Here is a 63,910-nt window from a genome sequence, read left to right as displayed (position 1 = left end):
TTGTCTGACTCCGCCACTGTAAAACGCTCCGGGACGCTACACTGTGTGAAGGCCGCTGCATAAATGCAAGTTGCTGCTGCTGCTGTTTTGCAGTATTATTCCCTACTGTAGCCGCTGGCACACATTGGGGTACAGCTGTGGAACCCATCCATTACCTTGCCTGAAACTCATGTACGCACCTAGACAGTGAGCGCTCCCATACAATCTGATCATCTTGACGTGAGTCAGGTGTCAGCTCAGTTAGCAACACGCTGCGCTCTGAGTCAGAAAGTTGTGGTTTCAAGTACCATGTTGTCAATTTGAGTTCATAGTCTAGGCTGACACTTTATTAATAAACCTTGCATTAACTTTAACTCTAATATAAACACAGAAGTCGCTGGGAACACGTCGTCAAGTCACTGACCTGAAACGTTAACTCATTTTCCTTTCTCGGTGGATACTGCCTGACCTACTGTGTGTGTTCCCAGTGACTTCTGTGTTTATACCAAATTTCCAGCATAGTGCTTTGCCTTTTACTTTAACTCTAATGCTGTGCTCGGGAAGCATTGCATTGTCAGAGGCCCCATCCTCCATGTGAGACTGATATCTCACCCTCAGCTCCATTATCCCAAACAATTCCAATGAAAGTAACATCGCTACACGTCGACACACTCGTGTAAAAGCCTGTTCCTGCCTCCCCCGGACCTCACCCGCCCCCAAAACCAAAGGCCTTAAAATAAAAGGCGAGTTTCCCTTTAAGCATTACCCAAATGATTAACAGTCCCCCACCTTACAACTTACCTACAGTCATTCGGATTCTTTCCATTCATCCCCTTATTAGAGGACACAACATCACACAATAAGCTCACGCTTTTCATTAAAATGCTCACGTCTCTCTCAACACAGTTTAATTATTCCTGCTGTGGGGAGAAGTAGGTGTGCCGCTGACTTTAACGAGGTGCTCTGTAAAGAATTTGCACACTGCAGTTTTCGGGAATTACCAAACAACAGGTTACGTTCCTTAGAATGATGAACCACTCAACCGGAAAAGCCACTTTATCACTAGGGAGGGAAAACATTTATTTGGCTTTATAGCACAACCACCACCAACACCACAAGATTGTGTTTTCGCATGATATAAATCAATGGATGTCATCTGCCCCTCCCTGGTTCTGATGCATCTCTTGTCTGACTCGGTAATCAAGGCCCGAGACAGAACCTTGCTGTGCATGAATTGGCTACCGCATTGATTTACAAGATACACAGTCACTACACTTTAGAATAAATCCAATGCTCACTTGGTAAAGACAATGCACAAAGTTGAACTGACCCAAACAGACCAAGCAGGTCCCTGGCACAATCCCCGAGGAGATATAATACGATACAAAATTACATTTGTATAACGCCTTTCGCGTCGGGAGGACATCCCAAGATTCAGCAAGAGCAGCAGGCATGGCAGTAAAATTGTCCCCAGCACCCATGGGTTATGGGGGGAGAATAATTAGGACAGTGTTACCCGCTTCCGATGGCTTTTAAGTGACTGTGCTGGAAAATACACGTGTGAGGAGAAGCTTAGGCTCAGCTGCTTGAGCTCCAGTGGTTTGTTTGCGAGCCTGCCAGCATTCACTCTCCACTTTCAACAAGGATCACTTGGGTGACACACATTAAAGGGCACTCATTCGGTGCCTGTGGAAATGTGCCCCAAGAGAGGAGAGGAGAAAATTAGAAGTTACTGGAGCAATCATGCGGATAAACAAAGCGTCCTACAGGTCAGCCTAGACACAATCTGGTTACAGCTTTGCAGAAAACATTGCAACAGTGATAAGGGTTGAGGAAACAAGCCAGGCCAGTCATGGCCATTTGGGGAGTGAGAAGCAGACAGTACGACATCAATGCGAGTGTAGAGATATGACTTGCAATGAGCTGCAGCCTGCCTTAAAACGCTCAGTGCAACGACAGCTGGTTTGACAGGTGTTCTCTGCAAAAAAAAAGCTTCAATAATGTCAATTACACAGACCGGAGGAGCTTTGGGGATCATTAACAGATTGGCAGAGGCCAAGTAAGAAATGCCTTTTTGCCATTGTTTAATATAGAGGGTGACCAAAAAGTGTCTTGATACCATTTATTTTAATAATAATTATCTAAAAAAATCATAATTTCTTTGAGACTTATTAGACATTGTAATGGCATCCCAACATTTTGGTCACCCTGTGTAGATATTATTATATATATATACATGGTTACAGCAGATCTGTGGAATTAAGGAAAGCAAATAACAGCTGTTGAGATTTTGTTGAATTCCACCCATGGTACATGATCAAGCTCGTCGTTGTTGGGTCTCCCCGCTCCCCAATAAATTTGAATATTTGAAACATGGCACCATCGTAGAGCATTACATTGTCAGAGCCTTGGGTGTCATACAGGCTCAGGAGCAGACACTGCTGCTGGGTTTGTCTTTCTCGGGCGTGCTGCACTGGGACGTTTCCCAGGATTAATATCTCGGGATACAATATATAGTTTGGGACACAAAATGCCAAGCGACTGCCAGGATTGTGGAAAGGGAACTGGGTGGAACTAGATCTTCCTTTGCCTTGTTCTTACATAGGAACAGGCATCTCCTGTTGGGTCACTATGCTGAATTAGAGAACTAATGTGGAGGTGAGCTGTGCTTCAGCACCCACTAAATCAGCTTCTATCGTGACTCTCTTTGTGCCCCATCACTCTCGCCCGTCCTTCCCCTGCTGATTGGGTGATGAGTTTGCTGCCCTGGGAACCTGCTGCCCTTCAGGACATCACTATTAATCCATCGCCCCAAACAGTAATTATTGTCCTCACCTATGAGAGAGGATGTGAACAGAATAGAAGTTATTGGGTGAAAGTTAACCCAAACCAAAGATATTCATAATTCTTGCATTTAATAAGAGGACCTTTCATATTTGGACTCCATCTCAATGGCCTTTACAGAATATATCACATTGCGTAGCGACTGTATTTTGTAGGCAAATACTGCAGCCAATTTGCATGCAGTATTGTTACAAATGATGCCACAAACAGCCATGAAACAAATGATGTTGGCCAGGACACCGGGAGAAACTTTCCATACATTTGCACTTTCCATCAGGAAGTCACTGGATAGCAATCATCAAATAATAATAATTTGGTCACTCAATCCATGATTGTTTGTGGAAAACTGCTGTGTGCAATTGGCTGCCACGTTTCCCCCACAAAATATACAGTCAATTCAATTTACAGTATATTCTGTGAAGCGCTTTGAGACGTCTCGAAGACATGATAAGGCGTTGTGTCAAATGCAACGATTATAATAATTATCGCTTTCTGGCTGAGTTTTATTCTCTATGGCTGAGTGGTGCTGAGACCAGCTGCAATTCTTTCAGTGCAGTTCATTCAGCACAGAGCGGAAATTGAACTCGAGTCCTTCTTGATCTCTCTGGCTGTGCTCCAGGATGAGCTTCTTCGCTCTCAAGAGATACAAGGCTCCAATGTCTCTGAGTCTCTGTCCATAATCTGCCAATGCGACAGAAAAAGAGAAAGAGTGAGCAAGCGAGTGACGAGAGCAAGAGAGAGAGAAATGAAAGAGAAAAGGAGAGAGTAGGAAAAGGAAAACGTGGCAGAAGAGGAAATGTTGTTGGTTTGGGTTAACTTCCACTTAGTGAATACTACTACTAATAGTAATCCTTACATTTGATATTGGGCCTTAACAGGTCTTTGGGACGTCTCAAAGCGCTTCACAGAATATACTGTAAAGTGAATTGACTGAACATTTTGTGGGCGAAAGGTGACAGTCAATTGTGCACAGCAGGGTCCCACGTGGATTGAATGACCACATGTTTTTTTTAAAATTCATTCTATTCTGTTCACATCCTCTCTCATAGGTGAGGCCACTCTATGCACTGCATCAGGAATTTTAGGCTACTGTTCAGTCACTGGAATGTTTTGTTATGTAATGACACTGGCCCGCAAGCCCCATCATTTATCACAAGGGCATTAGTGTGTGTATAAATGAGTGAATGTCTTCAGCTTTTTCTTCTACTTTATTCTACTGTGAAGGGAAGTATTTGTCACCTCTATGTGCGGAACTGGTTCATTTATTTTTTGGTCAGCCAGGCGTCTGACACTTGAGGAAACAAAGTTAAGAGTGTCCAAACGAGACAGAGAGTTCCACATTTGCAGGCATGAGGAACAGATAACAGATGTGGAGTCCTGTAGCTCAGTGGTTAGAGCACTCGCTTTGCAAGTGAGAGACCTGAGTTCAATTCCAGGCAGAGAGCGAAACCTTGGGCAAGTTTCCTTACTCCACACGCCTAATAATAATCCCTCCAAAAAACCAAAAACAATAATTAAATTGGTCATTTTCAATCTTCGACTGTTTGTGGGACATTGCTGTGCGCAATTGGCTGCCGCGTTCGCCCACAAATATACAGTTAATTCACTTTACAGCGTGTTCTGTGAAGCGCTTTGGGACGTCCTCCCGACGTGAAAAGCGCTATATCAAATGCAAGGATTATTATTATTATTATTATTATTATAAACACTGCAGCACTGAAGTGATAGAAACTATAAGAGCTCCAACATTTCACTGCAATCAATACAATGCATCTTTCAACTCTATGGGAGTCGTATGCTAACTGTAGGAAATATTGCATTCTGTGTGTGGAAATCTAGTGAAGAGAAGATTAAACCTCCCCCAAAGTTTCGCTGTTCACAATTATAAACCAGCTTGACTCAGGTAGTGAAAATGACGCGAACACATTTGGGTATACAAAAGGCAAAATACTACATATGCTGGAAATCTGAAATAAAAACAGTCGCTGAAATAACGTGAAATAATGTCGCTGGGAACACTCAGCAGGTCAGGCAGCACCTACGCAGAGAGGAACATGAGTTAATGTTTCAGGTCGATGACCTTTCACATTGGATCCATAGTTCCACAAAAGACATTCACATCAGCACAGAAAGGGTGTAAAGAGCACAACATTTTTTTGGTGGGGGGAGGGGGTGGGGGATAAGGGTTCAGTCGACTGGTTTGACACTCGCAAAAAACCATCACCGTGCTTCAGAGCGCCCCAAACCAGACTGAGAATTCCACCCTTGTTCGCCACTTACCCAGGAAAATTTCTGTGCATCCGGTAAATGATTGAGATTGTGGTTCAATGTAATGAAATAACGAAACAGAACACATAATCTGTATATAAAAAAAAACACTTATCATATTGTACTGTAGCTCACCTATTCAGGGATTTTGTATCACTGAAAATTCCTTCCAACTAAAACCATCAAAAGGAATTCTGTTGCCTTGTACAAGGATGTCTCCTCCATCTCCATTTATATCTCAAGGCAAGCTGTTAGAGACGGACTTTAAAAGAGTTTTGTACAGTATTAGCCTTGGATTAAAAATTCTTGTTTGTGCCAGAAAACTGACCGAGTTTTGTTTTGCGTTGCTGATTACAGAGATAATGAAGCCCAGGGTCATTGCATGTCTGCAGCTGCAACAGCCTGGCCCTGAGGTTACCTGCAGCAACACAACTGTGCTGGGTTTCACACTCATGTTCCGGAGCAGAAAAAGAACAGTAAACATCAGTGGTTCCTGGTACCAGTTTCTTTTTTTGAAGCTTACTTTTAAAAATGTCTGCTCAGTAAAGTCCTGTACCGTGTTGGTTAGAGCACTCGCCTCGCAAGTGAGTGGACCTGGGTTCGATTCCCTGGCAGGGCAAAATTTTGAGCAAGTTTCTATACTCCCCACGCCCTGTTTACCTAGCAGTAACTAGGAACCCGGTTGTCAGTCGATTGGTGGACCTTCAGAAAAATTTATGATAATCTGGTCAGTTCAATCCACGACCGTTTGTGGGGACGCTGCTGTGAGCAATTGGCTGCCGCGTTTCACCCACAAAATATGCAGTCAATCCACTTTACAGTATATTCGGTGAAGCGAAAAGTAAGATATCGAAGATATGATATATCAAAAGCATGGGTTGTTATTATTATAAGTGACGTGATTTATTTAATTTCCCTACAACATGATAATTTTCTCTCCGGCATCCTCATAATTCCAGTGCAGGAATACAGAAACACGTAAATATCACTTTCCTTCCCCTCCCCAATAAATTTCTCTCCTGCTAGGATTTAGGCCAGAAACATCAGGGTCCCACAATATTTGCATAAATTATCATTCCTCATTCTCGGAGCCTAGATATAGACCGTCAGCATGCTATTCAGCCACAGCCAAGCTTTCCCCCATATTCACTTCAGAACACACATATGCACTTTACAGTTGATGAACGATGTGAATCCTTTCCCAGCTCAGGGCTGTTGACGTCAAATTGTATTGTTCCCACTTGCACCCACCCAGCTAGTTATCAGTTAACTCAACCCAGATCAAGGTTCGAACCTGGGTGTATCCAATGTTAAAGGTCCCAACCTAGAATATGTCACGAGGGCTGAAAAGTGAAGAGCCGGGATTCTAATCTATCACAACACCCAATTCTGTGTAAATATATCACTGTTTGTTTTGTGCTCTGCGGCTTCTGCTCCCTTTCACTGCTGGAAATACGAATCAATTCTGGATTCCTCAAGCGACTATCATTCCCAGATTCAACAACCAGCTCTCTGACCATTGCTCGAATGACTCGAAGTGAAGGAACGAGGTGACACAGAGATGAAACCGAGACCACAGAGGAGCTCTAAACCAGTGGTGGCCAACCTTTTTTGGTTGATGAACCAAATCAATTTCCTTGGTTGAATATTTATTGATTTATGGCCACATCATAAACATCGCCTCTCAGTAGCTACTGGAGACAAACATTGATTTAAAACAGATGACCGCAAATGTTCAGCTGTCACTTGTGGCTCGCGGGTCATGGGTTGCCCACCACTGCTCTAAGCCTCCGACGTGCATTGCATTTACTCACTTTGACCAGTTCAGCAATAACAATAACAATAATAATCCTTGCATTTGATTCAGGGCCTTATCACACCTTCGAAACATCTCAAAGCGCTTCGCAGAATATACTGTAAATTGAATTGACTGTATATTTTGTGGGTGAAACGCGGCAGCCCATTTGCGCACAGCAGCGTCCCCACTAACAGTCGTGGGTTGAATGACCAAATTATTTTTATTTACGTTGAAGGAATTATTACCTCCCCAGAATAATGATCCGTCAATCGGCTAGCAACCAGGTTCTTACTTTCTGCTCGGTAAACAGAGGCGTGCGGAGTAAGGAAACTTGCCCTACCAGGGAATCAACTCCAGGTCCTCTCACTTGCAAGACTAGTGCTTTAACCACTAAGAATAGTCTGGCTAAACAGAAACTTTAGTTGAAGGCAACCTGCCCTAAGTCCTCAGCTTCCCCGATCAATGCCAGGTACTCTGGTTAACCATGATTTTATTTGAAGAAAGAAGGGAGTTTCTTGGTGTTCTGATTTTCCAATCAAGGCGAGGTGGAGGAAATCAGGGAAATCAGTAGGAAAGATCAGGAGTGAGACACCTGGATACTATTTCCGTGCCTGGACACACTGAAACCATTTGTAGTGTCCCTACTGCTGCTTTGGCTGAGATCAGAGGCTAAATCAGGATTTACTTTTTTTATATTAAAAAAANCTTGTCGGAAAAATTGTATACTAAAGTGAAAAAANTCAAGCAGTGAAATTGTATGATAGAAGGCCTCCATCGCTGCAGTTGGTGACCTGCAAATAACATTGGCAAAGTAATTAAAATACTTTAAAGATAGACAGTAGTTCGCTGAGGAACAGAGTTACGTGACGATTGCGGTCACTGCACAGGGCTGGCAACAAGTTGCTGTCCGTCAGCTAGCTGTTGAGTAGGCCTTCAGATGATGAGGAAGGAAATGATGAGAAAGGGGTTTGAGATTCTGCTGTGTGCAGAGGTTAGGTCAGACTGCAGAAGGAAATGGAAGTGAGACAATTACAAGATAAAGATACCAAGCAGTGACACTTTGTGAGGCCGCACGGGTAATGACTATTCCTCGTCCTAAAGTTGCACCAACTCTCCTGTCTATAATAATAATCCTTGCATTTGATATAGCGCTTTTCACGTCGAGAGGACGTCCCAAAGCGCTTCACACAACACACTGTAAAGTGAATTGACTGTATATTTGTGGGCGAACGCGGCAGCCAATTGCGCACAGCAATGTCCCACAAACAGTCGTAGATTGAAAATGACCAATTTTATTATTGTTTTTGGTTTTGGAGGGATTATTATTAGGCTCTGTGTGGAGTAAGGAAACTTGCCCAAGGTTTCGCCCTCTGCCTGGGATTGAACTCCGGTCTCTCACTTGCAAAGTGAGTGCTCTAACCACTGAGCTACAGGACTCCACTCTAATCACTGCCAGTGACACGCTTACAACAAAGAAACGTGTGGCAACTCTGCACAGCCCTAGTATTATATTAGCCTCCCTCTGTTGGTCAGGGGAGAAACACTGTAAAAAGTAACAAAATACTCTATTAATGAAGTGTGGTTTTCCTTTGCAGGTTTCACTATCTAATTATCGTGTTGTGTTGTACGCTTGTGTTTAAATACCTTGTTAGCGGTTTGTACAGTATACATGCGATGAGATACCTCAAAATTTATCCTCCTTAAAAGGTGTTACTAAATGGCACGTTTTTGTTTTCACTTTCAAAGTCCGGGTTAATCGCTTCTCTTCCCAGCCTATTGTTGTACTGGAGCGATTTATGCAAAATATTGGCTACTGCATAAGCCTAAAGTCACGCTTTGAGGCGTCCTCTCGATGTGAAAGGCTGGGCATCAAATGCAAGAATTATTATTATTACTGTATTATGTATTCCTAACGAGCTTTGAAAAGCACCGACGCTTGTTCGATGGTCATAAACATTCTGGCTGTATTACATCCTGAGTGTTGTTGCTTTGTGGAAAACAGACCAGGGTTTGGCTGGCCCAGTGCCAGATTGTACAAGCTCCCCCCCACCAGTGGCGTTTCAGAAAGGAAATGGTTTGTATCCAGCTGCAGAAGCACAGATCTAAACGAGACTCAACAGAGCAGCCGGCCCTCAGCAGCACCTTCAGGCAAGAGGCACGTTCCAGAGAACAGTTTACCTGATGGTGGCCAATTTATTATTATTTTTTTCTTGAGGGATTATTATCAGGCGTGTGGAGTAAGGAAACTTGCCCAAGTTTTAAATAGGAGCCCGGTTGTTAATCAATTGGTGGATCACTTTTCCGGGGGTAAAAATCCCTTCGAAAAAATAGCAATAATTTAGTCTTCAATCCAGGACTGTTTGCGGGACGCTGCTGTGCGCAATTGGCTGCCGCTTCTCACCCACAAAATACAGTCAATTCACTCTACGGTATATTCTGTAACATTATGTGTGCTTTGAGGCGACTCAAAGACGTGATAAGGCGTTATATCAAATGCAAGGATTATTGTTATATAATTATTATAACAGAAACACACCTTCCAGTGAGCCTTTCAAACAATTCCAGTTTTCTCCGCCCCTTCCCATTTTGTTTGTCCAAATAACCTTTTATTCAACAATTTAAGTCAAAATAGATTTTCTGGAAATTATCTTTGCATTTGGCTTCTACAGCTCCCCAATGGCTGAGTAGGCAAAAACACTGCCACGTGGGAAACTGAGGCACAAAAACCCAACAATTGAAATTTAGGAACAAAGGAATTGCAAGATGAAAAACAACCAAGGTCCATCGAGTTTGCCTTCTACCATCCTGGTAGTCACATGCTGCAATAATGGAGACGTTGATAGCAATTAATTATGTATGGGTTAGTTTACAACGCAGTGGAAAGCTATGGGAACCAAACTTGCCTGATTCTTCCAAGCACATTACACTTACTTTGTTTAATTTGTCATGTCTCAAATTGTTCACATACTGTATCTCAAAATATTATTTTCTAAACCAAATCTATTGAGTCTCTTAGAAGGTCGCTGGTTTGATTCCCAGTCTGAGCTGAGTTAACCTTTCTCAGCCAGGTTAGCAGTGAGGTCACGATGGTTGACCTCAGTGCCTTGGGTAATTTGTCAGCTTTGCCACTCCTGATAGCTCTCCAGTGGCAGCTCAGAGAAAATGTACTATGTGAATATTGGCTTCGGGCAGAATTCGGCCGAGCTGCAATAATTGCATAACTTACTGACTCGTTATCCAGACTCACGATCAAAGGAGATCTGCTTGGGTGAGGGATTGGAAGGTAGTCAGCACCCGCCCCACTGCTGTCCAGGGGGGAGTCAGTGCCTTCGGGTTTAAAGAGAAGGAAAATGTGCTTCTCTGATTTTCTGTTTTAAAGGACGGGGATGCCAGTTCCCCCAAGATGCAAAGCAGGTTTTTCTCAGATTCGGAGTGGCTCATTCACAGCACAGGCAAAGAGTGGTAAAACCTGAATTGTACCTTGTTCCCATGGGCCTGGAGATAGGAAAGTACAGCTCACAAGTGGTTCGGATGAATAAGGCCCCACAACCCAATTTATCCTTGATCATCCTAACATCCTCCCATTATAGCTCCAAGCTGTTTCTTAAATGAGTCCAGTGACATGGCCTCAACCATCCTTAGTGATAACCTGTGCCATTTATTAGTTGTACTCCATATAAAGAAATGCTGGGGTGTCTGCATTGAATTGACCATTTACAACACTGAATGTGTGTCCCCTTGTCGCATTGCCTTGGTGTATCTGGAAACATTGTAGTAAGGCTGAGAAAAGTAAGGAATGGAACACGGGGAGCGATGAAACAATTGTGTTTTCTTCCCATTGCAGCAGGAAGGAAAAAGAGAAAGCAGGTGAGAAAAGTAACACATCCCCATAGAGACAGACTCTCATCCAACACTGTATCTAGGTCAGATTCTTAAGAAGCTGTCGTGTTTTTGAGGATTTCTCTTGGTTTGAAAAATGTTAACTGAGTCTTACCGTCAGGATCACTTTTAAAAGTTAGTCAGTAAAATAAAACCCGCAACAATAAGATTCTTATTCCCAAAACTATTTCTTTTGTGCCTAATAATCCTTGCATTTGATAAGGTGCTTCATCATGTCATTGAGAAGTCTCAAAGCGCTTAACTGAATACTCTGTAAAGCGGATTGGCTGTGTATTTTGTGGCCGAAACGCAAGTCCTGAAGGACTGCTGGCTCAAAGATTGCTGAGTCTGGTTGTGAGCGAGTGAATTATCATCAGTAGACACTGTCACAGAGCCAGGACTGACTCAGCACCAGCTGTGTGTGTTACTTCAGCTACCTCATGCTGTCAGGCTTGAATGCTCTCCCAAGCCCACACCACCTATTGATATGATTACGCAATGTTTGGTTACAATAAAATGATTCATGATCGTGCACAGCCCCATCCCAAATGATCATTTTTCACATGTTCCTCATCGCTTTCCATCTCCTGCGTTCCCTGGGTGTGCCCTTGGCAAGGAAGAGGGAAGACAATCGTTATCCTGTGACCCATTCCCCATGTCAAGCAAATGTGGACAGTGCAGGTGAGGACAATATCAGACTTGGCTGTGAAGCTACAACAACAACTACTTGCATTTACATAGCGCCCCTCACATAGCGTAGCGTCCCAGAGCGCTCGACAGTGGCAGAGCACAACACTGAGCCGGGGAGAAGTGGGGCAGGTGACCATTGGCAAGGTCTAAGAGGAAGGTCTTCAGGTGCGATCTGAAAATTCTTTAAGCTCCTCAAAAAGCCAAGGCAAGATCCAGCTGGGATGGTTTTGGCCATACTCCTCGAGGCATTGTTGAGTGTGGAACCAGAACCTTCAGGAGGGGAGAACATGGGAGGTGCGGGAGCAGTCCGGAGCCACAGCCAAAGAAAGGGTTATTGTTTGTTCCTTTAAGAAATATCTTGCAGATTGCAAAATCTGGTTGTTCTAAGAGAAAAGTGCATTTTGCAATACTTTCCCTTGGGAAAGTTGGATGAAACAAGTTCTGAGCCCAGCAGTGTCTGAAGTCTGAACAAAGCAGTCTTTGCCAGGCAGCGTTTTCCTTTTCTACAAGCTCTAGCACATCCTGATGCTGCCATGGACGTCACACATCCTTTTGTTATGATTTGTTAATCAAATTTTTTTTAATTGAAAAGCCTCAAGGTGTTGACGTTACCACAAAGTACGGGATGTGACCAGGTACAGGAATTTGCCGCTTTTGTTCACAAACCACTGAAGAAGCTGTTTTCTCATCCTGCGGTTTCCACTGGCAGTGCTGAATCAGCACTCAGCGTGCCAATGCCCTCTGTCTCTCGCATGCACATAAGTCAGGGTTTCTGAAACTGCGGGCCAACAGGTGATTACATCCACTTGGTTTAATCTCTGTCTGGGTGAAGCTTTAGGTCCTGGAATAGGAGGAAGCAGCGAGCGCCAGCTACAGGGCTCTCCTCACTCTGGAGCCATACTTTGGAGCTTTTGCTACGTTGCCATTTGACATCAGGGAGTATCTATACAACACAGGACTTAAGAGTGGACGGGGGTGAGGTCCGTGATGGGTAGTTGTCACAAGCGAGGGTTTGACTTGATTTAGCGTCTCCTGCCTTTGCAGCGTTCGGCAGCCAAAGACCATGTCCTCGCGCCCAGGAACCTCTCTCACTCGGTTTCCATCGCAGCGACACGCCTTCTCATTGCTTTGCCACTCAAAGGGTTTCCGTTCTCGGATTCTGATTAACCGAAAATTAGCGGAGAAACTATGCATGGCCTCACCAAACTTCTTGTCTCAAGAGTTGTCGTCCCTTTATCTTAAGTGGTTAAAGCACTCGCCTCGCAAGCGGGAGACCTGGATTCGATTCCCGGTCAAGGCGAAATGTTGAGCAAGTTTCCTTACCCCACACGCCTCTGTTTACCTCGCAGTAAGTAGGAACCCAATTGTCAGTTGATTGGCGGATTGCTTTTCCGGGATATCCAGCGCCAAATGACCTTCTGGCGTTCCAGACTCTCTTATGTTTGTAAGATATGGCTACTTTGTAATCTTCACAATAAATGCTCTCACTATCTACAAGTTGTGTTATTGAATCTATTGTTTGTGGCGTAAAATGGTGTTGAGGAGAAGCTATTATCAGGACTGGAATGCGTGCTCTGCTGGGAAACATATTGTTTTGACCCAATTAATCTGAATTCTTTCAAATCCAGGAATTGTTCTGCAATTCTTGAAGTGAATTTTTTTTGGCATTATCATAAATATCTGCTCCAACTGAGCGGAATTGCCTTGGCACAGAATGCAAGGCTATTAAATGCACACTTTAAATCAGGTCTATGTAGAGAATAGCTGCCTGGGAGTGATTACAAGGCTGTAATCTCATTACGGGATTCAAATAGTTTCTGGAGACTAATGGATACCTGTGGTTTTTTTTACAACAACTTGCATTTATATAGCACCCCCTCACGCAGAGTGGCGTCTAGAGCACCAGACAGTGCCAGAGCACGAGGAGGGGAGGTGCCCATAGCCACGGTCGAAGAGAAAGGTCTCCAGGCGCGGCCTGAAGATGGGGAAGGAGGGGGCAAGGAGGGATAGAGTCATTTTTGATATATATTAGAGTCAAGTTGAAATTAAAGACCGTGATTTTATAGAGGACAGTTCTAGAGAACTAACAGCTGAACCTTGACATTATATTACTTCCTTGAAGGTGACTCAGATGAAAGTAGAGGTAACCAGACGCGCTTTCCACTGTCTCAAGGTCGCTCACTGAGTTCCTTAACGTTTAATGTTCCTCTGAGTTCCAGACATCACTCGGCTGCCAGCATTGATTCCGGGTCTGTGCTGAGTTGGGGTGGAGAGATCTCAGCTGGAGGCTGTGATAGGACACTGGAGGCTGAAGAAAAGTGTGAGAAACATAGGAATTCACCTTGCCCTGCTCGTACACATTCCCAATAATATGGAGTCATATAATAAAATAATAATAAACTGGTCATTCAATCCATGACTGTTTGCAGGACACTGCTGTATGCAATTGGCTGCTGTGTTTCGCCCACAAAATATACAGTCAATTGACTTTACAGTATATTCTGTGAAGCCCTTTGAGACGTCTCGAAGATGTGATAAGGCGCTATGTCAAATGCAAGGATTATTATTATTTTTATTATCATGTCCTCAACCCTGGGAGGAATCAGCTCTGCTTCCTGGTCTGTGGTGCAGGATTTGGTCGCTTCACAATTAAACCTCATCATGGGCAGGTTCCAGTTCCCCAGGGGATTGTTTTTAAATTCCTCATCCCAACCTTCAAATCCCTTCACAATCTACCTCAGCAAACTCCTCCTCCCACCAGTGCTCTCTGCCCCTCGACTTCTAGGTTATTGCTTGTTCCTCACTCCCTCTGTTGGTGGTTGAGCCTTCATCCACTATGAACTCTTTCCCCCAAATCCCTTTGCCTTGCTGCTTTCCTTCAAACTAACCTTTCCTGCTCCCCCAGTTGGGTGAACCCTGTGTCATTATAATAATAATGATTCTTGCATTTGATATAGTTCCTTATCACGTCTTCGAGACGTCAGCGCTTTGGGATGTCCTCCTGATGTGAAAGGCGCTATACAAATGTAATTTGCTATTGCTGTCTCAAAGCGCTTCACAAAATACACTGTAAAGTGAACGGACTGTATATTTTGTGGGCGAACCACGGGATCCAATTGCATATAGCAGCGTCCCACAAACATTTGTGGATAATGTGACCACAATTTTTTGGGTGAAAGGATTATTCCCCCCCCCCAGAAAAGCGATCCGCCAATCGACTAACAACTGCTTTCCGACTTACTGCTAGGTAATTGGCACGTGGAGTAAGGAAACTCGCCTACCTTTCACCCCGCCCAGGACTCAAACCCAGGTCCTCTCGTTTGTGAGGCGAGCGCTCTAACTGATACACTACAGTCCTTGCTGTATTTTTCACTCCTTGGACTCCTTTGTTTTCAAAGGAATAGTGGTTCTCTGGCGTCCTCTGCTGTTACATGGGGATTCCGCTACTCTTTGTGCCATTCGCTGATGACAGCTTGAGGTTTTTTTCCCTGAATATAGTGATATCATCCGATAAAAGGAAATGGCCTTTGTTTGCCCCCCTGCCCCTTCGAAATTGTGACTCGGTCTTTTGTGAAACAGGAATGAACAACAATGAAAGGAAATAGCAGTCTGATCATTAGGAGCGGTGAGGTTGATTTCCTTTGGTTTAGTTAGATTGCACAAGTTTTTAATTGTTCCACACAGAAAAACGTACAGGGGATGCATGATGCAGTATTAAACTATCTATTGTAATCCGTTTCTTGCTTTCTGTGTGTGGATCTGCTGTTTGGGACTCCAATGTTCACTCCCCTTCAACTCCCCTTTCAGTCGTTGATTCCCGTCTATCTGAAGGAAAACGTCTTGTTACCTGTCCTGAAATTGCCCTTTACAATTGTATAAGCCAACTATCCACATTAATTGCAGATACCCAAACAGTGAGGATAATAATAATTCAATTAACTCCTGATCACCTGATCAATTCTCTTCTCACCCAACATCCGAAGCTCAGGTACCTGTTCTGTTGGAAGGTGCTCGCTCCTGTGGCTGTTGGGTGAGAAGAGATTTGAGCTTGGCTATGATGTCTCCATCCTCAGATGCACTCTTGCTGGACTCACACATGAGGAACAGGCGATGTCAACATCCCACATTCCACACCGGGAACTCCTGGTGTGGTAATCAGAGGCTGGAACTCAATGTCTCTGCAAATTCACTCCCTGATACTCACAAGCTACGTTGCTATGTTTTTTCAAGGTGCAAAAAAATAAATCCTGCAGCATTGGCAAAGTGAATCTAGCTCCCAAACTCCCAATGAGGTGAGCTGAGGCCATCAGGTTCTAGTCCTATTCTCCCGATCATCTCAGTGAAGTTTATTATTGGACCTTGCACTTTTCCGTGTATCTAACCTCCATTTCCTTTGATTTAATAATAATAATGTGGTCACTCAATCCATGACTGTTTGTGGGACACTGCTGTGCAATTGGCTGCTGCGTTTCACCCACAAAATATACAGTCAATTCACTTTACAGTATGAGAAGCGCTTTGAGATGTCTCGAATACGTGATAAGGCGCTATACATCAAATGCAAGGATTATTATTATTAATCACACACTTTTTTTAACAGAAAAAAAGGACAATCTGTGGAGCAAAGGATAAAATATCGCTTTCAACCCTCAGAGACTCCGTACGTCTGACCCTTATTTCCACCAGGTGGAACCTTTTGCAATTCACCATGAGACTTGGGTAAAAAATGTTTTGACTCGAAACACTCAGCTGTTTAGGCAAAGTGATGACTATTTCATTAAGAAAAGCTCCTCCATCCCTACCTCCATCACCACCAATACAGTCTCATCCATGCCTTTGCCACCACCATACATAGCATCTCTAATGAACTGCTCACTGATTTGAAAAGTAACATTTTCAAGACTGAGGTAGATAGGTTAGAGCACTCGCTTTGCAAGCGAGAGACCTGAGTTCAATTCCAGGCAGAGGGCGAAACTTTGGGCAAGTTTCCTTACTCCACACAGAGCCTAATAATAATCCCTCCAAAACCAAAAAAAAACAATAATAAATTGGTCATTTTCAATCTACGACTGTTTGTGGGACGTTGCTGTGCGCAATTGGCTGCCGCGTTCGCCCACAAATATACAGTCAATTCACTTTACAGTATATTCTGTGAAGCGCTTTGGGACGTCCTCCCGACGTGAAAAGCGCGATATCAAATGCAAGGATTATTATTATTATAGATTTTTGTTAGGTCAGGGTATCAAGGAATATGGGACAAAGGTGTGTAATTGGAGTTAAGGCACAGATCAGCCATGATCCCATAGATTGGTGGAACAGGCTTGAGGTGCTGAATGGCCTAGTCTTGATCCTAGTCCTAGTCCTGAGTAGTACAGAAAAGGAAGATGTGCATCCAGGGCAGAAGTTTGTATAGGCTGAACTGGCCTCAATATCTATGAATTTCGGAAGGGAAAAAAACAGCCAGAAAATTCTATTATTTCAGAGATTAGCAGGGCTCCCAAACAGTATATGGTAGATAGATCCCAGTGTGTGCCAACAGACTATATAGTCAAGTCCTCAACCCTTCTGTCCCTACATGTAGATTTTCCAATGAATAGAAACCAGCATCAAGATTCTAGCTGAGTTTTCCCATCCCAACCCCATGGAGATGGAGACCATTTGTAAATTCCCAGCAACAGTTGCCCTCATATAATAATAATAATAATAATAAACCTTGCATTTTATACAGCGTCTTATCATGTCTTCGAGACGTCGCAAAGCGCTTCACAGAATATACTGTGAAGGTAATTGACTCTAGATTTTGTGGGCGAAACGCAGCAGCCAATTGCGCACAGGAGCGTCCCACAAACAGTCGTGGATTAAGTGACTGGTTTATTATTATTTATTATCTTGTCGTTGATGTTCTTGTTGTTGTTGAGATCATTCCAACTCAGCACACGTTGGAGACTGAACCTGGGATAGTGATGACCTTTAATAGCTGAGTTCCACACTCGCCCTTTTCAACATCTGCCTCAAGACCTGCCTTTATCTTTATCGCCGTTCTTCAACAATATCGCAAATATGTATCCCTCACATACATTTATCTCTCTGGCCAAGCCTTTTTGCCTCCGTGACCCAGAAAAATGAGAAAAAAAAACACGTTAATCATGCAAACTGTCGAAAAACCTTCCAGGAATCACTAATGTCCTTATCTGTCAAATCATTTCCAGAACCAAATGTACAACCCAATGCTCTGAAAGTGAGGAACATGTTATTTTGTTGTCATCTCTGGTTGTGGTTGTGTTAAAGTGATTTACAATTTTCAGCAGTTGTCGGTATATAATAGTATAATAATAACCCTTGCATTTGATGTCGCGCCTTATCACGTCTTCGAGACGTCTCAACATGCTTCACAGAATATACTGTAAAGGGAATTGACTCTATATATATTGTTGATATCAACTCCACTTACAAAATTCCCAGCAGCAGTTACCTCAAACGGAACCTGTGACTAACCCCTGCAGTCTTGGAGGCCATGTTTATGTGTGTGAGTGTTCACTCGGGATGTTTAACAATCATCCTGCACTTGGTGATTTTTGCCTGTTAGCTTTATACAGGGTCAGGTGTCCTGTTTCCAAAATCCTCAGCGCATGCCTGCTTCACTTCCCCCACCCCATCCCACCTACCCTTATCATCGGCAGCCAGGCTTTCAGCATATGTGGCTCCGCTCTCTGGAACTCCAGCTCAGAGTTCCCTTCAACTTGCCCCTTGTGGAACCTGATTGGGGGATGGTTTTTCCAAGTATAAAAACTCCTTTTCAAAAAAAAATTGGTCATCTTTTAGCCATCTCTTACCCGCCCCCACTCTGCGCCCAGCTCGGGTGCAAACCCTGAACTGTCCAGCGCCTTGGACTGTCCTCCCGAAGTGATAGGTGCTGTATAAATTTGTATTCTATCGTATTAACACAGGCCGATCAATAAATACAACTATAAATAATTCCTTGCATCTGATGAGGAACCTTGTCACATCGCCAGGTTTCAAAGTGCTTCATGCAGTGAATTACATTGAGAAGCACTCGCCTCACAAGAGAGAGACCTGGGTTCGATTCCCAGCAAGGAAAAACCTTGGACAAGTTTCCTTACTCCACACGCCTGATAATAATCCCTCCAGAAAAAAAACAATACTAAATTGGTCATTTCAATCCATGACTGTTTGTGGGACACTGCTGTGTGCAATTGGCTGCCTCATATCGCCCACAAATATACAGTCAATTCACTTTACAGTCTATTCTGTGAAGCGCTTTGAGCGATCTCGAAGACGTGAAAAGTGCTGTATCAAATGCAAGGATTATTATTATTAGACAGTGACTGTTAGGAAGGCAAAGACAGTTGCTAACCTGTACAATTAACTTTCGGACAAGCTCAGCTGGTTGTGGGTTCAAGCCCCCATGTCAGGACTGTGAGCTCATAGTCGAGGCCGACACTCCAGTGCAATGTTAGGGGAGCACCTCAGATGAAACATTAAACTGGGGTCCCATCTATTTGTTCAGGTGGACGTTAAAAAATCTCAGGGCATTGTTTGAAAAGAGAAGGGAGTTCCTCCTGATGTCCTGGCTAATAATTCTCCCATATCAAATTGTTTGTTTTCTTCATGGCTGTTTGTGGCCCATTACAAAGCACAAATTGGAGTTGTGGGTTGGGAGTCAAATTCATAGTATCACCCAAGGGTGAGCAGAAACAATTAATAACAGTGGATACACACATCCTGATTTAATGGCAACACTTAATGGTGTTTTTTTTAATCTCGGATCTTATTTTTTCCATGAAATTAACGCTGCTCACAACATTGCCTGTAATTGTGCTCGCTTGGCTTCGTGTCATAAAACTTAATGGACCCAAAAAGCTGATGATTCTCAACAAGTGGTGCCGCTATGCAAAGCTTAAAGGTCATTTTGAGGGAGGAAAAAAACAATCTGTTTAACTGCGTATCATTTATGTTCCACGCAAGATAAAGGATATAATCAATATTTAACACTGTGTCAGCACACTGAGAACATACCAACCACATCAGCAGTTTACATTGAATGAAGGAACTGGATCTTTCCTCTATCAATCCCAACAACAGGGGCTCCACACTGCAGTTCCATCTGCTCCTGAACATCTATGACAGTGCACTGCAGTGAGGTGCCAGAAGTAGCTCAGGTATAATAACTGGATGGAACATTTACCCATTGAGCTCCTGGTCAAACCAATTCGCCCACAAAATACACAGTCATTATATTGTCACTCAAATACCACGAGTACTCCCATTGTGTTTGATTAGTCAGACGGGTATTATTTAAGATGACTATTTCAAATGAACATTTGAAAAGCCTGACTGGAGAAATTTATCCCCCCAATACATGTAATGTGTTTAAAATAGCCATCCATGCACATGTCTCTCTGTAAGCAAATTGTCTGCATGAATTATCTGAGACGCATGCTTTCCACTGACACTGAACCACACCGAGACCCTTCATGAGATATACGTGGCTCATGGCTATCGAACGCAGGCATTTGTAGTCACTCAATCCACCACTATTTGTGGGACACTGCTGTGCGCAATTGGCTGCTGCGTTTCGCCCACAAAATACACAGTCACTTCACTTTACAGTATATTCTGCGAAGCACTTTGAGACGTCTCAACGGTGTGATAAGGTGCTATATCAAACGCAAGGATTTTTATTATTATTCTCAGCACTCAGAAGCTGTTCTGTTATAAATGTCAATTATTCTTTTATTGGAAGGAATATTATTAGCAGCATCTTCTAGAAGTGTGCAGCACTTCACCTTCCCTGGTAAATATAACATGAAATAAGATTTTCTCATAGATTATCTGCGAGGAGCTGTTACTTGTTACCTCATTTGTTAAGAATTCTTCTGGAAATCTGAAGGTAGCAGAGGGCTAGATACTCTGGCCTTGAATAAGATCCCTGCTCTGACCTTTAACATTCTCCACCAATGAATTTCCTCCAAGACCCAGAGTGCTCACTTAATAGTTTATTGGTGTGAATCTTCATGTTTGTAAAAGACAACGAGCACCATTAATGAACACCATTTGGTTGTCTGAGTTGATTGCTCCTCAAAAGCATTAAGTCAAGCACTGCTGGCCACAGCTTGACTGCTACGCTCTGCCAACCAGACATTGGAGCTGGTTCAATGTCAGCAACAACAAACAACAAAAATGAATTGCATTTATATAGCGCTTTTCACGTCAGGAGGACGTCCCAAGGCGGTGGACAGTCAAGGGTTTGCACTTGAGCTGGGTGTTGGAATCAAGAGGGGTGGAGGGAAAGGGGTTGAAGGGAGGAAGGACCAAAGGCACGGTCAAAAAGGAAGATCTTGAGATGGCCAGAGGGATTCCGGGATGGATTTCCAGAAATTCTGAAGGCACTGTCATGTGCACATATTTGCATTAAGAGCTCACTATGGACATAGCTGTTCTAAAACAGTGTGGGTTATCACATGAAAAACTGATTTTAGTGCAGTTTGAATCCCTTGAGCAGTCAGGAAGCATCAGATATCTTTCTCTTCCTCCCACGTAAAATGTTTTTCACATCTGACAACTTTTTCAACTACAGTGCTATCATAGCTGAGCCCAAACCTGCACCCGCTCAACAATCACATGTTAACCTCACGAGTTAACATCTGGATTGAGTTGACATCTTTCCGGTGCCAAGTTTACTCAGCACCAGCTGTTTAATCCAGATCCTCACACTAGGGGCCTTGGCAAATATTGGAGGATCCCAATATTCTCCCGGTTCGTTACTTGCGAGGAAAAGTGATGTGTATTTTGCTTTGAAAGTGCAGATGAGATCAGAAACTCACTGCTAAACCACAGGAGCACAGAGACACTCAAACACTGGATTTTTGAACATTACAAGAAAACCCCAATGAACCTAAAGGGTTACTAGTTTGTCTGCAATTCAGTGACTGGAAAAATCCAGCTCTCGCCTGTTTGTAGCAGCTGTGCTTCGATTCAGTGCGTCTTTTGGCAAACTCGTTGAACCTTACAACAAATAATTGCAGCTGCAGGAGATAAAGCACTTTCTGATGAAAAATGCATGGTAATGCTTCTCCAGCATGTAGAACCTGGTTATATTTTTAAAAATTTTTAAAGGGGAATATAGCATGCAGTGGGAACTATTACTGAAAGACCCTTTTTCTCCTTAAGTAGGGCACGGTTCCAATTTTGACTGCTGACTTTGTTGAGCAATCTGCTTTCAGGTTCCCTACGGTCACCTCCCTCCTCTTTCTGGCTCAGTGTCAAACTCCATCACTGCTTAGCATTCCCAAGACGCAACCCTTATGAAGAGTGCTACATAAGTGCAACCTGTTGATGTTGTAGAGAATGGGAGAAGAGTGGGACGAGACCTTGCTGCCAGTGACTTGTCAGCTCTTCCAAGTCCTGCCAATGCGGCAGCCGACTGTGCTCTGACACCAGCAGTGCCTTGGCAGGTCGCCCTGGGGACCCCCTTTGTATCACGACAGGCCCGTTGCTTGGCCTTGTTATGTTGACCAATTTGGTCTTCTTATTGAGGGACAATCAGCGTGGCTCTGGAAAGGTTAGGCATTTTCAAATTTCGGGGGTATTTTAACACCAAGGAGTACTGTGGTCCCACCTGGCTCAGGAACCGGACTACTGAGGCTGCCACAGAAGTTAATGTTCTGTTGCCAAATGTGTCATCTTGGAGCCAGTTCAGCTCCAAGGAGACCCCGCTTGATATCCTGTAAAGTGAATTGACTGTACATACTTGGCTGCCAATTGCACACAGTAGCATTCCACAAACAACTGTGGATTGAGTGACCAGTTTATGATTTATTTATTATTAGGATACGAGTGTTTGGAATGGCAAACTGCAGTGCTATCTTGGATCGTGCACCTAACCTCTCCGGGATTAGGGAAACAGAGTACATCTCTCCTGGGAGTTTTCTGCTACTGAGTGCCAACAACTGGAAATTTCCATTCTTATGTGGAACTCAGTAGTTTGGTAACTCTCAAGCATGGACTCTTAAGACTCTTTCCACATGTCAGATATTCAGCTACCTCAAAAAAATTGCCAGTTGCTATCTTTGTTATTAATAATATGTACACCACCAGGCTCTTTCTCCAGACCATGGCAATATTTATTGAATAATTTTCATATTTTTTTCTTCAGCATTATGCCCTTACTCAGGGATAACTCATTTCACATTGAAGAGAACCAACAACCTGTTTGTTGTCCATTTAAGAGCTGCGTAAGCATCCGTAGGATAACCTGACCCAACATTGTTGAACCTTGTTGAAGAGCCACAAGCAACTCATGAAAGGTCTGTGTGGCTCACAGCCACCTCAGCGCCAGTGGAAAGCATATCTCAGATAATCTCCACAGCCCCAAGACCCTCTAGTGTGTCCCTTCATCTCTCGCTGCCCACTGACTGCTCATGAGAGCTGAGGCCAATTGTGAATCATGTGCAACAAAGAAGCTCTCACCACCTCCTCTTGAATCCTTGGAAAAGCGGTCACTGAAGAACTAGAGAATACAAATCGAAAACTTCGGGAGACCAAGCAAAGGATTGCTTCTCTGGGTTACAGACGAGAGCAATGAGAGCATCATCCAAACATTGAAGCAGGTACTCTCAAACTTTCATCAGCTAATAACTGGCCTCGCTGTGGCTTTTTAGCATTTTTTTGACCGGTACCCCAACTTTGTAATTTTGAACCACTTTGCCAATCTGTGCACCAACTTCTGACGTCCTTCATCAATGAGCTTGCTGACCTGGCAAAGGTAGACTTCACTTGAGTTAGGTCATTTGAGGAATACAGTTGTCTAACCTTGCTGCCATCAGAAAATCATTAAGACTCCATTTTATTAAAAAGGACCCCCAATTTGAGAAATGCTATCACATTGAATAGATTGTATATCAGAACTAAACAGCTCACTGCTTTTATCTTGAAGCCACTTGAGAATTCGGCCCCAGCTCGGGTCTGAAACGCTGACTGTCCACCACCTTGGGAGGTCCTCCAGACCTGAAAGGCACTTTACAAATGTAATGTTGTTGTTATGTAGAAGTCCCTTAGAAGCTCAGCGTAGATTCTGATAGGAAAATTGAACAGATAATCCTTGCATTTGGTATAGCAACTTACATCCTCAAAACATTCCAAACGCTTTACATGATTTTTATTGAGAAGTGCAGGGACTGTGCACTTGTTTGCAAACAAACTTGCATTTAAACAAGATCATGGGGGAGGAATGCAAATTTTGAAGCATTTTTAATTCTTTCGCAGCCTTCCAACAGAACAAAAATAAAAATTTACATTTGAAAGAAGTACATTCATTATTCAGTTTGTATTTTCATGCAATGGTTCACAAAAGCGATCACTTTGTTCAATTCTTTGGCAGTTGACATTTGTACTCCATCTTCCCCCCCTCTCCCAGTCAGAGCTGCTCTTTTTAAAAAAAATGCAGCATCCAATACACCTTTACAGGACATGTATATACAGCAAACACATTTCAATCACAGAAATAGAAAAACATGGTATAAGCAACATTTTTTACAATTTGTTTACAAGTTGTTTACAAAATATGTACATTTTTATATCGGTAAAATAGCATATATGAACTGGAGGAGAAGCTAAGAGCTGTAACATTTCAAGCAAATACAAGCTCAATTATACAAACACCAGATGCACCACACACGTTGTTCCCTCTTAAATTACCCGGCTCCAACTGGTCACATGACCCGGTATGTCAGATAATCCATCACTTTTGATGGGATGGGCAGTTTTTCAACGTTCGTGGTGTTCAACACTCTTCGTATAGTCATGCGGCAGAGATGTTGAAGACTGGAAACATACTTTGGTGTGGCCCAAAAATAAACGCTACCATCACGTGTCCTTGAATAGAGAAGGGAGAAATGCACAATTAATATTAATCAGGCTGTCTTGATACTATGGCCTACTAAGTGCCAGCTCATTAAGAATAATGGTATAACTAACTGATATAACCCAATAACAGATCACCATTCACACAATTACATACATCACAAGTGGTACAAATCTCACTCTTCATATTGATGGTTCTAAACCTTTCCCATGCAGCAGTGTACATAGCCCAATTTTGAAAGAAAAATACCTCTGCATTAAAAAGTAGCAGCATAGACCTTGTTATTAGTGTGGACAGGGAATAAAGATTCATTCAAATTTTGAATAAGTTCATAAAGTAGAGCTCTATATATTACCCCTTTTTATAATAATTATTTTGTATTGTATTTTTGTTTCGCCCACAAAATAGTTAATCCACTTTCCAATATAAAATGTGAAGCACTTTGAGACGTCTTGACGATACAAGATGCTATATCAAATGCAAGATTATTGTCTGAAAACAGTCATATTAACCTGATTTGGAGCAGTTGCTTATGTACAAATTCTTGTATTTCACTTGTATTTAACAAACAGTGAGAGCATAAATAATAAGATCAGATCTAAATTAATCAGCAGGTTATCCCTTAGCAAATAAGTGACTTTTTTGAATAGCTCTATACCTACCCTGTAGCAAGAACATTACCATCTGGAGAAAAGGCACAGCAGAGTCCATGACTCAGAGGAGCTACTTCCACTGGGCTCTTGTCTTCAATCCCCCAGAACCTCACCATTCTGAAACATGAAGAAAATTAGCTATCTTTACACAAGTGATACCAAAATATAAAAGGTTCAATATACATCATTAAGCATTGTGCATTAGATTGAAATACCTAAGGAAGGCTGTTGCCCTCTATGTTGGCGACAGCAGTTTATACTGTTGCAGCCATTAAAAATGACTTTTTACGGCTGTAAAAAGACATTTGAAATGTACAATTCAAATCCAAACCACCAGCTTTCAACTGCAGACCCACATATGAAAAGCGCTATATAAAAATGCAAGGATTATGTGTGTGCATCCAATATTGAAAGTAATTTAAGTATCAAAGAAAACTGGGATCACTCAAGAACTGAATTTAGACCAGGTCCATCTGGTCCAAATTATCACACAATGAAATTCATCCCCCACTCCAAGACCAACATTTTTCTTGGAACAATCTGTATGAGCTCATTTTACTGTTTCTTTTCCAAATGAAACAGCTTTGCGACTTTCTCCCAGGGGGTGCTGTACTGTATTATATTGTGAATTCTTTGGAAGAGGGAAAAGGTCTGAATCGCAAGAAAATCTCTGTGAGATGTTCACAGCCTGATCCGAGTTCTGTCTGGCTGAATCCACTCCAAAGTCAAAACAGAACTCTTCCAGTTGGCTTCAATCCAACTGGAATTTTACTCAAATTCAACTATTGTACTCCACTGAACAACTGCCTGGAAAATTTGGAACAAAAATATACTGAACTGGAGTGGTCAACGAAAGCAACTATTAAGAGCCATACTATACGTCTTGGCCAAAAACTGGTCATTAACTTCGTGGCTCGGGACATTACTGCACACAAATTGGCCGCCTTGTTCTCCTACAATATAATAATAATCCTTGTATTTGATATAACGCCTTATCATGGCTTTGAGACATCTCAAAGCACTTCACAGAATATACTGTGAAGTGAAATGACTATATTTTGTGGGCGAAACGCAGCAGCCAATTGTACATTGCAGTGTCCCACAAACAAGTCCCACAAGTTGTGGATTGAGTGACAACATTTTTTTTCCCCAAGGGATTATTACGCTTCGAAAATCTCCCCTATATGACATAATCCAAGTGCATAATGCCTCCATCTGACAGAGCTCTGTTCTCGTTTCCGCCCACAAAATACAGTCAATCCACTTTACATATTCTGTGAAGCGTCTTGAGACGACTTGATGACATGATAATATGCTATAGCAAATGCAAGGATTATTATTATCTAAAAAAACACTATTTGTAATAGTTGCTTAGGTACATATGTACATATCGTATTGACCAGAAATGTTGAAGCAGATGAAATGCTTAAGACAGGCTGAATGCTTTCAAAAACAAGCTTGATTGATACAAAGTATAGTACAAACAACAACAACAACAAGATTCCATTTATAAAGCGCCTTTCACGTCAGGAGGACGTCCCAAGGCGCTGCACAGTTGGGTCATGACCCGAGCAGGGGGAAATGATCAGGGTGAGGGGAGGGAAGGAGCGAGGAGGGGGGAAATGGTCAGGGTGAGGGGAGGGAAGGGAGGGAGCGAGGAGGGGGAAGAGAGTCGAGAGGGGAGCTGAAGGCTCGGTCAAAGAGAAGTTTAGCTCATTTGGATTTATACCTCTTCTCATTCCCTGTCTCCTCCCAAACAAAGACTATGCTTATTTGTAACATTTCTTTTAACTGCCTACAAAGAACTTCCTTAGGGGAGACTTCTGGAGGGCATTCAACATCTACCTACTTGTCATCAGCAATGCTGGCAATGTGCACACCATCATGGCAAAAGGCAACAGATCTCACCCAGCGATCATTTGCCCCACCAGCAAAAATAGGAGTTGGTGGTGGGAAGAGATGTCTAAAAGGGGAAAAAAATCACAGTGAAATTCTCAGATAGGGCTCTTCATTTAGAAGTTTCCATAAAATCAAACTAGATTTGTTTTTGTTTTTTTAACCTGGTATATACACTTAGGTGTTGTTTGTCCTTTCAAACTACAGTAATACATGGACATTTGTAAGCTAAACAGCCATCTGATAACTGAGGAGTCAAAACCTTAAAAATATGGACTTGGGTAATTTGAATTACACAAGCTTCTTTCTTATTCTAATGTTAGATTCAATTTTGAATTTCAATTCAATATCTGGCCAAGTAAAACTGTCCGAACTATTCACTCAGAAACGAACAAGTAAAAATGGAAGTTTTATCAATGAAGGTTTGCAGATATGCTAACAAGTAGGAATCTTGCCTTGAGTTTCCAATCTTTTGGCCACAGTAAATTTTCAAATCTTATTTTTTATATATCTCACCACTGGAACTTGCTTTAAATTGAGATTATTCTCAGAACTGAATCATGATGGTATATTTGTCAAATTTAGAACAAAAACAAGTTTAATCACTTACCCAAGCTCCAAAAGAATACAGCCAGTATATGGATCCCAGACAACAACTCGTGTATCATACGAGGCGGTAGCCAATAAAGCTCCATCAGGAGAAAATTCACATGATACCACATCATTATGATGACCTTCAAGTTTGCAAATCACTGTGTATTTCTCCATGTCCCACAGAAAAACCTGCAATGAGAGAAATCGCACCTTACAGACCATTCTATGGCAATTCTCCAAATCTCCAATTAATTACGATAATGAGCTTTGTATATTTCAACACAATCAAGCTATTAGAATTAAAATGTACTGCAAATCAATGCAATGCTCAATGTCACAGCTCCAACTACATTTAAGGCAAACTTGCAAACATGCCACATACAATTAACTCAATATTTATTCTAATAAAACATTAAACAATTTACTTTTCAAAACTTCCTCAAAAACGTACAGGACACCCATTTTTTTTTAAAAACGTAAATGCTTTTCTTTTTTAAAAATTACAAGTTTTTTTTTACAAACTAAATTTCCCGTAGGAAACTTGAGTAACTTTAAAAGTATGTAGAAAAATACAGTACAGGTAACTTAAGTATAACATTTTGTTACTCCAACGGAACCTCCATTCAGAGTTAAAGTTCACTTGTGTTTACAAAACGTTTTCAGCAGCAGCGAGAGCCTATGAAACAGCAGATACTGCAAGAGAAAAGAACATTTTTGACGGCCTAAAGGAACATTCCTTCGGCAAACAATGCAAATCTGACGCTACAATTTAACATTAAGGTTATGTTATTACAGTTACAAATCCACTGTGACAAAAGTGTATTAGCCAGACGAGCCAACTTACACTTGAATGACAATCCTCACACAACAGAAGACATTACAAATTGGTGCTACAGTATGCTGCATTGTTTATTCGACATTTGGCAGGCCGAAGGGCATAAATCACTCTTCTCCCTCATTTCTCTGGTCTTGCCCGACCACAGGAATCTCCTTTAGCCAACAGAGTAAAAAGACAATCTACTGCCTGGCCTCCAGCAACTCCATCAACAGCTGTCCACCAGGACACCATTTCTCCTCCTCCCTCCCCTCATAATGACCTACTGAGGTTGTACTCATGAAGTCTTTTCAATTATCACATGCATCATTTTGTTTCTAAACACACATTTGTGTAATTTCCATTTTACAAAGGAAACAAATTTGAATCCAGTACAAAATTGGCTCAAAACCAAGCAATCCTTTCCAATTTTTTTCAAAGAATTCACTTCAGATCAAATCTTGCATTTTACAACTTCATTTTTAATGCTTTACATTTTAAAAAATATTAAAATTAAAGTGTGTATCATGTGTCCCTTACAGTTTTAAGTGTTAGTGTTATAGTCAGCATACAATTTTGCATTTAAAGTTAAATCCACACAAAGCTATTCTCTTACAGACTGCATGCAAGACAAGTTGTTGCTTTTGATTATACAAATGTACAGAACCCCATCAATGTTGCAGATAGCAGAGTAAAGCCGTGGAACAGGCTCATTATCTGTGAAATGCAATTTGACAGTATAAGTAGACAGAGTTGATTTTATCTGAAAACTATTCTATAGCGCTTATCAATCTGAGAAATATTAAGATTTTGAAAATTGGAATGCTGCTTCCAGTTAGCCACTTGATCATATTGTATACACTATATACACTAGGGAATGCAGCAGGCAGCTCAGTGATGCAGAAAGTTGGTGCATATGAGAGAGCTTAAGTTCCTCCAAGGAACAATGCCAATCTTTCCCAGGCTGTTTAGAGTAACTAGGCCAAGGTTAAGTCCAATTCTTCCCAATAGAAAAAGAGGGAAGTTAGAAGAAAAAAATCTTGGGCTACTCTCACACACCTTCCAGTAAGATTGTCAGAGGCCAAGAGCATGTCGCCTGCCCACCCTCTGGTCAGGGTACATGCTGCAGAGGTATCTAAAGAGGAAGAAAATACTTGGTAAAATGGGGCAAAAAAAATTATGTATATATTGTGGTTTTACCCACAGCTGTAGAGAACAGACGGAAATGGGATAATTAACATTATTACCAAGTTCAGTAATCACAACAATCCAAATGACCAGGATTAAATCAAGAATCCAAGTAATAATGTTGTTCAAATTACAATTAAAACACATTCTTCAATAGTTTAGGAACTATAGTTTATACAGTTTTCATTATAGACAAATGTATTGGGTTCTTCAGTCAAATTAAGTATTTCAACTCGTACAAAAACAGAGATGATCAGCTAGCCAGCAATTGTTCGCATCTTGCTCCCAAATGCATGGCTGTCTCTTCCTTGGAAAATCACAACAGATTGGCAGCAAGAGAGAACATTCTTTCTGCAAAGCCATCACTTAAGCCAATCCACTAGATCTGTGCACCTGTATGTGGTACAATTAGGCAGGCAAGCAATCTAAACCTCAGTCAAATAAACATTGCTCCCACCACAACGTAAATCCGATTAGAAATCAAATTCAACAAAGGGATGGAAGGGTAAGTATAAAGGGAGAAAAGCATACAGCCACACTGTCAACGTGCAATCCATTACAGCAATGTAAATTTAGAAGACCGATAGTACTTCTCTATTCAATTGTTATTTCATAAGTGATGGAGCAAAAAGCTCAAAAAGTGAGTTTACTTTTACTCAAAATTCTACCATCTTTTAGCTGCATTTTAAGTGATGAAGTATTTAAGATTGTTATAATACTAACTATATTTACTAAGTTAGTATTTGACACATCATTGTCAAATAAAATCCTTCAGTAATTATAATTGATCTTGTATAACAAACTAATTTCTTTGAAGCCAGCTCAATATCTTAAAGTTTCAAGAGCACTCATTCAATATGGGCTCTTAGGAATGATTTAAATATTTAAATTACTTGTTTTAAAAGTTGCAAAATTAATTGTTTTAATTAAAGGCAACACAATGAAAGAAAAGTGCAAGAAAACCTTATTCAAGTTTTTAAATATCAATTAAACAGGGAAATTATTACTTGATGGTTTCAAAAAACAATTTCATGCACTTGATGTAAAATCAGATTTCACAATTTCACAATTATTCCTGAAATTTAAAAAAATGTCATACAAGCGCCAATGCTAACTTCATCCACTGTTTAGAATAGTTTAAAAGTTTGACTATTGGATTTTAGAATACCCTTTAAAAAAGTACAAGTATTAAATCGCTACATTATATGGAACATGACATGCAATACAGAGGAATGACTATAGCAGGCAAGAGGCAGATAGGGGGCATTGCTTACAGGAAAGAAAACAAAAAAAATATGATTTGCAATACAACATAATAATTTTCTTCTAAAATAGTGGGTAATGTTTAATGTCATAAGCTGTTCTGCCCAAAATGTGTGACAATTCGATTTTGTTACAGCAGACGAGGTTGATATTATATTGATGACAAGTCTTCAAGGAAAAATGAATTGAAATTTTAAAGAGGAAGTGGATGGCACCAACAACCAATGCAAGCAAGTGCAAGGAACGTGGTCGTGTCCCACTTCACTCATTTTTTTCCATATGTGCAGAGTAAAATAAAGGCTGTGACATTTCCCCAACAAAGAGGGAAAAACAAGGCAAGGCAGACCTTACATCCAGCTACAAGAGGCACTGGTGACAGTAAGTCATGCATCTACCATCTCAATTGCAAGAAAATGGGATGTGTTACAAAGCAGGTTTTGAAAACCTTATCCGCAAGATCTCTTTAAAAAATGTACAATTACAAGACAATATGAACACAATTCTCACTTCACCTTCAAATGCACTTCAACTGAAGTTTTCAATGTATTAAAATGTTAAGAACCAGTTTAGGACATTGTGTACAATTAAAAAAAACTTATCTTGTTTGGCTTGTGCAGAATGTCACACTCTTAACAAACTGTGCAACTAAGAGGCACCAAGTATTCACCAACTACCCAGACAGAACTGAATTCCCAATTTGCGTCTAACTACTGGGGGAAGTTCTCAGGACTACTCGGCACACAAATGGGAAGTGAATATGTGTGTGGGGAAAGCGGGGGCGGGGCTTGCAAGAAAACAAATTAAAGGGAGTCAATCTGGAACAGTTAAGGTCTTCTTTTCCCCCTCCCCCCTCACCCCCCACATTAAACAACTGCAAAGCACCACTGGCAGACGTCTTAGAGCAATAGTCAGCCCTTTTGGCCAGAATCACTAAATGGAGAAAAAGAAAAAGCTACTATGCAAATAATTAGAGATCTATTATTAGTAGAATATTTTACAGTGACTTGATGGACCAGTGGATTCAGATTTGTGTTTTCATAAAAAGGTGTGAAGAAGGTAACTTCTTAAAGAAAACTGTGCACGACAATAAAACAGCAAGTAAAACGCAAGCAAAGAATTTCGAGGCAGGAATACGAAAAATTATTCAAGAAAGAAACTTGAATGGCAACAAGGAGAGTGTTAGTTACAGAATACAAACTAGTGTTGATGTCAGGACCTGTCGCATTGGTCCAAAAGGATCAAAAAAATCAGAAAAAAGTCTTACTGAATCACGTTGAATACAAATTCACATCCAATAGTCAAACCGTTATCAGGCTCAACAAGGTACTATGTTGAAGCTCTGTAGCAAAAAAAATGAACTAGGAAATTATAAAAAAGCATTTCCTTCCCCCCCCCGCCAGATTGTTGGCACTCTAATGTGCTTTAAAAGGAAAAAAAAACAGTAAAACATAAATCTACGAGTAATTTTAAGACTTATACAGTGAGTTGTACATACTTCGCAGCACAATTGTTACTTGGGGGTGGGGGGTGAGAGAGATATGCACACAAGGGGAAATAAAACATAAAAGGCAAGGGCTAAAATTGAGGATTATGTTGATTCAGTTTAAGGTACAAAATCAAAGCACTCACACTAAGTTATTAACATTTCAATGCAATAATGCAAAAAAAATAAAAGTAGGAACGTTTATACATACCGGTTTCCCGGCCCCAACAGAGCAGAGCATGGTTGAATCAGGGGAGAAGGCACAGCAATACACCCAGCTGTGATGCCCCTTCAGTACCTTCACCATATTTCCTGCAAAAGATCAAATGGATAACAAAGAGTCAAATGTTTTGAAGATGACCAAGCCAGACCAGAATAAATTGGAACCTAATGAAGTTTCAGAACAATCTGTGAGGAAAGAGATCAAAAATAAGGAAGTCAGTCGACGCCAAAAGATGCAACAGAGGCATACTTATGTTTGGAATACATGACAGATCAACTTCAGGTAGTTAAGACACAATTACATGGACGAACTAGTCTCAAGTCAAGACATGTTCAAGCACTGCCCTGAATTCCTGCACATTCCCCTCAAACCAATACGTTGTTTTATAGTTATCAGCTGTTGAACATTACTCACCATCATCCTTAAGATCCCAGACCCTAAGAGTTTTATCCCTTGACGCAGATACTAAGATAAGGCTGCCATCTGGTGCAAAAGTCACATCACGGACAATTTCAGTGTGGTCCATCAAATTAAGAAGGAATTTACCTGCAAGAATAGATTGAAAGTTTTCAAAAGATTGCATGAGATAGACCATCTCCAATGCCGATCAAACCCAACACACGCCAAACATCCAAATTACTTTTTAACTTTTTACTATGACTGTACAGAATTACTATTTTTGGAGAGAAAAAGAAAACTGTTAAAATGAAGTAGCTGTTTCCAGCCAGATGCTATAAAAGTTATCAGGAACTGGCACACTTCCCATTTTGAATAATAAGATCAACCGCAAGTAATTAGGCCCAGTTAATCTGGTTTGTAACTGTTTTAAAATTTGGTACCTCAGACGCTGACAATATCACCATCCACGTTGCACACTCAACCTTGCTAAGCCAATCCAGAAGCTTGGGATCTTGTTCGAGCATCAACTATTCTTTCTACCCCACATTCGTAGCATGACCCGCTCTGCCTTCCCCCACCTCCTCAACGTCGCCCGGCTACGACACTATCTCATACCACAGGCCACCGAAACCCTCATACACGCCTTCATTACATCGAGGCTCGACTATGTAAACTCACTGCTTGTCGGCCTCCCCAACTCTTCTCTTCACAGGCTGCAGATCATCTAGAACTCTGCAGTCCGTGTCCTCTCCCGCACTAGGCTCCTTGACCCTATCACCCCCATCCTTGCCCAAATCCACTGGCTTCCCATTACACAGAGGATACAGTTCAAGATCCTGGTCCTCACCTTCAAAGCCGTCCACGGTCTTGATTCCCCCTACCTCTCCGACCTCCTAATCCCCTACCATCCTGTTCGCTCTCTCCACTCAGCGGGCTCTGGCCTGCTTCATGTCCCCCGCCTTGCTTGCCCCACTATCAGTGGGCGGGCCTCCTGCCACTCTGCACCCACCCTCCCCCACCCCGATCCTCAGCTCGGGTCTGTAAATCTGTCTGTCCAGCGCCTTGTTGTTGCTGTTGTATTCCCCTCATATCCTAATTTTCAAATAAATTGGTTGTTTAGCTTGTTAGCACAGATTAACGGCACATTTACCTATACAACATGACATTACTAAATCAACTATATTTTGTGAAGCGAGAAGCAAAGCAGTCAGAGAAACATACTCTGTGAGTGACTGCCTTCATAGGTCAAACTTTTATTATGCGGGGGGGAAAAAGAAGTTTAAAATATCAAAATTTACCGGTGTACACATCCCAAATTTTGATGCGTCCATTGTTCAACCCAGTTGCCAGCAGGAGCTGATCTTGACCAAACTTGAATCGATGCCATTCAACATTCACACAGCGACTCTGTTTCTCAGGTACAGAAGAACCAAAAGCAAGACCACATACAATATCGCCACAATCTATAACATGCTCCTCTGCCACGTTTCTCTGACCATCGCTGTTCTGCCTTTTGAAATTCCTATCAACGACATTATTGCTTCTATTTGACAACCTAAAAAAAAGCAAAAGAAACAAAGCTAGCATCAAAACAATTAGCACAACTGGATAATTCACATTTATAAAATCAAATTTAAGTAACGTTATATGGTCTTCATACAATATGCCAACAAAACTGCAACAAATATTAAAGTCCAGGTATTAAATTTTTTAAAAAATAGGTGAATTATTTAATTAATTATAAATTATAAATTTATTATAATAATAATAAATTATTTATTAATTATAAAACACAACAAGTTTACACTTAAGTCACATGTATCCTCTGGCCCATAACATGCGAAATTTCTCATTTTAATTAATTGTACAGTACTTATTTTGCAAACAGGCTGCAAGCCATTTTCCAGAATGAAAGACATTGTGTGTATATGACAAAGATACATTTCTTCAAACCGACTGCTGCAGTAACATGAAGTTCCCATCATCACAATGTTACTGAATGTACTCAGTACAAGTAAACTCACTTGTAAGAGCTTCCCACTAAATCCCAAATCAATTTTGATCTGAGCAGCAATGTAAAAGTATACCATACCACCAACTTAACTTTGTTGCAAACATTTACTTACACAAAAACCTACACGTGTATGGAGGATTGTGCAGTTCATAAGGTTAAACAGAACAAGTTAATATTTTGTGGCTACCACAATCTCTAAACTAACTTTTGCCTGAATAAGCACTTGCACACAAATTTAAAGCCATACTTTCTTAATAATAATTCTTGCATTTGATGCAGCACCTTATCACGTCTTCAAGACGTTTCAAAGTGTTTCACAGAATATACTTCTCATCTTTCTTCACTCTTAAGTGTAAAGGCCAATGGCAAGTTTCAGTCGGCATGCTGTGCGGCAGTGTCAACAGATTGATGCCAATCCCCAGTGGGAATTCTCTATTTAATGGTGTACCCCAGCTGTGTCCAAGTAGATCAGCTAACTCAACAGATGCTAGTAACTAAACATGAATTATCTTCATAGTCTGAATTATTCAACATACAATTTAAGCAATTATTTCCCCACTATTTCAGGATAAGGGATCACTTTTTTTCTGTTGTATTACCTAATGTACAAAAACAAATCTCAAAACGTTTCGTCCTTTTTGTAATATTACACAGGTAAATAAACTAATTTCTGTTCAATCATGATCACAGAACTAATTACCAAAAGTGTACCTAGGAATTTGTTTTACCTAATGGGAATACCCATCGTAATGCAGTTGAACGCAAATTTGTCAGCTATCTCTTGGATTTCACCCAAGGAAAGCCTCTGCTTTGCCTGCAAAATGCAGTCATTTACATTTTACACTAAATCACTTTGGTTAAGTCATCCACCAGTCTTGAAAGATGCCATATCAAATGCAAGGATCCTTTTATATTTATTTAATTACCGTATCAATTTTAAGATAAAATCACACACAATTCAGCACATGTTCCAGCATCAAGTCATCGAACCCAGTTGGTTTCCAAGTCTTTGAGAAATCAACTCTTCTCAATCCCTTCCTGAATTGTTTTGTGTGTTTCAAATAGTGCACTATGACTAGATTCCTTATAAAGCAATTTTTGTGCACTGAGTACATACATAAATTATGTAAAAGGGACCAAAAATAGTAAATATTGCATTAATAACGTTACAGAAGAGTTTTCCTCATTTCAGCAGCCGCGTAAACTATACTTAAATTATTTTTTATTACAATTAAATTTAATCTGAAGGCATACTCACTTATTTAGGTAGAGAGACCAGGGAACTAACTTGACTATACGATGACCCTGAGACCAAGCAAAATACGACCCATCAGGTGCAAAAGCAACAGTCCATGTTTCACGGCCCGATTTGGGTTCAAATGGAGCAGCAGGTGTCCAAAGGTCGGTGATTAGCTGAGACTGTGCTGCATAAAAAAAAACATGAAGTTCTGAATAATAGACCTTTGTTGAATTCAGCAACTCGTGAAGTTAGATAATGATGTACACCACCAAGGCCCATTTGTTTCATTTACAAAAAGGAAGTGATGTCATCTTCACAGCAGTTATTGTGTTTGCCAAGACCATAAGCACATACTGTAACCGTAAGGTCAAAAGTATCCCGAGAAGCAGATGACTGAATGTGAAATTTGAACTGTATGCATACTATGCTGGTAGCAGCAAAACCTTCTGCAGCTTCCTTCTAAAAGTGACAGCTGACTTCGTTCATCAAAAAGAGAATTATTCAGTGAAGCTTTCTGACAACTCAAGAGTATGACAAATTAAACAAAAGGCACATCAATTTAGAAGAAAACTGTTTTCCACAGGCACACAAAGAACTTTGTACAATTCTCGTTGTTTACAGTTGTCAAACTCACGACCCAAGATCTTAGGACAATGTTCAATCTTGTGAACAGAAGTACAGTATTTACTCTTGATTTCATTAGATGCCATGACACTTATTCTTGGACTATTTTGTATAGAAATCTTCAAAGTACTATATACAGCCAAGCTTAGTCTGACAAGTCTCCAAATAAAAATAAATGCTTGAATTATGCAAAGAAAATTCATTGGATTGCAGGAAACCGTTACTATTTATGGACTATACCCATCACTTAAAAATTAACCTCACACAGCTGTTTGTGTACTCACTTAAAAACTAAAATCACTTCACATGGCTGATTGGGCACCCAAGCTGAAATGGGGAAGGAAATGGGCAGTTGAAAAGATGCATCTAAAGACATGCTTTAAATGTAGGTTGTGAGGAGTGAGGCAGAGGGACCCCAGCATGATTTTCCTGAGAGCAGGGACAGAATAGCTGAAATTGGCAGACTAGGTAGAAGACATGACACAGACCCGTGATTAGCTGAGTGGAGAGCAGCCAGGTTGGATTATAGATCACAGAGGTAAGGCGGACTTGAGCACCTGGAGAGATTTTAAAACAAGGACAAGGATCTTGAATTCAACCCGCTGGTGAGTGAAAAGCAAGTAGAGCCAACTGAGCAGAATGAAAGTGATCAACTCACTATTCATATTTCCTCCAATAAATAAGTTTGTGGGAGCTTGCTGCCACACATAGTATTTGCAAATAGTACCCTTGACATTAGTATCTGCAAAATGCTTTTACATAGGCAAGAATTATTGTTAATGAGCACTTCAGGAACATTACCTGCAATGCTCAGGAGACTGCACGCTAACAAGAGCACCAACCCAAATCAGATAGGTTTTCAAATTAGCTTTTCTGCTGAAGTCACCAGGACTCATTTTTCAAATGCCTTCCCCATTAGTGTAATGAAGCATCAAGTTACACAAACTTCTGACTCAAAGACACGTGTGCAAATTGCCAGACCAAGCTTACACAAGTTTTATAAAAAAATTACTCTGAACAAGTAAACAGACATTAACACTTTAGTCCAACAACACACAACTTTATACTGTAAATAAATCTCAAAATTTAACAGTTACATTCTAGCCTACCTTTTAAATATAAGAGTTGATGCAACCAGGGATAAGTGCTGTCATTGAATAAAAATGTGGAATGGGAGATGACAACTACTTTTTAACAATACCCTTTAACTTACAGTTTTATAGTTTTGGTTAATGCCACAAAAGACTATTGTTTGAATCCAGATTTTTTTTTGAAAACCTCAAATTCTGAAATCTACCATGAGTACGTAATATGTACAGCTGGTATGTAATATTAAAATTTCCTTTCAATTTAAGTAACCCAAAGGACACATCACATAATTAAAAATCTGACTTTCCTCCCACTTTCAAAACTTCAGGAATATGCACTATGCAGCCTTTTCAGACCACCAACTTGCACAGTTCTCATTGAGTTTTATGGTTAGTTAGACATCAATCGGCGAAAGGGAGTGAAAAAATAAGTCTGAAAGTAGACAAAAAAGACGTTGCAGACATGACGAATGCATGATCAGCAATGTCTGCCAACCTCATTACAATAAATGCAAAGTATGCAGACATCACCTTTACCGCGCCCCCCCAAAAAATCCAGACCATCATACAAAAACACTGAACTTTTCCACTAAAATCATACTGAACTTTTCCCACTAAAATCTCACAAATAAATTGCCTTGCTGACTAGAAATTAACCACACGCAAACACTTTTTTTAAATGAGCCAAGTAATGCTCGCAAACTGCAGACTTCGTAAAGGAACCAACCCGTTTAATTAAAGAGAGAGAAAAAAGATAGGGGATAAATATAACGGAAAACTAAAACCCTAAATGATGGGTGGGTGAGTGGGAGCGGTTAAAACGCAAAAGCAGCACACATTTTCTTTCCACAAACAGCAAAAGAGGAAAAAGCAAAAGGTAAACCAAACATGAGACAGTAACTACAACTTTTTTTTAAAAAGACTAAAACAAAAATGTAGGGAAGTAGAAAAATTAAAAGCCCAAAACGTTTGAGGGGCTGGTTGCAAGACACAAAATGTGGCGCAGCTTCGGTTTTAAGAACAATTCAGGGAAAAAGAAACGTGCTCAACTTTTGGCAGCTTTTTTTTTCCGATGCAAAAACCGCGGACGAAAAGGAAAGGCAAATAGGAAAAAGAAGAGGGCGACAAAAGAGAGGAGAAATTTTGCTTCGGTGAGACTGGTGTGTGTGTGTGTGTGTGTGTCTGTGTGAACACATGCAGATACCCATCACAACAGGGCTTAAAGGCTAAAAAGAGGAACCGAAACAAGACTGGAGAGCTCCACGCATCGGAGCTACGAAACACAAAGAGATTATGGATTACAACAATGACAATAATCCTTTAGCAGTCGATGTAGCACCTCGTCACATCTTCCGAGGCGTCTCAAAGCGCTTCGCAGAATGCACTGTAAAATAAATCGACTGGATATTATTTGCGGGGGTGGCGGGGCGGGGGAAGAGAGCCACGCTGATCGCGCGGTGGAATAAAACATACGCGAAACATTCCCAAGTGGAAGAAGGCAACGCCGCCCCGTTTCATCGGCGCTCTGCTTGGCTGACTTACCTAGTTCATTCTGGTTGACAAATTCTGGAAAGCTGGCCATCTAAGGAGAAACTTAAGGGGGTTTGGTTCCTACAAACGACACGTATGCTTTTTTTTGGAAAAAAAAGTGTGTGTATATATATATATAATTATTATATATAATATATATATGTGTGTGTGTGTGTAATTACCTATATATATATACCCGTGTGTGTGTGGTATATCTTTTTTTAAAAAAATAAGTTTTTTTTTGAGGGCAAAAAAAAATCCCCTCGACGTGGCTTTTCCACACACACAACACCACACACACAAAAAAAAGGGTATTGTTGACAGATTATATCGACTTTAAATCCGATTTTTTTTCGTCGTCCCCCCACCGCCACCACCACCACCACCACCAGCCCTCCCTTTCTTTTCTTTCCTTTCCTTTTCTTTTCTTTTTTTTTGGCCAAAATTACAAAAGGTAATATCACACACACGCGGAAAAAAAATCAAATCGAGAGGGGAAAAAAAAACACCCGCGTGGCGCCTCTCTCTCTCACACACACACACAAAAAAAACCGAAAACACGACCGCGAACGCTTCTTTCTCTTCCTCCTCCTCGTCGTCGTGCAACTGTGAGGAAAGAGAAGCCGGAGTGCGAGGGTAAGGGCGGCGCTCCCAAACCTCTCGACCAAACCCTCCTCCTTTTTCGTCCGTCCCCCCACCCCTGAGGAGGAGAGAGGAGGGGGAAAAAATAACCGTCACAAAATGGCGGTTGGGCTGCGAAGCAGGCGCGAGAGCCCGCCCAAAAAAAAACGTCACCACGCACTCTTCCAGCCTCACGTCAACACTCCACGTCAACGTTCCTATTGTCATCCCGCCACACGCCCCCCTCCCGCCCTCCTCTACGTCATCGCGTAACGCCCCCCTCCCTCCCTCCTTACGTCATCGCGTCACGCCCCCCTCCGCCGTGACGGCGTTACGCCCCTACAAATGGATACAAAAGGTAAACAGAAACAGCTGGAAGGTGGGAACGTGACTGTCTCCACGCAGCCCTCTGGTTTCATTGAATGCAGTGTCCAGGCGCGTTCCCAGTGGTCTGTCCCTGTTTCTCTCTGCCTCTCCAGCTTGTATTTCCCTCCCCCCACCGCCTCACCCTGCAACTTTGCACCCTGTCACCAGTAAAGAACCAAAGGCAGAAACGCCCGCCCCGTCTTTGCGACAGCGTTTGGCTCCCCGGTGGTGGAATGTGCACGACCACAACAACAAGATTACCTTTGTGTCGTGCGTTTCACGTCGTCAGGATGTCCCAGTGTACAGTATTTCAGACCCGAGCTGGGGTTGTGTGGCGGTGAGGGGGGGAGAGAGAAGGGAGGTGGCCTATGGCATGGTTGAAGAGGAGGGTTTTGAGGCGGGATTTTAAGGAGGGGGCGAGGTGGAATGATTGGGGGATGGAATTCCAGAGGTTGGGGGCAGAGTGGCTGAAGGCTCTCCCGCCAATGGTGGGGTGGGTGGGTCGGGGGAGGTGGAGCAGACAGGAGCTGGCTGAGTGGAGGGAACCGGCGGGTTGGTAGGGGGTTAGGATGTCACAGAGGCCATTGAGAGCTTTGTAAGTGAGGACCAGGATCTTGAACTACACAATAATAATAAGCTTTGGAATTTGATATAGTGCCTTGTCATGTTGGTGAAACTTCTCAAAGCGGTTCACACCCTTTGTGTGTATATTGTGCCTGTGTATATTATCGTAGAATCATAGAATCATGCAGCACAGAAAGAGGCCATTCGGCCTATTATGTCTGCGCCAGCTCCAAAAAGAGCAATCCAATTCAATCCCACTGGCCTGCTTATATTACAGGTGAATGTGACTGCAAAAATGAAATTTAAAGGATTTGGTGTAAGGGCACCACCTTAATGTCACAATATTGTTCTAAAAACCAGTTTAACATCATTCTCTGCAGAGTAGTCATGTTTATGTTGGTTAGAACAATACTCCAAAGTATACTGTAATAATACTTAAATATTAAATACTTAAATACTTAACCGCCTCTACCCACCCCTCCCTTCACACCTTTGAACCCGTCTCCCCCTCCTCTCTCATCACCACCATAACTGTATGAAACCTGCTCCCTGGATCCCATGCCTACCCCCCTCCTTACCTCCCAGCTCCACCTCCTCGCCTTTCCACTCACTGACATTGTTAACCTCTCCCTGTCCTCTGGTCCTGTTCCCACCCTTTTAAAAACCACTGTCATCATTCCTATCCTTAAAAAACTCTCCCTGGATCCTTAAAAAACTCTCCTTCTCTACTCTCTAACTACCACCCCATCTCCAACTCTCCCCTTCCTCTCCAAGGTCCTAGAACAAGTTGTTGCTTCTCAGCTTCGCTCCTTCCTTTCCCACCACTCCCTTCTCGAACCCCTCCAATCGGGCTTCCACATGTATGCGGATGACACCCAACGGTACCTTTCTGCCTCCACCCTTGACTCCCAGGACCACTGCTGTCCTGACAGAATGTCTGTCAGACATCAAGTCCTGGATGAGAGCTAAGTTTCTTCCGTTGAACTTCAACAAGACCGAGGATCTCCTGATTGGCTCCCGTCAGCGCCTCCGCATCTCAGGCACTGATAACAGCATCATCATCCATGGTTGCATGCTCCACCTTGCTAAGCCAGTCCGGAACCTTGGGGTCTTGTTTGACTTTCGACTATCCTTTCTACACCACATTTGCGCCATGTCCCGATCTGCCTTCCCCCACCTCTGTAACATCACCCGGCACCGCCACTGTCTCACACCGCAGGCCTCTGAAACCCTCATACACGCCTTCATTATTTCAAGGCTCGACTACGCAAATTCACTGCTTGTCGGCCTCCCCAACTCCTCCCTCCACAGGCTGTAGATCATCCAGAACTCTGCAGCCTGTGTCCTCTCCCGCACTAGGCTCCGCGACCCTATCACCCCCATCCTTGCCCAACTCCACTGGCTTCCCATCACACAGAGGGCACAGTTCAAGATCCTGGTTCTCACCTTCAAAGCTCTCCATGGTCTTGCTCCCCCCTACCTCTCCGACCTCCTAACCCCCTACCATCCTGCTCGTACCCTCCGCTCAGTGGGCTCCGGCCTGCTTCACGTCCCCCGCCTCACTCACCCCACTATCAGCAGCGGGCCTCCTGCCACTCTGCACTCACCCTCTGGAACTCCATCCCGAAGTCCCTCCCCCTCGCCCCCTCCCTTGCCTCTTTCAAGACCCATCTCAAGACCCTCCTCTTCGACCATGCTTTTGATCACCCTGCATCCCCCATTGCCCTCCACTCTCCCCGAACCCAACCCCCAGCTCGGTTCCGAAACTCTGACTGTCCAGCGCGCTATACAAATGTAACTTTGTTGGTGAGTATGAAGATCTTGAAAACAATAGGTTCTACAATAGGATGCCAGTGAAACTTGGTAAGGACTGGGGTGATGGAGGTGTGAAGTGTGGTATAGGTGAGGATACATGCGGTGGAGTTTTGAATCAATTGAATTTTATGAGTGGTGGAGCTGGAGAGACCAGCAAAGAAGGCATTGGAAAAATCAAGGCGAGAGGTATGTGCCGAGTAATATGGAGTGAAAGGTTAACATGCCTTGTTTACTCGCTGCAGGGAATTGCTTTGTCGAGTGCTGATTGTGTTTTTTTCTATTCTGTGCGCAGATTTCTAATCATAATGGAGTTGCCACCTGGCCGTGTTTGTTCAGCCAGTCTGGGCTTTGTTTTGTACTGCCTTGTCGGTTGCCGGGGAAAAGATTTAATGTGCTTTTGATTTACAGTGATCATACCGGGATGTGTGAGTGTCCACCTGTCTTCGCCCTTCCCCCACCCCCAGCCCCCATGTACTGCCTTTACTAAGATGGCCACCCTCTTGCCACTATTGCACACAATGGTTTTACCAAGATGGTGCCTACGGGACCCACCGAGGCCAGTGGCCCTTTTTTTTTAATCTTGGAGTTGGCAACCCTAATTAATGCCTCACTTCTGAATCAGATAAGCAGAGTGTATCCCTCCAGGGAAACCATCCGCGTTTCCATTCCTGAGACAGAGAAATTTCCATGAGTACGTAGCATACGTAGTATTTGGAACTCTCAGTCTGGTGTGAATATATTCTTAAGGGTTTCCACTTTCGTCAGGCACGTGGCTAGCCAAAAAGAAATATTCCATTGGAAGTAGATCATTTCACCCATGAAGCAATAAAAGAACATATATTTTGAGCTCAGTATCATGTCTAAATATCTCAAGGAACTTTTCAGTAACTAGAGTCAAGAGGAGCAATTAGTTTAGTAGGCAAACATAGCAGTCAATTTGTGCAAGGCAAGATCCCCAAACAGCCGCGAGGTGAATGAATAGTTTGCCTTTCCCTCCGATTGTACCTTGCCTGTCATTCAGTAACTGATCCGTACCCAATGATATCCTAGGATCAACAGCTTGCTGTCCAGTGGGAAATCTCGGGAAGTGAGTGCCACAGGGGATCTGAAACCTTGCTTGATTTGAATAGTTCCTCTTCTCCATTGGCGCGGTGTATTTATTAATGAATGCACTCCACTGTCTAGAATCATTCCACCCTCAGATGAGTCTTTGCAGAGAATCCCTAATGAATTACTTTTACGATTGTGCTAATTGCGAAAGTACTTCTGTCTAGACGGACCTCAGATCAAATAATCCCTTTGACAATATCAGCAGCCATCACACAGGGTTCTCTTTGTCACTGATGTCAGAAGTCACAGAACAATGAAGATGAGCAGTGTGTCTCTTTTGCTGCGAGTAATCAGCTGTGCAGAGTTGTGAATAGGAATCAGTGCAATTTACGCAGCTGTTTAGAACCAGCCTTGGCACTGCTTTGCTTTCCACAACAATGCTGGAATACAGTATAACAAAGGCTGTGCAGCTGATTCCAGGGATGGTTTCCTCTGGTGGATCTACACCCCGGTTATCACCCTGATAACTGTGGCTATGTGTCCTTTCCACCAAGTGGCCTACATTGCAATGTTCCCTCGCAGGATGCCTTCGTAAGGAAACCAAGTGGTGTAAATGGGGACTCAGTCCTGCGCCACCACAAGCTGAGGGAACTCTGGTCTAACAATGCGTCAAGGAATACAACAACACATTTGTATAGCGCATTTCACGTCAGGAGGACGCCCAAGGCGCTGGTACAATGAATATTATGAAGAATTATTATAAATATTCTAAATTGGATTCACATGTTTCCTTGGTGGTGGTGTGGAGGGAGTGCATGAAGTCAACAATGCAATTTCAGTGTAACTGCTCTGTCCAAGATCACTAATAATCCTAATAATAATTCTTGTATTTGATATAAAGTCTTTCACTTAAAGTACTTGAAGGGATTTATTGTAAAGTGTATTGACTGTATTTTGGAGGCAAACACAATGTCCCACAAGCAACTATAAAGTGAATGAAATGGGGGATTGTTGGCCAGGACACCTGGAGAAAGTCCCTTCTCTTTTCAAATGGTGGTGTGGGTCACATGAACAGGCAGATGCGACTTCTGTGTAACATCTTATCTGAAGGACATCATCTCCAACAATGCAACGCTCCCCCAGTACTGCACTTGAGTGTCAACTCAGAGAGATTGGGTGAGTTCCATGTCCCAATGTGTGCTTGAACCCATAATCTTCTGACTCAAAGACAAGAATGCTACATACTAACTGAGCCAAGATCTTGAGCCAGAAGTAAAGCCTTCTTATTTCATGACCAAAATTGGATGGACCCCACTTTTAAAGGCTTTTGCAGATGTGAAGGACTATTCTGGGCCATGGCGTTTGGCAATTTGATAGGTATCAATAGCTGCAAGGGAAAGGTAACCTGGGTTAATGATTAATTCTGTTACAATTTAATAGGCTCACAGAAACTGGGTCATGTTTGTTATTTTTTCTTACCCTCCCAAACGAGATTAGTCACATTTATTTCACTTTGTAGCCTATTGGAGAAAATAAGGGAGATTCCCTTTTTGTTTGGTAATTTGGATGTCTGACACATGAATAAACCAGATTTTCAAGTATGCATGCTACCTACCCATGGAAATTTATCTGTGACTGGAATGGAATGCCACTCTCTCCCCAGAGGTACACATCATGCTTTTCTAATTTCGGAGAGTATTTGGCATAGATTGGATAGAGTGTGCTTTGGGTGTATTTCTGGAGTTCAGTCAGCGAAAACCACATAGCTCACCATTGATAGCATTGTCTGGCAAGCTTTCCTTTACTTATTCAGCTAAGACTATCCTACAAGTTAGGGCTTTGCCTTGCATGGTTAAGGTGAGAGTGGGAAGAATCCCTGCACCAGCCCCCAGTGAGGAGGTTTGCCCCTCCAAGTCCTGCTAACAAGCTAGGCTGACTGGTCTGTTACCAGTAGTTCCCTGGAATAAGGCTCAATTGGTAACTCATGATTCATCCTGTTCCAATTTAATAGAGTCACAGAGACACAGATCCTGTTTGTTATATTTCTCTAAAAGGAACAACCCTCTTTCCCTCCCAGGAGGTGAAATGTGTCACATTTATTACAGCCTATTGGAAAAAACTAAGGGAGGCCACAGACAGTATTAGAACAGATAGAAGGTCACAAGATTGATCTGTATTGAATAAACTGATGTCAACAAGACAGCGCTACAGTCTCTACAATGGGGGGGGGGAGACCAAATAAAATATCTGGGCTGAATTCAGTCACATAGAAACAGGAGGAGGACATTCAGCCCCTCGGGCCTTTTCTGCCATTCTACAAGCATTTCTCACAGCGTCTTCTCCATTTTGTTTAAGCTTGCTTAAAAATTTGCTTTGCCAAATTATAGCAAATGATTTATGGAACATGCATTGGAAAGTACCAGGGTTCATCCGGATAGGTTGATTTGAATGCTATCTGGCTTTATAATGAAAAAAACACCTGGCACACAATCCTTACACAGTATAAAATCCAGGATTATGCAGTGTGGCAGGAGATCAGAACAGATACAAGTTTGCAAATGCATGGACAGTGATTAAGGATTGGTACACGATTTGGCAAGGAAATATGAGTTGGAGTATAAAATCTTCACTTCGTAGATCGACATGTTACAATAAAATGGAATGCAAGCAGCTGTGGAGTTCTGCTTCCTTAATTCATTGCAGCAATGACCAGGACACTGTGTCAAGCAAGTTGATGCAAATATTCTTCAATAACTATTTAAATAAACTCTGTTTGCCAAGAACAATTAATGGCTCCGCATGTTTATTCAATGAGTAACTGCAACATCAGATTGAGGTGAGGATGCCCCAACAGGCAGCCACCAGAACAGACCTGGGCAGGTGTCACTGATAATAATAATAATCCTTGTATTTGATAATAGTGCCTTATCACGCCTTCGAGACGTCTCAAAGCGCTTCACAGAATATACTGTAAAGTGAATTGACTGTATATTCTGTGGGTGAAACGAGGCAGCCAATTGCGCACAAGCAGTTGTGGATTGAGTGACCATATTATTTTTTTTGAAGGCATTAATTACTCTCAAAAAAGCGATTCGCCAATCGACTAACGGTTGGGTTCCTACTTACTGCTAGGTAAACAGAGATGTGTGGAGTAAGGAAACTTCCTTCCCTTTCTGTTCCCCTTAAAAAGGTGAGCTTTAGATAAATGAGGGGACTGAGCCCCCTCTAGCTCTAGCCACCCGCTGCCTATGAATAGAGGTTCTACAGTTGGACGCAGTGTGCAGAGATAGAAAACAAAAACAACAACAACAAGATTTCATTTATAGAGCGCCTTTCACGTTCGGAGGACGTCCCAAGGCGCTGGACGGTTGGGTCGGGACCCGAGCAGGGGAGAAATGGTCAGGGTAGGGAAGGGAGGGAGCGAGGAGGGGGTAGAGAGTCGAGAGGGGAGCTGAAGGCACAGTCGAAGAGAAAGGTCTTGAGACCGGCCTTGAAGGAGGAAAGGGAGGAAGCGAAGGCACTGGGGGATGGAGTTCCAGAGCCCAGGGGATGAGAGGCTGAAGGCCCGGCCACCGATCGTAGGGCAGTTGGGGCGGGGGATGTGGAGCAGACCAGAGCCAGAGGAACGGAGGGTACGGGCAGGTTAGTAGGGGGATAGTAGATCGGAGAGGTAGGAGGGAGCGAGGCCGTGAATGGCCTTGTAGGTGAGGATGAGGATCTTGAATTCGATCCTCTGGGGGATGGGGAGCCAGTGGAGGCGAGCGAGGGTGGGAGTGATGTGGTCCCGAAGCCTGGTGCGGGACAGTACACGAGCTGCAGAGTTCTGAATGACCTGCAGTGTGGAGGGAGGGCCGGGAAGGCCGGCGAGGAGAGAGTTCCCATAGTCCAGCCTTGAGGTGATAAAGGCGTGGACCAAAGTTTTAGGAACATCTTGATTCCTGTTCTCGATTGCTGTTGGTGATAGTCAGATGCAGACAAGATTAGGTCGAGGTAGGCCATCCCTCCAATCCTCTTCACTGTAGGATATCCCGCTGACATTCACAGTCAAGGTTCTACTGATGAAAACAACATTAACACGCGGGCTAGTGATTGAATCATGATCAGTCAAGCGAGATAACAAAGGGGCCCAAGGTAGCTCTGTGAAACCGTACCCAAAAGAATGAAAAAGGAAATCGAACCCCATCAGGAGAGATGAAGAGGGAAGAAAACTGGTGCAGAAAATTTGCAATGGGGGAAAAAACAAGTGATAGGAAATAATGTTTACTTATAAGGCTGTGGTCACAAGACGTCAAGTCATGCTGATACATTCGCAACGAAGAGCTGCGCTTTAAATCTCTGAGAGTAAAAAAAGATTGTATTTGTTACATATTAAATACAAGATTATGTGTTACTCCACAAGTCAAACACAGAACAGTACTCAACAGTATATTTCACACACACCCACACACGAGATAACACAGATAATCAGCACAGGGGCTAACCCAGTTTCACCCTGAAGGTGAAACACTGCAAATGTATTTAATAATCCTTGCATTTGATATAGCACCGTTTCATGTCATTGAGACGTCTGAAACCCCTTCACATGAGTTTCCGTGAAGCGTAACGACTGTGTATTTGTAGCCAATTTGCGCACAGCAAGGCCCCCAAACACACACGAAGTGAATGATTTATTTTTATCCGGAGGATTGTTGTCCAGGTCACGTTTAAATCAACACTCCCGTAATCTGCAGAGATCCTGATTCTTTAATAGGGAAAAAGTCTATCAAATAAATACGGTAGGTTCCTGCTCCCTGTTTTTTTTTCAAAATGGAAGCTTGGTACTTCCAGAATTTAAGATGGCAGTATTGTTCTTGTCAATATCTTGTGCATTATCACTGGCACTAGCAAAATATCAGTGCAGCAAATTTAGTTGTTTCTGGGCACTTTTCTTAGCGTTTCAGTGGCAAAACTACTGATTGCACAAACACATGAGAGCTGTGCTATGGGGACTCCTAGTGGACAAAGTTTTCACACCCGTTACTGAACAATAAATACCTTTTATTGTGTTCAACTCATCAGATCCTCGAGAGGTCTCAAAGCGATTCACAGGATTTCACTGTGAAGTGCAGTGACTGTGTATTTGCAGGTGACGCGACAGCCAATAATGGAGCACAGTAACGTCCCACGAACAGCCGTGAAACGAACCACCAATTTTATCTGGAGGATTGTTGTCCAGGACGAACTCCTGGACAGCAAACTCCTTTTGAATAGTGTCATGAGATCTTTAACGTTCATTTGAACAGTCAGACAGGGAGCCTCAGTTTAAGGTTCAACCAAAGGATGCACGTCTGTGGAAAGTGTGCCAGAGATTCAGCTCACACCATGAGTTTAAAATCCCAACATGAGACGAACCCACAACCTTCTGACTGAACAACAACAACAACTTGCATTTATATAGCGCCCGTCATACAGGGTAGAGTCCTGGAGCGATTCACACTGGTGGGGTCCGACAAATTCAAAACTCCGCCGACCAGATCACACCAGTCATTGCAAGGCTCCACTGGCTCCCACTTACGCAGAAATTGGAGAGCAAACAAACGAGGCAGTCTGACACCTGATACCAAAATAGCTAAAAGGAAAATGCCAAAACTTTACATATAATGTAGCATTTTACAAAGGTTCACTTTTATTAAATACATAATTGGAGTGTGTGCGCATTGTGGAGTCCTGTAGCTCAGTGGTTAGAGCGCTCGCCTCGCAAGCGCGAGACCTGGGTTCGATTCCCGGGCAGGCAAAACCTTAGGCAAGTTTCCTTACTGCAACACGCCTCTGTTTACCTCGCAGTAAGTAGGAACCCGGTCGTTAGTCGATTGGCGGATCGCTTTTCTGGGGGTAATTTGGCTTCATCACACCAAGATCTACCCCGCTGCACTCTTGCCTCCACCAAATTCTCCTTCTACTCCAAGTTTATCTTGGAGGCAAAGGACAACCCCCGGCTTCTCTTCTCCACCACTAATTGTCTCCTCCATCCACCTTCCCATATCTCGCCCATCTTTTCCTCAAATGCCAACTGTGAGGAGATCCTGGACTTCCTCGAGGGGATACATTCAGCCACCTCAGCCCCGTCCACAGCCACCCCCACATCACCTCTCCCTCATGACCCAACCCCTACCCATACTCCTTCGACCCTGTCTCTCCCTCCTCCCTCACCACAACTGTCCGCAAACTCAAACCCACCACCTGCTCCCTCGATCCCATCCCCACCTCTCTCCTCGTCTCCCAGCTCCACCTTCTGGCCCCCCTCCTGTCCGATGTCATCAACCTCTCCCTGTCCACTGGTTCAGTTCCCACCCCTCTAAAAACAGCCGTCATCACTCCCATCCTGAAAAAACCTTCCCTGGACCCATCCCTCCTCTCCAACTACCGCCCCATCTCTAACCTCCCATTCCTCTCTAAGGGCCTGGAATGAGTCGTCGCATCCCAGCTCCACTCTTTTCTTTCTCACCATTCCCTCTTTGAACCCCTCATATCCGGCTTCCACGCTGCCCACAGCACGGAAACAGCCCTGGTCACAGTCACTAATGACATTCTGAACATTTGTGATCAGGGCTCCCTCTGCCTCCTCGTCCTCCTCGACCTCTCTGCCGCTTTCGACACCGTCGACCGCTCCATCCTCATACACCGCCTCTCCGCTTTACTCAATCTTCACAGACTTGCCCTTGTCTGGTTCAATTTCTATCTCTCTCACCGTCACCACTTCGTTGCCTCTAACAGTTTCTCCTCCAGCCACCGCACTGTCATGTCTGGCGTCCCCCAGGGCTCTGTCCTTAACCCTCTCCTCTTTAATATCTACATGCTCCCCCTCGGTGACATCATCCGCAGACATGGGGTCAACTTCCACATGTATGCGGATGACACCCAACTCTTATCTTTCTGCCTCCACCCTCAACTCCAGGACCACTGCTGTCCTGACAGACTGCCTGTCGGACATCAAGGCCTGAATGAGGGCAAATTTCCTACAGTTGAATGTGAGCAAGACTGAGGCCCTCCTGATGGGCTCGCGCCAGCGCCTCAGCACCTCAGGCTCTGGCAACATCAACCTCCATGGTTGAACACTACAACTCACCAGCCAGTCAGGAACCTGGGTGTCTTGTTCGACCCTCAACTGTCTTTTCTCCCCCACATTCAAGCCGTGATCCGCTCTGCCTTCCCTCACCTCCGTAACATCGCCTGACTCCGCTACTATCTCACCCCTCAGGCCGCTGAAACTCTTGTTCATGCCTTCATCACCTCCAGGCTCGACTATGCAAACCCCTGCTTGTCGGCCTTCCCAACTCCTCCCTCCACAGCTGCAGATAAGCCAGAACTCTGCAGCCCACGTCCTCTCCCGCACCAAACTCCGTGACCCCATCTCCCCCACTCTCACCCGACTCCATTGGCTCCCTATCTTTCAGAGGATCCAGTTCAAGATCCTGGTCCTCACCTACAAAACCCTCCATGGCCTCGCCCCACCCTACCTCTGCAACCTCCTAACCCCCTACCAACCTGTCCGTTCTCTCCGCTCAGCCGGCTCCGGCTGCTCCACGTCCCCCGACCCACCCGCCCCACCATTGGCGAGAGAGCCTTCAACCACTCTGCCCCCAACCTCTGGAATTCCATCCCCAGTCACTCCGCCTCGGCCCTCCTTAGCCTCCTTCAAGTCCCTCCTCAAGACCCTCCTCTTTAACCATGCCATCGGCCACCCCCCTTCCCCTCCCCTCCCTTACCCCCTCAACCGCAGCTCGGGTCTGAAATGCTGTACTCTGTCCAGCGCCTTGGGACGTCCTCCTGACGTAAAAGGCACTATACAAATGTAATCTTGTTATTGTAATAATTCCTTAAAAAAAATAATAAATTGGTAACTCAATACATGACTGTTTGTGGGACGCTGCTGTGCGCAATTGGCTGCCGCTTTTCGCCCACAAAATAAAGAGTCAATTTACTTTACAGTATATTCTGTGAAGCGCTTTGAGACGTCTCTAAAATGTGATAAGGCACTATATCAAATGCAAGAATTATTATTATAATTTTATCTACAGAATACACTCTGCTGTAAATTATAATAATAATAATCCTCGCATTTGATATAGCGCCTTATCACATCCTCGAGACATCTCAAAGTGCTTCACACAATATACAGTAAAGTGAATTGACTGTATGTTTTGTTACATAGAGGGTGTTATATTGGAGGTAACCACTCTGCAGATTGCTGGTGTAATCATGTTACTGTGTACGGTGAGATTAAACAAACATCTCACAAGATTGTAGTCACGAGATACATTGACAGAATCAGAAATTGCAGCACAGAAGCAGCCCATCTGTCCTATCGAGTCAATGCCTGCATTATATTTCTATAATCCAGTAATTACAATTGATACAGTGTAGAATGTACTTAATTGAGATCATTTATGATATAATTGCTGCCAAATATTTCTGTCCATCCATGATTGATCGGACAGCTCAATGAAGCAATGATTGTATTTTGAAGAACTATTCAAAATTTTGAATTAAGAAACAATCGAGGAAGAGTGCCATCTATTGAGAGGATAACATCAGTACATCCAGGGGCATCCAGGCGTAGAATGCTGGTTCCCTCAACACTTCCCTCTTGAAGTTTCAGCAACAACAACAAAATTACATTTATAGAGCGCCTTTCATGTCAGGAGCAGTGACGGCACGTCAGGTAAGGAAAATAATAATAAGAGGAAGAATCCTTGCATTTGATATAGCACCTTATCACGTCGTTTAAATGTTTCAAAGGCTTCACAGCATATACTGTAAATGTGGATGGACGGTTTATTTTGTATTTTGTGAGCAAACAATGGCAGCCAGTCTGCGCACAGCAATGTCCATGTAAACATGGATTGAGTGATCAATTTTATTTGGATGGACTGTTGGCCAGGACACCGGGAAAGAGAAATTCCCTTCTCTTTTCGAATAGTGCCACGGGATCTTTAACATCCACCTGGAACCTTGGTTTAAAGTCTCATCCGAATGTCGGCACCTCCGACAACGCAACAACACGCCCAGCACTGCATTGGAGTATCAGCCTAGACAATGTGATTCCAAGTCTTGATGTGGGGCTTGAACCCACAACCTTCTGACTCAGACGCAAGCGTGCTACCACTGCACTAGGCTGACACACTGCCTCACTTAGAATTTCCATGTCTCGCTGCGAGCAGTGTGAGACCAGCGGACCGGGAGCTGACCGAATTAATAATAATCATTGCATTCGATATAGCGCCTTATCACGTCTTCGAGGCGTCTCGAAGCGCTTCACAGCACAACCTGTGAAGTGAATTGCTGTATGTTTGTGGGCGAAACGCGGCAGCCAATTGCCCACAGCAGTATCCCACAAAGAGTCGTGGATTGAGTGACCAAATTATTATTATTTATTTTTTGCAGGAATTATTACCCTTGGAAAAGCGATCCGCCAATCGACTAACAACCGGATTTCTACTTACTGCTGAGTAAACAGAGGTGTGCGGAGTTTGAAAACTTGCCCAATGTGACGCCCTGCTGGGAATCGAACCCAGGTCCTCTCGCTTGCGAGGCAAGTGCTCTAACCACTAAGCTAAGGGTGAGACCGGCACAGGAGCAAAGGCCAGCAGGAGAGGGGCCAAGGTATTGTGCACGCACGAAGGGCCCATAGTCATGGTAACAAGATAGCTTAGTTAGGCAAACTCATAGATTGCCGAAGGAAGTGTGCCTCACCTGACAAAAAGGTCACCAGCCGTAACTGAGCTTGAGGCCTCAAACTGAAATGTATTTCACTGCTTCTCATCAAGAAATAGCCTCCTTTGTATTTCTTGCAGCCTTATTATTATTATTATTGTTACACGTCCACTGCACAAATTGTATTTTACATTGCATTTAATATTTCCCACATATATCACAGTTATTCTGTAAGTTTTATTGATAATTCCACTATCCAGATACACCCATAATTGACTGGAGGTAAAATAATATTGCATTCGATATGTTGGAGTTAGTTATTTCTAACGCTCAAAGGTTCTTACTGCCCATTATGTTTAAAGGCACAGCTACAGGATTTGTGCCAGAGGCCTTGAACAGTTGTGAAAAAAACTTCTGTAATTCAACACCACACCACAAGGTCGGTTTGGATAAAGAAGGCCCTTTGGCCCATTTGATCTCATCCTTCCAGGATAACTACCATTCCTCCTCCTATCACAGCATTGAGCTGTTTTTAAATGAGACTCATCATTCTTGCCACCACACTTTCTGGTAATTTAAAAAGCAGCAAAAAAGGTGTGATGTTTTAAAAAAAAGGTGTGATTGGGGTGGAGTGTGGAAGGGGAATGAAAGGGTTGATGTTTTGGAGGGATGAGATTGGATGGCCCAAAGTGTCTTCTTCATCCAAGCCAATCTTGTGATCTTGTGACTTATTCCAATTGTTAATTACCCTCTTGAGTAAAGGAATACTATATTCTCCTGTTTCTCCTGAAATTCCCCGTTGCGACTCTAAACCTGTGTTCTGGTTCAGATGAAACGACCTTTCGGCTCATTTGATCTCATCCTTCTACCATATGACTCAATCCGTCTTCCTGTTACACCGTCAAGCTGTTTTTAAATTAAATCCCATATTCTGAAATCAACCACCTAATCCTCTGTGTAATCAACAGGGGAACAGGTTACTTGGAAAGGTGGTTATCCTAAACTTGCTCATAATCATCAGCCAATGCCCTCTTGCCTTTATAGATCTTTGTTGGGTTCAGCCAAGACTCTGATACAGCCAGAAACCCATTACCATTCTTAAGAGTATGCAAACCGGATTGAGAGTTCCATGTATGCACCCCAACATGGAAATTCCTGAGTTTGGAAGAGAATGCGCACTCTCTCCCTGGAGGGTTGCACTCTGCTTACCTAATTCTGGAGAATATTAGGCACAGGTCAGCAAGAGCCAAGGCTTGGGGTCTTCAGAGAGAGGTTGCAAGCGAGAGACCTGTGTTCGATTCCCAGAAGGGCAAAACGTTGGGCAAGTTTCCTTACTCCACATGCCTCTGTTTAAATAGGAACCCGGTTGTTAGTAACTGCTGGAGTGAGTAACCACTGGAGTTTAACCAGCTAAAACTACATACCTTGCCATTGAGAGCGCTGTTTGGCAATCTTTCTGCTGCTTGTCCAGCAAGTTGTTATGGTTTTGGCTTGCAGGGTTAACGGGAGCAGAGTGTGAAGAGTCCCGGTCTATGCCGTCAACAACAGTGCCCTGGAGTGCTGCAGACCCACCTGGCTCAGAAACTGGATGACCGAGACCACCACAAAAGTTTGGCTCGATTCTGACTTTGTGTTACTAAACATGTCATCTTAGGGTTCAGTTCCAACGAGACACCGCTTCAATCCCTTGACATTGTTCAAAAAGATAAAGGCATTACTCCCATTATGTTGGCCAACAATCCTCCAAACAAAATTGGGTTAGGGTTAGTCACTTCAAGGCTGTTTGTGACACAGCACTGTACACAAATTGGCTGCTGTGTTCGGCTACAAGTACACAATACTTACACTTTACAATAACTTGCATTTATACACCGCCCTTTGCGTAGGATAATGTCTTGAAATGCTTCACAGTGATGGGGTCAGACACTGAGCAAGGGAGGAGATGACCATAGGCTTCGTCGTACAGGTTTCAAGGCAGGATTTAAAGACAGATAGAGTGGAGTGAGGTAGAGGCATAGAAGGAGAGAGGTTAGGGGCATAATCACTGAAGGGTTGAACACCAATGGTGGCGCAGAAGTGGTAGAGGTGCGCAACAGGCCTGAGTTAGCCAAGCGAAGGGGGCAATCAGAGGAGTGGGGTAGGAGAAGATAAAAGAGATAGGGGTGTAGTCAGGCATGAAGAGATTCACAGGTAAGAGTGAGAACATTGAAGACAAACTTTGGAAGACAAGGAGACAGTGGAGCCTGGAGAAGACTGGGGTGATGGTTGTGTGGAGTTTGGTGAGGCTGAGTTTGGGATGAAATGGATGGTGTTACCGAGAAGCCAAGAATGTGTCTGAAATACATAGGTGGGAAGTAACAAGTAGAGTGAATACTGCACAGAGGCCAATTTGCGTACAGCCATGACTCACAAACAGCCACAAAGTGAGTGATCGATTTTATCGGGAGGATTGATATCTGGCACACACAACCGCCTGAGAAACTCACTTCTTGCGACATTAAATGCAAAGCGAAACACAAATTCAGATCTAAAATTGTCATCTGGGGAAATAACTCATAAAATAAACTGAGCGTTAGATATCTTCAGACAGGTGTCATTTTCCATGCATTTCAACTCAATGGCTTGTTATAACTATCAACCAAATTGGTACCGAGATGTGCTATGTCTCTCTGTATTTGTGCCTTTTTGCATGTGAGGCTGTTTCTCTTTCTCCCTGTGTCCATGTATTTCTCTTTCCCTCTGTCTGCATGAGTATGTATGTATGTCTCTGTCCATGTGGATATTTCTTTGTTTCTCTCTGAGTGTATCTTTCCCTCTATCTTCATGTATGTGTCTCTTTTTTTTTAACCTGTGTGTTGAGTGTGTTTGCGTGTCTCCTTGTGTGTACATGCAGCTGTATCACTTATTTCTAAATGCATAACTCTCTGTGTGTTATAACTTTTTCAGTATGTGGTGTGGCTCTAAGCCTCTGTACGTCTCTCTGCCTTCAGTGTGCTTTGTACATGTGTGCTGTATGCATACCTCTCTTCGTGTGTAGTTGTGTGTGTGCATGGCTTTTTCTGTGGGTGTGGATGTGTGCATTTTTAAACCGTTTCTGTGTAGATGTCCTGTGTTTACATTCCCTTCTTTGTACACTGCGTTTTGTGCAGCTGTAGTGCACGTCTCGTTGTACGTGTGTGTGAGAGGCTCTTTGTTTGCCTGTGTGTTATCTGTCTCCCCCTCTGTAGTCGTTGGATGTATATATTTCCCTCAATTTTGTATGTAAGTTAAGAGAGGGGTTTTGATGGGGGGGTTGAATTATGTGGCGCACAATCTCAGCACCAAACATCCTCAGAAAATAGGCATTTCCACAGCGTCTCTGCACGTGGAATTAGCTTCCAGTGAAATCTTTTCCACGAGGCAGCATTGTGTGCATTTTCTCTCTGTCTCTTTCTCTCTGTCGTCTCTCTTTTAATGTCTGTGCTGTATGTTTGTGCTCTTTCGGGAAGAGAGAGGGAGACATCTCTGCCCTTTGAATGGCAGTTTACTTTACAAACGACCACAATCAAATCCATTCACTCACTCCCCCTGTAAAACCCGGCCTCTGCTGTGTGTCTGGGGGGGTGGTGGGGTGGGGGGGGGAGAGGGGATGGTTGGGGTAGTGGTGTGGGGGGGGGGGGGGGGGGGTGGATAATCTGATTCGATGTTGTTCAGTCTCTCCCTCATGTTAGTAACGTCTGGTGTTTTCTGAGAAAAAGCTTTCTCTCTGGATTTATTCTGCCCTGAAAATCTCTTGGAACAGAGTTTGGAACGATCACAAACAAAAAACACACCCACACCCACCCTCACACGCACGCACACACCCTCACACACACACACACACCCTCACACAAGACCACCAGGGTCTTGGGTACCCCGCACTCTTCTGTTTTTTTTTGTTTCCATCACTTTTCACAAAGTGTAAGGCACAGGGACTTTGGCTTCTCCTCGGTGTGCAGGTGAGGGCAGCCTCTCTGGTGGGAAATTGGGGGGACTTTGTCCACAAATTGCAGGATTTGACACAGTCACATCAACACACCACCACCTTTGTGGTAACTTCCTTGAAACCATGGCCACCTCTCTCATGTCGGTGCAATCATTTACTGACCAGAATGAATCCTCACCTCGAGGATTCTACACAAACATTTGCCCCTAAAGTTGCCCAAGTGCTACCTCGGCTTTGATGGGGGGTTTTTTTCTCTCCCTCCCCCCCCTCCTCCCATACCTGTATCGGAGAGAAGTTATTATTTTTATTAGGGGACGTTACAAATCACAGACAGTTCGTGAGAACGGGATTGATTCTTTGTGGAGTCCCAGCGAAGGATCGCCTGCGTGAAAATGTTCAGCTGTTTTGTGTGCGTGTGTCTGTGTGTGTGTTTGGTGTGTGTGTGTGTGGATATGTGTGTGTTTTTGGTGTGTGTGTGTGTTTGGTGTGTGTGTGTGTTTGGTGTGTGTGTGGATATGTGTGTGTGTGTTTTTGGTGTGTGTGTGTGGATGTGTGTGTGTGTGTGTGTGTGTTTGGTGTGTGTGTGGATATGTGTGTGTGTGTTTTTGGTGTGTGTGTGTGGATGTGTGTGTGTGTGTGTGTGTGTTTGGTGTGTGTGTGGATGTGTGTGTGTGTGTGTGTGTTTGGTGTGTGTGTGGATATGTGTGTGTGTGTTTTTGGTGTGTGTGTGTGGATGTGTGTGTGTGTTTGGTGTGTGTGTGGATATGTGTGTGTGTGTTTGGTGTGTGTGTGTGTTTTTGGTGTGTGTGTGTGCGTTTGGTGTTATGTGTGTGTGTTTTTGGTGTGTGTGTGTGTTTGGTGTGTGTTTTTGGTGTGTGTGGATATGTGTGTGTGTGTTTGGTGTGTGTGTGTGTTTTTGGTGTGTGTGTGTGTTTGGTGGTGTGTGTTTTTGGTGTGTGTGTGTGTGTGGATATGTGTGTGTTTGTGTTTGGTGTGTGTGCGTGTGTTTTTGGTGTGTGTGTGTGTGTGGATATGTGTGTGTGTGTGTTTGGTGTGTGTGTGTATGTGTGTGTTTTAGATGAGCTGAACACCCGCCCCGAGAGAGAACGAAATTCTCAATGATTTCATTCAGCCGCAGTCTGACCGCGCACCAGGTTCGCCCAACAAAACAAACCACCTCGTCAACTGGGAAACGAATTATCTCCAGTGTGTAACGTCGGGGTTACTTTCCAGGTGTTGGGGACAAGAGACGCCTTTTTTGGTACTTTTCCACAAATCGGTTAGGATACCAGTGATCAAACACAATAGATTTTGATCCATTCCTTTCAGACTCACACGGGGTGTGTGGGATATGTGTGTGTGTGTGTACATGTGTGTGTGGGTGGGGTGGGGGCTGTTTGTAAAATGGCTGGGTAGAAAGAAATGTCCACAAGGGGCTTCAAAGCGGGGGTGGGAGTTCACGTTTCGACACAGTAAATAAATAACGCATCGTATTAAAAAAAACACACACAAGCAATTTCATGGCCGTAGTTTCATCTGTGTTTTGAAGTTGGACATCGGATTCCGCCCACAATCAGGTGTGGGAGTTGCCCTGGAGCTTGGAGCTTTTGCAACTATAAAATGTGAATTTAAATATATTTGATAAAAGTGATTATTATTTGCACACCTCAATCCGAGCCGATTAATGGCATGTGTGTGTGTGGGGGGGGATAGAGCTTGTGCGCGTACGTTACATTAGCATTAAAACAAAACATTTAATATACATGTAAATCATGAACTGTAAGCAGCCTCCACGCCCTTGGCCATCTGCAAACGTAACGTTTAAGTGTTTTGATTGACGTGGCCACAGCCCCCGGTGTTCAGAAAAAAACTGCAGACGAATAACAAATCGGGTGTTTTAAAAAAAATAAACTTATTTGAAAAAAATAGAAATTGCAACATCACCACGGGCTGCCCTTGTACTAGATCTGCCACTGTGGCAATTATTTTTTTTACTGATTGATTTTACATATATATATATATATGTGTGTGTGTGTATTTTATATATATGTGTGTGTAAATGTAATCTTGTGCGTGTATGTGCGTGCGTATGCTTTATATCAATGAAATATTTTTTTTGAGGGGTGGGGAGAGGGGGAGGGGGGGGGATATCTTTTTTTTAAAAAAAGAATCAAAATGGTTCCTTAATAGTAGGGCTGGCCGGGAATTGCGAGTGTTGATCGTGGTGTCTGTGAAGCGAAGAGAGGAGAGACGTGGTTCGTTCATTCATGGCGGTGAAAAGGGAGGAGGGGGGGGTGGGGGGGAAAGAAGTGAATCGCAGCAAAAAAAACCTTCTCTGTGTGTGTGTGTGTGTGGTGTGTGTGTGTATATGTGTTGTGTATGTTGTGGATATGTTGTGTGTGGTGTGTGTGTGTGTGTCTCTCCCCTCTCTCTCTCTCTGCAGAGCTGCGCTGGAGCTCATTCATTGATGGCTCTGTGCGGTGACTCGGCCCCATTCAGGTTTTTCTGTGGCCGCGTTTCCCCGCCAGTCAGGGTTACGCGCGCTCTGACGTCACCCGGGCACACAGCGTTTCATTAATAAAAAAACCCTCCCCCCAGCGGCTGCCGGCAGCCACTGCGCAGGCGCGGCCGCTCCACTTTTGTGAACGAAAGAAAGAAAAGTCGAACCCAATTGATGAGTGAGTGAGTGAGTGTGTGTGTGTGTGTGTATGAGTGAGAGAGAGAGAGAGAAAGAGAGAGAGAGAGAGAAAAGCTCAGCCACCCCCGCAATCTTCCAGGCAAAGCAGCCCTGAGAGCTTGAGGGAAGATTAAATCTCGACAGCGCTTCTTTTTCGAAAAAAACAACAACGTTCTCTTTTCTTTTCAGCTTTTTCCTTTTAAAAAAAACTGTCCGGCGTGAAGGGCGCGATGTAAATGCAAATGCAAATGTTGCTTTTTTTTTCTTTTTGAAAGAGATAATAAATACCTTATCCTTCGCTAACCGACGAGATAGCCCGAGACAGAAGGCGAGTTAATTTCTGTGTCTCGGAATGGTTTTTACTGCAATTAAAAAAAATGTAATTTAAAAAAAACTGACCGATAATTCTCAAAACAAAATTGCCCCACCCACTGAGGCCAGGCGAGTCTGGATGTCTGTCAACACTATGATTCATACTGAATAGTTAAAGTGGGACTGTCATCAGCTGAAAAAAAGGCAAATTTTGGTTGTTGTTGGTTTCCGTATGGTCGAGGCCAAAAAGAGACAGGGCATTTTTGTCATGCTCAAGTGACGCAGTGATGCATTTCATCAGGATTTATGTCATTGCAGTCAAGTGTTTGTAAGCAAAATAAAATTAGATTTATCAAAGCCATTTTCTTAAATGAAAACATCCATTTCAAGCACAGCTAACCGTATCTGTGTATAGGAATGGGATGGGCCAGAATGTTGGATTAAGGTCTGTAAACGCTCCAAAGGGGTTAATAAACAGAAGTATAATTTACTTCAGCTCATATCTAGGATCCTGTTTTTTGGAGGGTGGGGGAACGAGGCTATAACTAGACTGCAGAGGGATGGTGCTGGGAAGATGTGTCTGCTCTGTTTCTGTGCCTTTCAATAGCTGTACCTAGCAAACTATAACGTAAAACTAATAATTTGTTGCGACTCTACGTGGCTGGATTTCTATGAATTGTCAAAACAGAAATGGACAATGCGAAGAAAAAAAGCTTTTTGTTTTTTTGTGCAAAATGGAAGTGGAATTATTTTAACAGGATCGTTCTTATTGGCTAGCATTTTGCTATGCTTCGGTGCTTATTTCCTGCCCCCGAGGTATAATGTGCATTGGGTTCCTTTGTGGTTGTTATTTAACAGGCTTTTTTTTGCACATCTGTATGCCATCTCAAAAGATTTAAAACAGGAAGCCTTCAGCTGTTTCAGAATGAACATAAACACACCCAGTCAATTGTGAAATTTTGCTTTATGTAATAAGCTTTGAACATAAAATCACAGCTCATAGGCAAGACATACCTGACAGGACTGTTACTATGGAAGCAGGACAATAGAGACTTGCTAACAATTTGCACAATCAGAATTTTTATATATTGCAGTGCACAGAATTTTACACTGGTGTACTAAGGGAATCTTCCTGTATTGAATGCTTTGATATAATCTAGAGACGTGGGAAAATAACAAGTCAAACTTTGAATTTCACTCAAATTGCATAAATAGTTTTTGTTCTGCTTTGGTTACGTAAACCGTTTAAATGACATAAACCGTTCATACAGTGGAATTTAGAAAAGCAAAGGGAAAAACAATAGCAATATCAAGAAAACTGACCAAGATGCTGGACATTATTTTTTAAACAGTTAAAATAATCTGTTAATTTTGTTGATTATAGGGTTGTTCAGAGAGTTGAGTGATTGTTTGTGTATAAATTGTTTTTTAAAAACATAAAACTAAGTATCAATCTATGATAGGAGTAAACTATTGGCCTATCTAGCCCACCCATACAGTTTCCCACACATTTCCTTCACTGCATCTCTGCAATGCGTGCTTTCCATCTCTGTGCTTTTCCTCCTTTTGTTGGGAGAGTAGGACGGTCTGGTGAATGGAATTCTCTATGTCTAGGATCCCTGCTGCCCACTTGGGCAGAGCCAGCAATGTTGTTTTGTAGCAGGTGATCAGTATCTCTGTCACACTGCTGGCATTTTTAGCTGTGGCTGGAGTTCATACAATAAACCCTTTTGATGGGAGTCCAGTGCTCTACTGTTTGAGGTAATAGCTGGGATACAATTATGCTGTCTTCTTCAATTAAATATGGGAATACAACAGAAGACAAGAAATAGAGTATGAGCCACAATCTCTTCCCATATTTGGGATAGCTCCTGGTTTAAGGTTATTTTTGTGTCTGTGAAAGTTTTCCTTTCTACATACCATGTATTTTTTATGTATGTTATGTATGCATGGATTGATGCGTAACTGATCAGCAAGTAAACAACAGAAAGGAATTCTCATTCTCTGTAGAATTTGGCTTCTGAGCAGATCAGTATGGGAGTCAATAATAATGTTGTACAATATGAAACTGTTGAGGCATCTGAAAGAGGAAATCTTCCCCTCCCCACCACCCCACCCAAAAAATGTTTTCTCTTCGAATCTGCCTCTTTAGATTGAAAGTAATCGCCGGGCAGACATAATATGATTGTGACTATCTTGTGACTGAATATTTTATCAATATTTGGTATTACTCTCTCTAGTATTTAAACCATTAAATTGATACAAGCTGCCAAATTGAGGCTGAAATTTAAGAATTTAAGAATATGATCCAGTCCTGCAGGATCATATATTTTAAGACAGAAATGGCCTTGCAGGCTAAGACTAGGTAGAATTTAGGGCCTTGGAAGTGGTGGACTGACCTATCATTCAAAGCTTAGGTTCAATATGCATTGGCAAGGCTCACCTCATTGTTCAATTAACATTGCTGATGCCAATTCTTTGCTGTGCTTGTCTAAATAACAGCACACACTCTCATTGAATATATTTAATGAATTGTATTTCGTAAAGCGTAGCAACCCTTGGTCCATGAGACCTTCCTTATCTTAAAATTTTAAGATCAAGCAGAATTATGGAAAATTATCAGAATGTTTGCATTTTGTTTCGGGAGGACGTCTCAAAGTGCTTGGCAGGCATCGCTGCAAAAGTGTGGTGACCGTGTATTTTTGCAGGCGACTTTTAAGAATTGAAATTTTTAAATTCACAACTGATTGATTTACTCGCTCTCCTTCTCCCCCCCCCCCCCCACCACCACCCCAAATACACACACAACGCAAAACAACATCTGAGATCCCTTTAAACCTGCACGGGGGAAAGAAAAAAAAGTGACTTTTCCAACGTTTCCAAAGCATTGAATGTTCATAGAATCCTAGAATATTACAAAACAGTAGGGCCATTCGGCCCATTTTGCTACTCCCCAATCAGTCCCACTCCCCCGCGCTATCCCATATCCCAGCAAATTGTTTATTTTCAAGGAGCCATCCAATTCCCTTTAGAAAGTTGCTGTTGAATCCGTTCCCACCGCCCTTCCAAGGCAGCGCCTTCCGGACCATAACAACTCTTTGTGCTCGCGCGCACGATTTTTCTCTCCGTCTCTCTCTCTCTCTCTCCCCTCTCAGTTCAATTTCATTGACGGGAGGTCGAAGCGCTCTGGGACGCGACCCGGCGTGGGAGAGGTGGTGGGGGTTAGATGCAAGTTGTTGTTGTTGTGGAAGGAAGAGTAGGGGGGGGGGAGGGAGAGAGGGCGGGGAGGGCGTGCGCGACTATGCACGCGTGTGTATGTGTGTGTGTGTACACGTATGTCTGTTTGTCCGTCCGTCTGTATGTACGCGTGTGTGTGTGTGTGTGCAAAGTGGGAAGGCGGGGGCGGGAAAGTGGATGACGTCACCGGCCGGACTTTTTTTTCTTAATGAACCTCGGCGGCGGCGGCGACGACGGTGGCGCTGACGCGCATGCGCAGAG

The 63,910-nt window shown here is 42.9% G+C and overlaps 1 protein-coding gene across 1 annotated transcript; it reads right to left on the bottom strand.

Annotated features, from left to right (window-relative positions):
* Window positions 1-23,710: 23,710 nt before the first annotated feature.
* wsb1 (WD repeat and SOCS box containing 1) lies at window positions 23,711-39,459 on the bottom strand. Its single transcript, NM_001292815.1, is given in 9 exon segments — window positions 23,711-24,352; window positions 25,004-25,111; window positions 26,844-26,957; window positions 27,501-27,673; window positions 32,444-32,544; window positions 32,870-33,001; window positions 34,153-34,409; window positions 36,127-36,292; window positions 39,363-39,459. Coding segments are annotated over 9 exon segments (1,254 nt in total). The 5' UTR covers window positions 39,403-39,459; the 3' UTR covers window positions 23,711-24,189.
* Window positions 39,460-63,910: the final 24,451 nt, after the last annotated feature.

The sequence above is a fragment of the Callorhinchus milii genome, unplaced genomic scaffold (assembly GCF_018977255.1).
Source record: "Callorhinchus milii isolate IMCB2004 unplaced genomic scaffold, IMCB_Cmil_1.0 Scaffold10, whole genome shotgun sequence".
Taxonomy (NCBI): Eukaryota; Metazoa; Chordata; class Chondrichthyes; order Chimaeriformes; family Callorhinchidae; genus Callorhinchus; species Callorhinchus milii.
Note: the sequence above shows the minus strand (reverse complement) of the source record. Positions and strands in the feature narration are given on the sequence as shown.